The sequence below is a fragment of the Mesoplodon bidens genome (assembly GCF_964165515.1).
Source record: "Mesoplodon bidens genome assembly, chromosome: 4".
In the NCBI taxonomy this organism is placed as follows: domain Eukaryota; kingdom Metazoa; phylum Chordata; class Mammalia; order Artiodactyla; family Ziphiidae; genus Mesoplodon; species Mesoplodon bidens.
In genome coordinates this window covers 117,508,903-117,569,850 of record NC_138160.1, presented here as the reverse complement: position 1 = coordinate 117,569,850, position 60,948 = coordinate 117,508,903, and the positions used below count along the sequence as shown (strand labels likewise).

At 36.9% G+C, this 60,948-nt stretch overlaps 2 protein-coding genes across 2 annotated transcripts; both read right to left on the bottom strand.

The window, feature by feature from the left end:
• Positions 1 to 1,064: 1,064 nt before the first annotated feature.
• Positions 1,065 to 33,368, bottom strand: PKD2L2 (polycystin 2 like 2, transient receptor potential cation channel; the record flags this gene model as incomplete). Its single annotated transcript, XM_081230480.1, is given in 13 exon segments — positions 1,065 to 1,161; positions 1,604 to 1,716; positions 9,199 to 9,253; positions 9,848 to 9,910; positions 11,373 to 11,476; positions 14,655 to 14,825; positions 16,147 to 16,191; positions 16,193 to 16,349; positions 26,047 to 26,268; positions 28,807 to 29,063; positions 30,789 to 30,922; positions 32,552 to 32,647; positions 33,338 to 33,368. Coding segments are annotated over 13 exon segments (1,545 nt in total).
• A 1,922-nt stretch (positions 33,369 to 35,290) lies between these two features.
• MYOT (myotilin) lies at positions 35,291 to 48,621 on the bottom strand (the record flags this gene model as incomplete). The annotated part of the gene is made up of 9 exons (XM_081231746.1): positions 35,291 to 35,565; positions 35,790 to 35,923; positions 36,411 to 36,576; positions 38,174 to 38,381; positions 39,703 to 39,835; positions 40,770 to 40,816; positions 43,146 to 43,250; positions 44,132 to 44,306; positions 48,266 to 48,621. The coding sequence occupies 9 exons, from the start codon at positions 48,619 to 48,621 to the stop codon at positions 35,393 to 35,395; spliced, it is 1,497 nt and encodes a 498-aa protein (XP_081087872.1). The 3' UTR covers positions 35,291 to 35,392.
• Positions 48,622 to 60,948: the final 12,327 nt, after the last annotated feature.

The window sequence follows — 60,948 nt, the reverse complement described above, 5'->3', positions numbered from 1 at the left end:
ACTTGACATACAGTCTCTAAGAGAAGAGCTTGGCTTAAGGAAGGTGGGTATATTTAACAATTCCTTTATTTGAGTTTTACAGTCCAGGGACTGTTGAGCACAGTGTGGAAGTCTATGGTCAAATGATGTTACTTGGGCTTAGAGAACATATAACATATGGCTCTTCTAGGAGGGCTTATGTAACCTATATTAGAAGAGTTTCCTTCCAATTTCCAAAATGCCAGCCATCCAAAACTTCCCAACCATCCATTACAGGGCTTTTGCAACACCCTCATTTACACTTTTCAAACATAACTTCTTATAACCTTGATACTCCTACCTGGCTCTTTTATTTTATGTTTTAAAGGATAGTTTACTTTTAAAGTAGTCGAGGAAGCACTTTTGGGAAACTTCAAATGTGTTACTTTAGAAACTGTCTAGATGAATTTCTAGTTTGAAGATATTAGTGAAATTTCTGTAGGTGGTTGGGAAGTTTGTTCTTCTACACTTTGCCTTTTTCCAGGAGACTTCCAACTGGGAAGAATGGAGGTGAGATTTTTTTTTTTTTTTTTTTGAGGTGAGATTATTTTACTTGGGGTCTTATATAATGGTTTTCTAGACTCCTAAGCATTTATTAATTTACCTTTGGCTAGAGAAATTAGAACATGGCACACGATGAGAATACCAACAGTTCTAATACTCTGTGTAGCATTGAGAAAACTATCTTTACTGACTTATTGAACTATTAGTTAGAGACCTGCCCTAAGAACTAAAAACAATATTATTTTATACTTTCCATTCACATTCCTAGAATTTAATAATAAATCTCATTATAAAAGGCTTCATGTGTACCTGTGTGTGTACACTGTGGACGCATGTTGTAATACATATGGATTATATATTGGGTCCCATTCCTAGAAATCATTTGATGATTATCATTGAGCCTGACGATAGTTTGATGGTAGCTAGTTTTGTGCTTTTAAAATGTACCCAAAATGGGGACAAATTTAGGAAATAATTCAGTACAGGACTAAATCGTTAGAAATGTTCCATGATTGTATCACAGATTCTCACCTCCTCTTGCCTCAATATTGTAGAGCTGAAACCTTTCTCATAATTCGGTTTAGTTTTAAACTGACGTAGTGTAATTCTTTTTCCAGCTCCACAGCATTTAAAAAGAGGCTAGAGGATAATTTAGAAGGAAGTAGAGAATGAGTCAGTAACAGTTTTGTACATAAAGAGACAGCAGGTTATTAGCGCCTATTGTGAAATACTTTGTGTGGGAAGATAGTATTTTAAGCTCCCAAAACATGCCTAGTATGGCCAGTTACAGATCTAATATTCTAAAGCTGTGTGGAGCACAGTATCTGCTACGCATGTCAAGTATAAATGGCAGCTCCTATTATTTAGAGATGTAAGGACAAAAGCAGTTGGTCTTGCTCTCACCTTACATTTAAACAAATGCAGTTTTGTGCTTTCTGTGTCATTTTAAAGTTGGGTAAAAAATTGGGGGGAAAAAGTGGCATCTTAACAGAATGAGATTCTGGGTTCAGGAAAATTGTGGAATGTCCCCAGTCCCCATATCACGATATCCCATAGTACCTTGGTTAGAACAAATGCTTACTCTCGAAATTCTTGTTGAGTGACAGGCTGGTAGTCATCTTGAATTTCTGTAGAATAATACTTTTTCTCAAGCCTCTCTTTCCATTTTTTCATCTGCTCTGCACTTTGAATCTCCTGTAAAGTTAGAGGAAAAAGCATAAGCTGCAATCTTTAAATTTTTCTCTGTTGCAGGCCCATGGCACACAAGCATCACAGGGTTGAGAATCTTAAACTTTACTCTCCAGGGCTGTGATTTTGAGCCCCACTGGCTTTTTGCCCTGCCTGATTTTTGGGTCTATGCATTAGCAGAGTCACCTCAGAGAACTTGGTGTTAAAACTGTTTAGCAGAGATAGGGGATTTTTAAATTATGAATATCATCTTATTCCCTTTTCACTGCCTCTTCCACTCTGCATCTCCAGCTGATATTCTCCATTCTTCACTTGGCCAAAGCTGGGATGTTCTTTTCTGTGCCTCTGTTCTATAATGAAGCAAGTGCACATCAAAGTATGTTTGTGGGTATTATTTGCCCTCCCAGCTGCTTCTCAGCCAGACTCCTAACAATTCCCAATCTCCTCTTCATAATTACTGCATCAATCTGTGTACTCCAATCTGTCTACATACCCCAGAATAAGCTCCTCATACCAGAAGATTCTTGCTATATACTTCTCTGATTCTAAAGAGCCCTTTCTGTGCTCTGTGCTCACTACCCACCCATTTTCCTTTTAGTGTCCAAATACCTTTTTCCCAACTTTAGAAAAAAAGCTCTGTTATGTTATGGAAAATAGAAACAGCCCTAGAAAAAGAGGGAAAGAGGAGACAGTGCACCCAGATATGATGCAAAGACTTTTCAGTAAATCGGTATGCTATTGCCCTGCTCCAACAGTAATGTTAAGTAGCAAAGTGGATCCCTGTATAAGGGTTCTGATTACCTTCCTCAGAGAGAATGGTGATGCCCAAGTTCATACATTGTTTACCTGATAAATGGATGCTGTTCTGGCCAGAGGAGCTGTGCTATATATCAGAAAGTGTTTGTCTTTAAACCAACATATCTGAAGTAGGAAAGGGTGGTTTTCAATCTTTCTAGTTTTATTTCAGCCACATTACAGCACCTTTGTTTTGACATATTTACCAGTACTTTTAATGTGATGTTAAAAAAGTGGTGGGCCCCACAAGTATTTCTAAATGACCAGGTCTATTAAAATGTGGATGCATTAGTAATATGCATTGAATAGACTGCCTGGTAAACGATGCATCCTTCAAAAAACCCATCTCAACCATCGCTTTTTCTATGAAGCCTTCCTTGACATTCACAGGAAAGTAATACCTTTCCTCATAGAGCAGCAACTATGTGGGGGCATTTGCTCAAGCTCCTCGGTTCTAGTCAACCCACTTCTTCCCTGTAGGTGGTAGCTGCTGCTTATAATTGTTTCTGGATTAATTCAGTGTTCCACAATGGTTCTTACAGACCTCTCATGCCTCAGAAATGAATTCTGTGGAGTAAACCCCCTCTTTTTGAGCTACCTAGTGTGTTTCTGTTTTTCTCACTGGCCCCTAAGTGATGACTGGTTGGTAGCAGAGAAGGTCCAAAGAAACAGACCCTTATAGACAGTGTGCCTCCACCAAGGGACACAACAATTGACTTAAGAGTTTGAGACCACCGCCTGGCTATTTGGGATTCCTCAGACTACCGAACCAGCAGGCTAAGAAGTGATTGAGGTAACTGATCCCAATTACCAAGGGGAAATTGGTGCTGCTACAAAATGGGTTCAGAGAGGGCTGTGTTTGGAACCCAGGGAATTCTCTGAGGGGTGCTTCTTAATACTTCCATGTCTAAAACTCTGTAGTTTAAATATTAAGTTCTTAAGGAATTGTGATTTGAGTAGAAAAGGTCTTAACGTCACCCAGAGATGGATACAATTACTCTTGGGACTTTGCTTCTCCCCTTTTGGGGAGAGAATAAGAGGGCCTCCATTTTCATAGAGGATAGTTCTGTCTTATTAGATGGAAGCTAGAAATAGTTATTGTCATTTTATGGAAGTACAGATGTGTACTAAATAGCCAAAGGGGGTGAATTCGGCTGACCGTTTAGCTAATATCTTTCAACTCAAAATTTGCCCTCCTAAACTCTTATGCTCTCTTATGCTCTATATGCTGGATCTCAGGCTTTGCAAACCTCATTCCCTAGACTGTCTTGCTACCAGATTTGTTAGGTTCTGCCTTACTGGACGATGGAGGGGAGAAGGTTCTTCTTGTTTTCTTTCTGTCAGCATTGCTTCCGCAAATGGTAGTTGGCTCCAGGCTGCAGTTGTCCAGCTTCTTTTGGCATACCCAGCACCAGCTTCATCATACTCCCTCAGGAGTATCAGGAGCAGCAGGGGTGGGATGGGGGTGACCTCAGAGGTCTGAGCAACAGCTTCAGGCCCCTTAAGTGTCTTAGGTTCAAATAAACCCACCTTTTGTAACCTTAGCCATGGGAGTGGTAGCATCCTCCTACAGTTATTACTTATGAGTTGCTTCAGTGTTTTTACTTTTTCTATCTTCCAATACCTGTGTAGCCAATCCCCTGTAATAAATTTTCTCTGTTTGAGATGTATAGTATGGTTTCCATTTTCCTGACTAGGTCCTCATACATGTAGTAAGTATGTCATTTAGTCAGGTGTATTTTTGTCTTTAAGGAATGTTTTAAATTTTTCCATATCTTGGTTTTAAACATTTTAAAATTAGTCCCTGGGCATTTTCTATTTTATTGCTATTGTAGTTTCTTCTATTATAATTTTTAATGAGCTGGTTGATGTTTGCATATATGACATGACTGTAAATTATTTTTTCCTACTACTTAATCTCTTTTTGTCATAATTTTTCAGTTCATTGTATACCTGAGAAAGAGAATCATATCTCAAACAGAGGTAGTTTTTACCTCTTCCTTTTCAACTTTTGTACTTCTCATGTATTCCTCTTGCTTAATTCTTTTCTCTGATCCCTCCAATACATCCTTGTCTTGTCCTTGACATGTCCAATGTTTCCCTATTAGATAAGGTGCTAGCTTTGGGGTGAGATAAATTTGTTTTTATCATGTCGACGAGGAGTCCATTGATTCCTGTTTTGTTTTCCCCCTCAAAGTTGGATGTTGAATCTTTTTTTTTTTTTTTTTTGCTACGCGGGCCTCTCACTGCTGTGGCCTCTCCTGCTGCGGAGCACAGGCTCCGGACGCGCAGGCTCAGCGGCCATGGCTAACGGGCCCAGCTGCTCCGCGGCATGTGGTATCTTCCCGGACTGGGGCACGAACCCGTGTCTCCTGCATTGGCAGGCGGACTCTCAGCCACTGCGCCACCAGGGAAGCCCGGATGTTGAATCTTATCAAATACCCAGCATCTATGGACAATAATAGTTTTCCTTTTTTTGGTCTATAAATAGAATGGATTATGGTAATTAGTTGATTATACAGTTTTGAATCATCTTCCCATTCTTTGAATAAACCCTATCTGAATCATGGTATTGTGTTCTGTTGGATTCTGTTTGCTAATATTTTATTTAGGATTTTTGCTTCAAGATCTATAAGTGATATTTTGGTTTTTTAAATTAATTAATTAATTTATTTTTGGCTGCATTGGGTCTTCATTGCTGCACGCGGGCTTTCTCTAGTTGCAGTGAACGGGGACTACTCTTTGTTGTGGTGCGCAGGCTTCTTATTGCGGTGGCTTCTCATTGCAGAGCACATGCTCTAGGCATGCTGGCTTCAGTAGCTGTGGCACACAGGCTTAGTTGCTCCGCAGCATGTGGTATCTTCCTGGACCAGGGATTGAACCCATGTCCCTTGCATTGGCAGGTGGATTCTTAACCACTGCGCCACCAGGAAAGTCCCTATAAGTGATATTTTCTTTTTCTGTTTTTGTTTTTTTTTTGAGGAGGATACAATCTTTACTAGGTTTTAGAATCACTATATAGTGATTCTAAAATTATTTTATAAAAATAATTTGGAAGTTTTCAATTTTCTCTTTGCTCTGGAACAGTTCAAATAGCTTGAAGTTATTTATTCCTTAAAAATCTGGTAAAATTTCCATATGAAACCATCTGGGCCTGATTTATTTCAGAGGTAGCTCTATGATGACTTCATTTCTTCTACAGAATGGATTTGTTTAAGCTTTTTTTTTTTTTTTTTTTTTTTTTATTTTTTATTTTTTATTTTTTTTGCGGTACGCGGGCCTCTCACCGTTGTGGCCTCTCCCGTTGCGGAGCACAGGCTCCGGACGCGCAGGCTCAGCGGCCATGGCTCACGGGCCCAGCCGCTCCGCGGCATGTGGGATCTTCCCGGACCGGGGCACAAACCCGTGTCCCCTGCATCGGCAGGCGGACTCTCAACCACTGCGCCACCAGGGAAGCCCTGTTTAAGCTTTTAAAAATCTCTCTTGGGCTCAGTTTTGATAAATTTTATTTTCAGTTTATTGAGGTTTTCTTTATGGCCCAATATATCTGTTTTCATGAAGGGGTTTTGAAAAACAGGTGTATCTTCTGGGAGTACAGAGTTTAATACATAATTGTAAGATCACTTTATTCATTATATATATATTTTTAATCCTTTCATTTTTCTTGATCTGTTCTTTACTTTTAGTGTATTCTTGTATGTTTTTCCTTTTATAACTCTAGTAGTCTTTACTTTATGGAAGTTTATGCCGTATTATTTGTTGCATAGATAATCATAACTATTAAAATTGATCTTAGCCTTATAAAGTGCCCTTCATCTCATTTAGAACTTTTTTCTAGAATTCTACCTTGACTTATATTGTGTCCTCTGATAACTTTTCCTTGCCTTTTATACCTTGGCTCATGCTTTTATACTTAACTTTTGTAAATCACTTTGTTTTAGGTATATATTTTAGGCTATATCATAGAATTGGGTGTTGCTCTGTGATTCAATCTGAAAATATTTTCTTTTTCTTTTTAAATAAATTAAACTTATTTGTCTTTACTGATATGTCAGATATATCTGGTCACAGTTACATTGTTTTAAGGTATATTTACAGTCTCTTACCATGTGGCATATTTTCAGTTTTCTTTTTTGATTTGGTACTGCTTCCCTTTAAGAATGTATGTATTTTTGTTTTAGTGGTCTGTTTTTATTCATGTATCTTTTTATACATCCTCCGTCATCTCTTTCTTGTTTTGGTTCCCTCAAAAAGAACCAAACAAGTTCAACAAAAAAATTAGGTTATAATTTCTTCCTCCTCATTTCTCTTCCCTCTACTACCCAAGTATATTTAATCATATTACTGTATTTTCTTGTATCTGAGAGATGGAGTCTATCGTAAGACCATTACACCATTATTTTATGTACCACTTAGGAAAAAAATGCCACCAGTTAAAATATGGCACATTGTCAAATATAAGGCACATCTTGATTTCAGAGATATTAAAATATGGAAAAATGTGTTTTAAAATTAATAAAACAATATCTTTTAAATTTACTACTGTGCTCTTAAATTTGCTAAAGTTTCTTCTTTTTGGCTATTAACTCTAAATGATAATTCTTCAACTTTTTAGCTATTACATATGAAATAATCAGTCAGCTTTTTTTACTTTATACCTTCTCTCTTCCTTCTTTTTTCTAAAATTTCTCAGTCATCTCTTGTTTGGCTGAAGATGATCCTCACATAGAATCCTCAGGAATACAGTGGTATTCCCCAAGTTCTTACATGTTCAAAACTTTTAGAGCCTTTATACTTGAAACACGGCTTTGCTGCATATAAAAAAGCCTTGGCTTACATTTTCTTTCCTTGCTATATTGTAGGTGTTGTTCTGTTGATTTATGGTGTTGAATGGTGTTATGCTAACCTAATTCTCTTTTCCTTGTAAGTAAATCCAAATTTTGCTTGGATAAGTCTCATGTTCATTTTAGGTAATTTTTCCCAGGTACATAGTATGTCTTTCAATATACATTGTCTTTTATTTCAGAAATGGTTTATTGAATTATAGTTTTGTTTTTTAAAAGAATCTCAAACTTACAGAAAAGTTATAAGAACAATACAAATAGTTTTTATCCTCTGAAGTATTTGAAGTTGCCAACATGAATGCCTTATTGTCCCTGAATACTTCAGTGTGTATTTCCTGCATACAAGGACATTCTCCTTTATAAGCACAGTATAATCATCAAAATCAGAAAATTAATATTGATAGATTATTACCATCTAAATCCTCAGTCCCCCATTCAAATTTACCAGTGTCCCAATGATGCCCTTTATTGTAAAAAGATCCAGTCCATGATTATGCATTGTATTTACCCATCTTTTAGTCTCAGTCTGGTGTAGTTCCTCAGCTTTACCTTGACTTTCATGACCTTGAAACTTCTGAAGTCTATAGACCAGTATTTCATAGAATGTCCCTCAGTTTCTTATTGCATGATGGTTCGTTGCATTATGCATCTTTGGCAGAAATTTTACAGAAGGGATCCTGTGTTCTCTTAGTGCCCTATCAGGTGGCATATAATTTCAGCTTGTTCCAGTACTGATTAAGGTGCTGTTTTCCAGACTTTTTCACCGTAATGTTACTCTTTTTCTTTTTGTAATTAGTAAGTATTTCGTGGAGAGGTATGGAAATGTTCTATTCTTCCTCAGACTTTTATTCATGTATATGTTTAGATCAGTGTGGACCCATGGAATCCTATTTTATTCTGTGGGTTTAAATTAATATTCATTAAGTGCTTAAATAAGTGCTTAAAATCCCACACTTGGCCAGCGAGATCCCCACTCAAGCTTACTTTTGTGTCCTTTTAACAGATCTCCATCATTCTATATGGAGTACAGTATGAAGCACCTATACTTTCCAGTCCTGGAATTAACTATTTCCAAGGAGCCCTGGTTCCTTTTAGAGGAGAATGGTATTTGGAAACCAAGATCTGGACGCTCGTTGTGTCACTGCTACTAGGATGTCACTCTAGCCTTCTCAGTGGACAGAGTTAGAAGATACATTCGCGCGCACGCACACACACATACAGTTGCAATTCTAATCCAACACCACAAGGTTCATTTTAACCTTCAGCCTTTCCATTTTTGCAATTCCGTTGTCTGATAATGAGAAACCTCACTCCATTATACATACTTGTTTGCTTATTCCAATCTCTTGACACTGCTGTCCTCTTTCTCAATATATTGGGGGGTGGGAGGCATCCAGAAGTAGAGCAGTGTTCTATTTTTTCACTTGGGTGGTAGTGGTATGTGGAGGTTTGCTTCATAATTATTTATTAAACACATATGTTTAGTCATTTGTTGAATATATGTTACAGTTTTGAAATATAAGAAAAATCATTTAAGTGATTCATCACATTAATGATTACAAGAGAACAATTATATAATCATCTCAATAGAGTATACTCACTAAACCCTGTGTGCTAATCCCACAGTGAAGGTACAGTGTCGGACGAGGGTATCTGGCTAAGAGCACCAATAAGAGAGAAGGAGCATCTGGAATCCAAACAATTTGTCCTAAATAAGAAAGGATCTAGATTCTGGGAGAAATTTGGAGGTGGCAACTACTGCTCTGAAAAAAAGCAAATCATTCAGTTCTTAAATCAGAATTTTTTCTAATAAAACTATCACTTCTTTATGAGAAAATTAAAATCTTACTTTTTCATCAAAGCCTTCTCTTCTGGCTTGTTCAGCCAAATCACTGCTTTTCCTACTGAGAATATAAAATAAAAATCAGAGGTATATGACAGTAAAAAGGAAAATGACAATATAAAATATAACCAGATCTGTATTAAGGATCTGAATTAATTTCTGTTCTTTCTGATAACACTAATTATTTGGAAAATGTGGTCATTAATAAGTTCTCTATATCATATCTCTAGCTATAAAAACATGTTTCTATTATGTCCCACTGCCAGATTTTGACACTAAAATTATGCAGTAAATGTAAATACATTCTTAAATATTTCGTTTAAAAATTTTTTTACTTTGATAGCTAAAAGCATGCACTTAATGTAGACTAAAATCATTTCCTGCTTTTTTAGAGGGACTTTACTGTCCTGTCCAGCTTTCTGTTAAACCTTTTTCTGAGTGGCATGGCATGCCTTATATTAATTTTAAATTAGCTTAGAGTTTCATGGCACTCTCAGAAATTATGAGGTGCTACTGGATGTTTTGACAGTTTATTTAGAATCAGCATATTGAATGGTGGTTGTTTTGCAATCAAAACCTTACTCTCACTGTAAGTTTCTAATATAATACAGAGCTTTAAAATGGTAAGTTAAAAATTGAAGAAAATTCATCTTACCTTTTCTTGTCTTCATCTGTTTCAGGTTTCTTTAGTTTGAGTTTTTCGAGAGCACTGTGGTAACTGAGCATAATTTAAAAGTTTAAAAGTTCATAAAAATAATATTCTGTATTGTTAATTTTTGATCAAGGTAAAGGAAACAGGGAATGCTTGACTTTAGGGACTGCTGCCCTAAAGAAATGTAGAGGCAAATACTATGATTATCTTTTTTCACCTTGTCACTACTTATGGTTTCTGCCTGCTGGTGAAAAAGCTGGAGGTCATCACACTTGAACTTGGAAAAAAAATCTTTAAAAAATATTATTAACATTTATTGCATTAATGATATTAACACTTTAATGCTCATAACCAACATCATAATCAGGAGATAAAAGGTGAAAAAACCCACAGTTAAGTTCATTGGGGGACATATTAATAGTTTACTTTTACAGATAAGTTCTTGGACAGAGTTCTTAAGCCCCACTAACCCCACAGCTTATAGGACCTTTTCTGTGTGAAATGCTATGGTTAGAGCTGTGGGTATGCAGAGATGGGCAAGATGGTACACACATGACTCTGCTACAGTTCACAGTGAGGTCGGTATTGAGAGGACAAGGAAGATTGCTCTAACAGGGAGAACAGAATGTCAGTGAAGAGAGCAGAGGGAATATTCCTGGGGAGTCAGGGAATGACATGAGCAGAGGTCTAGAGGAAACAATGAGAGCAAGCATGGTAAACAGCACTGTGCTCAAAACAGCTGGGGCATACAGTGCTGTAAATGGAGGCATAGAAGGTAAAAATTGTATAGTTCAATGATAGTGAATAAAATAAGTTGAGACTGTGAGACTAGAAAAGGCCCTTGAATGTTTGAATAAAGAATTTGGACTTATTTTGACAAGCCCAGAGAAACTTTGAAGAATTTTGAGCAGAGAAGTGATATGATCAAAACTGGGCTGGCACAGGAAGGAGGCTAGAACAGTTAAGAGGATGTTACTATACCGAAGTCCGGGTGAAAAGTACTGAGTACCTAATGTAGTGGTGGCAGTTAGAATTCAAAGTGTCTTTGAGTTCCACAAATGTGAGCAAAAACTACAGAGGTGAACTTTACACACAAGCCTCAGCAACAGACCATATAAGGGACAAAGAAAAAGTTCAAGGGTTTTGAGCCAGGGGTGACTGAGGAGAGTGTTGCCACTACAGAAAGTGAGGAAGGTAAGGCAAATGGAGTTCTGAGTTCAGATTGTCCATAGGAATTTACCAGCATCTAAACTGAAAACTTTTGGAGGGAAGAGAGTAAGTGCTCTGCATTTAGTGCTCAGTAGCTTTTTGATACATTGAACTCTGAAATAATTTTGGTCACATTTTTGAAGCCAGAGAACATTTCTCCTGGTACTGAAATAATACAAATGTAAGTAACCGTGGACCAAAGCAAAAAGCCCCAAATGCCCTCCCTGCACTACCACTTGGGGTTTAGGTGTTATTCAAATTACAAGAGTATAAACTGAACAAGGTTGGTCTTAGAATTCTGATTAGAAGAATTTGACATACCTTTTTAATCATTTTACCAAGTTCAAAATCTGGCCTTCTGCCTATTGAATAGTCAGCTTTCACTTCAGAATAGGTATCATTAATTATTGCCAAGAACATGTTCTGGGGAGAAATATTCAAATGAAGTATTTCAATAAAAATTTAGTTTAAATGTTGTTAATGACTTTGACAAGTGCTGGGATTTGTAAAATTAGATTTAAATTTTAAAAGTAACTCGTGCTCAATAAGAGATATGGCTATGTAGACTATATATAATATAGTAGAATGGGAAATGTGTGGATATGGGTAAGTATGTTTATGGTAAATGGGAAAAGCAGAATGTAAAATAGTGCATATACATTGGTTAATTATATATATATATATATATATATATATATACAAATTTATTAATGTTACATATCAGAAGAAAACTTAGAATAATATATGTTCATAAGGGTATTTCTTTTTTTTCTTTAAAATTCTATAGAGCTGTTTAAATGCACAATTTTACTAGGGCTCTTACAACTATTAATGTCCAGATAACACAAACAGAACTGTGGAGAGGGTATTCCTACTCCCAGCCCACGTCTCCACCTTTCACTGTGGCTCAGATCTGTCACTGTGAGGACTGTTGCCCACAATCAGGGGATAACTGCTGTGTGTGACAAAAAAATTTTTTTTTATGGAGGACAGTAGCAGTGCCTTGAGTAGAAAGGCAAGGTTCCTTGATTAGGAAGGCCAAATAGACTTGTCCTGAGCACATGTGAGAGACCCATCCTGGGGACTCCTAAAAATTACAAGGGTGTGAGCTTTCAGCCATAAGGGCCAAAAGCTGTTGCAATATGGGCAGAGTATGAATGGCCTAATTCATACCTACTGGTATGAAATGTCCCAGGCTGGAGAGACCTGGAACTTTCAAGTTATATGTGTAAAAGATTTAGTACACTCTTGGCACACAATAACCACCTTGATGGTAATTATTATGATCATGTTCTCCATTGGACAAATTGAAAACATTTGGACCCCCTGGACACAAAAGGACAAATACTGTATGATTCCACTAGGTACCTTGAGTAATCAAAATCATAGAGGCAGAAAGTAGAATGATGGTTGCCAGGGGCAGGGGTAGGGAGGAAAATGGAGAGTTCTGTTTAATGAGTATAGAGTTTCAGTTTTGCAAGATAAAAAGATTTCTGGAGATGAATGATGGTGATGATTGAACAAGATGAATGTACTTCACTATACAGTTAGAAATGGTTAAAAAAAAGATATGGTTAAGATGGTAAATTTTATGTTATGTTATAACACAATTTAAAATTTTTATGAGTTAAAAAAAAAAGGCTTCAGGGCAGAAGTAGCTTTGGATGCTGAGTTTACTTTTCTGGGTTCTTGCTTTCTGATTTCGGCCACTCACTTTTTTGTTAGTTCTTAAATGTTTCCTATATTTCATCCAGCTTTTTAAATTGTGAAGAGGTTGATTTGAATAACCTAGCACATCATTACCAAAAGCAGAAGTCCCCTCATTAATCCATTTCAAAATTTTCTATCTGTTTACTTTGTGCCTTATACTTTCTTTCCTCCCATTATCCAAGGTAACACAAATTTCCAAGGTTCTGTAAATTACTACATTTATATTTAATGTCCAATACTACTTAGCTTTATTATTAACACTTGAATTCAGATCCTAGGAAAGGACCAAGAAGTTGTTGGAACTGCAAACATTATTCACTCTGGATAAGCTAATTAGACTTCTCAAATTATAAGTCATTTGAAGTTGGAAAGGACCTTTGGGAGTGATTTAGTCCAGCCCCTTTATTTACAGATAAAGAAATTAAGGTCTAGAAAAGTTAAATAGCTAGTGGCAGAATTGGAAAGTAGAATTATATCCTCTTGGCTGCTAGTCCACTCTTTCCACTACTGATTTAGTAAAGGGTTATTCAGAAAAATATTATTAAATTTCATGCAATTGGTACGTAGATAATACAGTATTTACATGTGGATAATGAAAAGAGGGCAACCTAAGAAATTTTTCAGACCAGACTTTACCCCAAATTGAGTAAAAGGGCCATGGACAAGTTTGAGGAATTCTTAACTAAAGGGAAAGTTATTGCAGTTTTTCTCAGAGCCATATGTTACCATGCACTACGAATTTCCAAGAGTGATGAAAATGAAGCCATTTCCCCCAGACAGTCTTGGTCTAGGTTGCACAGAACACATTTTGAGAACTGATATTTTAGACTATCATAAATTTTTTACACAGAACTTGTTTTACCTACTCAAAAATGAAAGTAAATTTATTAAAATTATTCACTTTTAAAGACAATATTTTTCTAGGGATTCTACCTAATCAGTTCTATAAGTTAGTTATCTGCTGATTGTTTTATGTGTATAAAGCTATTTTTAAAATTCAGCTTTGCCAGATCAGCAAAGGATAATCAGGTCAATATCAATAAAAGGATTCTAAAGATAGAGCCCTCTAAAGAAAACACTTAAGATTTCTTTTGCCCAGAGAATAAATACTACAGAGACATGGAGCCAATTTCTTTTATCTTAGGTAAAATTTTCACTTCTATTGAAAAGTAAAAAAATATTTTTCTAGCTTGACCTGGTAACACTTGAAAAGTGGATAACACCATCCATTTGGATCTTTCAATGCCTAACTGTACTTTGAGTGTGACAGATATTTAGCCATCAGTGAAAATATCAAACCATTTTTTAATTTATTAAAGCTTATGTCACTACTTACAGGCCTTTTCATGATTTTTTTTGTTATAAACTGGATAAAACTGCATAAATTACATTTATGCTAAGAACTTACATGGAATTTTGAAAAGTGGAAAAGTCGTCAACTTGTGATCCAAAAACAAGAAATCCTAACTGAGCATAAGCAAAGAATATTATAAAAAGCATGATGGCAAATCCTACTATGTCTTTGATACAGCGGGACAAGGTTGATGACAGCTGAGACATTGTCTTATTAAAGCTTATGAATTTGAATATCTGAAAAAGAACAAAGTTAATTGAAATAGGAAAATATTAAAGATTATAATGACTTAGAGTAAATTAATTTCAGAAGAAATCTGCTTGAAATTAAAAGATGCTTCATGACAGTCGGGGTGTTTGAGGATTCGCTGGCAATCATTACAAAGCCAAACTACTTTAAAAATTACTGTATAAAAAAATTACTGTATAGTTAAGAATATCCTTTTGTTTTTTCATAACTTTGTAGTTTAAGTTCCCATTTTATTATCTAATATAATAAAATATATCTAATCTGTTATATCTGATAAAATATAAATACCTTTATCCATGCAAAGAAGATGGTTATGGCAATTATATTGTTGTAATAAATGTGCCAGTATGCAAGAAAATAGAAGTCTGAATATTTTTCAGTACTTTTTAACAGTTGTCCAAGCAAGAGAAAAATTTGTATATTACAGTATGAGTTGAAGAAAACGGCCACAAAACACAACTAAATGGGAAAATAAGAAGGGTTAAATTAGAGATTACCTCTAAATCTCCTGCAGCCTATGAATAAACACATGAAAAAGTTCATCAAAAGTTCAACAAAAAGGGAGGGAGAGATAAGACAGGTTTTTACATAAATGAAAGTAAGCCTCAATTTATAGAAGTTTAAGGTAGCATAATTATCATAAAAGTAGCAAAATACAGACTGCCTGGCTATCCTAATCTATATGACTTTTTGTTTCTTTGAGTCATAAAACACAAATGTATAAAATGATTATATAATTCTGACTAGACTGTAAGAGTTTCTGCTCCATATAACTACATGATACCTAAGAGTTTAATATTTTTCACTATGTAACACTCCAAGAAAAATCTTTTTACAGCTCCAAAAAAATAAACTCCTTTAGAGCTTTTTAACAACTCTTTTAGAAGAGGATTTTAGAACCAGATTATCTTAGGTTTCAGAGTTTTCTAACTGTCATGAAAATTTTCCTTTGATTTCTCTTCCCTAAAATACTCAGTTAAACATTTAATGCTATACACTGTGTTAAGCATTATTGTGGTTACCAGAGAGGTAGATGGCACACTTTCTGACTCTGAGAAACTTTCAATTTGGTTTTGAGAAACAAATATATATATACTGGATTGGCTATAACTAAGGGCCTATAAGAGTAAAAGATCAGGTTGTATAAGCAAGAATATTTGTTCATTGTTCCTAAAACCAAGCTCTTACGATTTGTTCCACTCTACCCACACCTCTATGTTTATTTTAGTATTTTCCAGTGATAAGAACTGGCAGTCTTGGAGTTTCTTCAAGGATTATTTCCCCAATCCTGGTGGCATCCTCTGTGCCTACAAGCTACGCTCTGGCTGCTCAAACCTTAAACCCCCTTCAATATTCTGCCTAGGCTTGTCTTTTGCCTATTTAAAAATTCAGTGTAAAGAGGAAAGCAGATTTAGGCAACATACAAGAGTACATTTTAAAGAACCTTGCCCCAAAAGAATCATTATTTTCAACATGAGGCCCTGAGAGGAATACATTTTTTTGAGTGGGAGTAGGGAGACCTACTGTGCCCACTAAATCATAATACATATGGAATCACTTATTCCTCTAGGTTTATGCTAGTCCTGCCAAGGACCGAATCAAAGAGAAAAAAGTAGATTTCTCCCTTTTGGAGGCACACCATTAGTATGTACTATGACAGTATTATTGATAGTTACAGCTTTTAAAATAAGTCCCGGATGAGGGAGGTGCTTTTTACACCTCTCTCATTGGTGGGTTCAGATGTGATTCCCTTCAACCATATCTGTGAATATATACTTACCACCAAAAATAGTAATTCTAGCCAGTTCCAACTACTTTTGAAATAGGGCTTCTTGTGTTGTGAAGACAATAAGAAAAATACAAAATGTGATTTCACAGGAAGCAATAAAATAATCATAGTAGCTAACATATCTAAGGAGCTTCACAGAGTAAAACTGCCATGAAGTAAATATTCCTCCAGTTGCAGGGAATTCTGCCACCAATCTGTAAAATGAGGTTTGTGAAAGTCAATGCATTTCAAGGATTTATATTTCAGTACCTAACGTGATTGAAATTTCTAGTCAGTGATGTTGTGTACTTTATTCAGTTATTTTGTACAAAATATGTTTTCTCAGGGTTATGGGCTCAATTCATTACTATTTTTTTTAACATCTTTACTGGAGTGTAATTGCTTTACAATGTTGTGTTAGTTTCTGCTGTATAACAAAGTGAATCAGTTATACATATACATATGTTCCCATATCTCTTCCCTCTTGCATCTCCCTCGCTCCCACCCTCCCTATCCCACCCCTCTAGGTGGTCACAAAGCACCGGGTTGAACTCCCTGTGCGATGCATCTGTTTCCCATTAGCTATTTTACATTTGGTAGTGTATATATGTCCATGCCACTCTCTCACTTCGTCACAGCTTACCCTTCCCCCTCCCCGTGTCCTCAAGTCCATTCTCTACGTCTGCGTCCTTATTCCTGTCCTGCCCCTAGGTTCTTCAGAACAATTTTTTTTTTTTAGATTCCGTATATATGTGATAGCATACGGTATTTGTTTTTCTCTTTCTGACTTACTTCACTCTGTATGACAGACTCTAGGTCCATCTACCTCAATTGAATTGAATAATTCAATTGTGTTTCTTTTTATGGCTGAGTAATATTCCATTGTATATATGTGCCACATCTTTTTTTTTTTTTTTTTTTTGCGGTACGCGGGCCTCTCACTGTTGTGGCCTCTCCCTTTGCAGAGCACAGGCTCCGGATGCGCAGGCTCAGCGACCATAGCTCACGGGCCCAGCCGCTCTGCGGCATGTGGGATCTTCCCAGACCAGGGCAGGAACCCATGTCCCCTGCATCGGCAGGCAGACTCTCAACCACTGCGCCACCAGGGAAGCCCTGTGCCACATCTTCTTTATCCATTCATCTGTCGATGGACACTTAGGTTGCTTCCATATCCTGGCTATTTTAAATAGAGCTGCAATGAACATTGTGGTACATGACTCTTTTTGAATTATGGTTTTCTCAGGGTATATGCCCAAGAGTGGAATTGCTGGGTCATATGGTAGTTCTATTTTTAGTTTTTTAAGGAATGTCCATACTGTTCTCCATAGTGTCTGTATCAATTTACATTCCCATCAACAGTGCAAGAGGGTTCCCCTTTCTCCACACCCTCTCCAGCATTTATTGTTTGTAGATTTTTGATGATGACCATTCTGACTGCTGTGAGGTGATACTTCATTGTAGTTTTGATTTGCATTTCTCTAATGATTAGTGATGTTGAGCATCCTTTCATGTGTTTGTTGGCAATCTGTGTATCTTCTTTGGAGAAATGTCTATTTAGGTCTTCTGCCCATTTTTGGATTGGATTCTTGTTTTTTTGATATCGAGCAGCATGAGCTGCTTGTAAATTTTGGAGATTAATCCTTTCTCAGTTGCTTCATTTGCAAATATTTTCTCCCATTCTGGGGGTGGTCTTTTCATCTTGTTTATGGTTTCCTTTGCTGTGCAAAAGCTTTTAAGTTTCATTAGGTCCCATTTGTTTATTTTTGTTCTTATTTCCATCTGTCTAGGAGGTGGGTCAGAAAGGATCATGCTGTGATTTATGTCATAGAGTGTTCTGCCTATGTTTTCCTCTAAGAGTTTTACAGTGTCTGGTTTTACATTTAGGTCTTTAATCCATTTTGAGTTTATTTTTGTGTATGGTGTTAGAGAGTGTTCTAATTTCATTCTTTTACATGTAGCTGTCCAGTTTTCCCAGCACCACTATTGAAGAGGCTGTCTTTTCTCCATTGTATATTCTTTGCTCCTTTATCAAAAATAAGGTGACCATATGTGCGTGGGTTTATTTCTGGGCTTTCTATCCTGTTCCATTGATCTATTTTTCTGTTTTTGTGCCAGTACCATACTATCTTGATTACTGTAGCTTTGTAGTATAGTCTGAAGTCCAGGAGCCTGATTCCTCCAGCTCTGTTTTTCTTTCTCAAGATTGCTTTGGCTCTTCAGGGTCTTTTGTGTTTCCATACAAATTGTGAAATTTTTTGTTCTAGTTCTGTGAAAATGCCATTGGTAATTTGATAGGGATTGCATTGAGTCTGTAGATTGCTTTGGGTAGTATAGTCATTTTCACAGTGTTGATTCTTCCAATCCAAGAACATGGTCTATCTCTCCATCTATTTGTATCATCTTTAATTTCTTTCATCAGTGTCTTATAGTTTTCTGCATACAGGTCTTTTGTCTCCTTAGGTAGGTTTATTCCTAGGTATTTTATTCTTTTTGTTGCAATGGTAAATGAGAGTGTTTCCTTAATTTCACTTTCAGATTCTTCATCATTAGTGTATAGGAATGCAAGAGATTTCTGTGCATTAATTTTGTATCCTGCTACTTTACGAAATTCATTGATTAGCTCTAGTAGTTTACTAGTAGGATCTTTAGGATTCTCTATGTATAATATCATGTCATCTACAAACAGTGACAGCTTTACTTCTTCTTTTCTGTTTTGGATTCTTTTTATTTCTTTTTTTTCTCTGATTGCTATTGCTAAAATTTCCAAAACTATGTTGAATAATAGTGGTGAGAGTGGAAAACCTTGTCTTGTTCCTGATCTTAGTGGAAATGGTTTCAGTTTTTCACTATTGAGAACGATGTTGTCTGTGGGTTTGTCATATATGGCCTTTATTATGTTGAGGTAAGTCCCCTCTACGCCTACTTTCTGGAGGGTTTTTATCATAAATGGGTGTTGATTTTGTTGAAAGCTTTTTCTGCATCTATTGAGATGATCATATGGTTTTTCTCGTTCAATTTGTTAATATGGTGTATCACGTTGATTGATTTGCATATATTGAAGAATCCTTGCATTCCTGGGATAAACCCCACTTGATCATGGTGTATGATCCTTTAATGTGCTGTTGGATTCTGTTTGCTATTATTTTGTTGAGGATTTTTGCATCTATGTTCATCAGTGATATTGGCCTGTAGTTTTCTCTCTTTGTGACATCTTTGTCTGGTTTTGGTATTAGGGTGATGGTGGCCTCGTAGAATGAGTTTGGGAGTCTTCCTCTCTCTGCTATATTTTGGAAGAGTGTGAGAAAGATAGGTGTTAGCTCTTCTCTACGTGTTTGATAGAATTCGCCTGTGAATCAATCTGGTCCTGGGCTTTGGTTTGATGGAAGATTTTTAATCACAGTCTCAATTTCAGTGCTTGTGATTGGTCTGTTTATATTTCCTGTTTCTTCCTGGTTCAGTCTTGCACATTGTGCATTTCTAAGAATTTGTCCATTTCTTCCAGGTTGTCCATTTTATTGGCATATAGTTGCCTGTAGTAATCTCTCATGACTTTTTATATTCCTGCAGTGTCAGTTGTTACTTCTTCTTTTTCATTTCTATATCTATTGATTTGAGTCTTCTCCCTTTTTTTCTTGATGAGTCTGGCTAATGGTTTATCAATTTTGTTTATCTTCTCAAAGAACCAGCTTTTAGTTTTATTGATCTTTACTATTGTTCCCTTCATTTCTTTTTCATTTATTTCTGATCTGATCTTTATGATTTCTTTCCTCTGCTATCTTTGGGTTTTTTTTTTTTTTTTGTTCTTCATTCTCTAATTGCTTTAGGTGTAAGGTTAGGTTGTTTATTTGAGATGTTTCTTGTATTGCTATAAACTTCCCTCTTAGAACTGCTTTTGCTTCATCCCATAGGTTTTGGGTCATCGTGTTTTCACTGTCATTTGTTTCTAGGTATTTTTTTATTTCCTGTTTGATTTCTTGAGTGATCTCTTGGCTATTAAGTAGTGTATTGTTTATCCTCCATGTGTTTGTATTTCTTACAGATTTTTTTCTATAATTGATATCTACTCTCATAGCATTGTTGTTGGAAAAGATACTTGATATGATTTCAATTTTCTTAAATTTACCAAGTCTTGATTTGTGCCCCAAGATATGATCTATCCTGGTGAATGTTCATTGAGCCCTTGAGAAGAAAGTGTATTCTGTTGTTTTTGGATGGAATGTCCTATAAATATCAATTAAGTCCGTCTTGTTTAATGTACCATTCAAAGCTTGTGCTTCCTTATTTATTTTCATTTTGGATGATCTGTCCATTGGTGAAATTTGTTTGTTAAAGTCCCCTACTATGATTGTGTTACTGTCAATTTCCCCTTTTATGGCTGGTAGCATTTGCATTATGTATTGACGTGCTCCTATGTTGGGTGCATAAAGATTTACAATTGTTATATCTTCTTCTTGGATTGATCCCTTGATCATTATGTAGTGTCCTTCTTTGTCTCTTATAATAGTCTTTATTTTAAAGTCTATTTTGTCTGATATGAGAATTGCTACTTCAGCTTTCTTTTGATTTCCATTCGCATGGAATATCTTTTTCCATCCCCTCACTTTCAGTCTGTATGTGTCTCTAGGTCTGATGTGGGTCCCTTGTAGACAGCATATATATGGGTCTTGTTTTTTTGTGTTTTTTTTTGCGGTACGCAGACCTCTCACTGTTGTGGCCTCTCCCGTTGCGGAGCACAGGCTCCGGACGCACAGGCCCAGCGGCCATGGCTCATGGGCCCAACCGCTCCGTGGCATGTGGGATCCTCCCAGACCGGGGCATGAACCTGTGTCCCTTGCATCGGCAGGCGGACTCTCAACCACTGAGCCACGAGGGACGCCCTGGGTCTTGTTTTTGTATCCATTCAGCCAGTCTATATCTTTTGGTTGGAGCATTTAATCCATTTACATTTAAGGTAGTTATCAATATGTATGTTCCTATTACCATTTTCTTAATTGTTTTCCTTTGTTATTGTAGGTCTTTTCCTTCTCTTGTGTTTCCTGCCTAGAGAAGTTCCTTTAGCATTTGTTGTAAAGCTGGTTTGGTGGTGCTGAATTCTCTTAGTTTTTGCTTGTCTGTAAAGGTTTTAATTTCTCTGTTGAATCTGAATGAGATCCTTGCTGGGTAGAGTAATCTTGGTTGTAGGTTTTTCCCTTTCATCACTTTAAATATGTCCTGTCACTCCCTTCTGGCTTGCAGAGTTTCTGCTGAAAGATCAGCTGTGAACCTTATGGGGATTCCCTTGTATGTTATTTTTCCCTTGCTGCTTTTAATATTTTCTCTTTGTATTTAATACAAAGAAAATTTAATTGTATTTGATAGTTTGATTAATATGTGTCTTGGCGTGTTTCTCCTTGGATTTATCCGTGTGGGACTCTCTCTGCTTCCTGGACCTGATTGACTATTTCCTTTCCCATATTAGGAAAGTTTTCAACTATAATCTCTTCAAATATTTTCTCAGTTCCTTCTTTTTCTCTCCTTCTTCTGGGGCCTCTATAATTGAATGTTGGTGCATTTCATGTTGTCGCAGAGGTCTTTGAGACTGTCCTCAATTCTTTTCATTCTTTTTTCTTTATTCTGCTCTGCGGTAGTTATTTCCACTATTTTACCTTCCAGGTCACTTATCCATTCTGCCTCATTCTGCTATTCATTCCTTCTGGTGAATTTTTAATTTCAGATATTGTGTTGTTCGTCATTGTTTTCTCTTTAGTTCTTCTAGGTCCTTGTTAAACGTTCCTTGTGTGTTCTCCATTCTATTTCCAAGATTTTGGATCATCTTTTGTATCATTACTCTGAATTCTTTTTCAGGTAGACTGCCTATTTCCTCTTCCTTTGTTTGGTCTGGTGAGTTTTTGCCTTGCTCCTTCATATGCTGTGTGTTTCTATGTCTTCTCATTTTGCTTAACTTACTGTGTTTGGGGTATCCTTTTTGCAGGCTGCAAGTTCGTAGTTCCTGTTGTTTTTGGTGTCTGCTCCCAGTGGCTAAGGTTATTTCAGTGGGTTGTGTAGGCTTCCTGGTGGAGGGGACTGGTGTCTGTGTTCTGATGGATGAGGCTAGATCTTGTCTTTCTGGTGGGCAGGACCGTGTCTGGTGGTGTGTTTTGGGGTGTCTGTGACCTTATTATGATTTTAGGCAGCCTCTCTGCTAATGGGTGGTGTTGTGTTCCTGTCTTGCTAGTTGTTTGGCACAGGGTGTCCAGTGCTATAGCTTGCTGGTCATTGAGTGGCGCTGGGTCTTAGCATTGAGATGGAGATCTCTGGGAGGGCTCTTGCTATTTGATATTATGTGGAGCCAGGAGGTCTCTGGTGGACCAATGTCCTGAACTCGGCTCTTCCACCTCAGAGGCACAGGCCTGACACCTGGCTGGAGCACCATGACCCTGTCAGCCACACATCATATGTTCTTTTAAGAGCACTCTTTTTTTTTTTTTTTTTTTTTTTTTTTTTTTTGCGTTACATGGGCCTCTCACTGTTGTGGCCTCTCCCGTTGCGGAGCACAGGCTCCGGACGCACAGGCTCAACAGCCATGGCTCACGGGCCCAGCCGCTCCGCGGCATGTGGGATCTTCCCAGACCGGGGCACGAACCCGTGTCCCCTGCATCGGCAGGCGGACTCTCAACCACTGCGCCACCAGGGAAGCCCAAGAGCACTCTTAAGTAACATCCTGATTGTGTGTGGTACAACTTTACTTTCGACCTGAGAGTTGAGGTGGATGGGATTTTTGCCTTCCCCAGATGGTTGAAGGATACGATTTTTGTTTTTGGAAACCCCACCACCTCCTTATTTATATTATTATTTTTGCAAGAAAAGTATAAAGGGAGTTGGAGTGGGGGTGAGATTTATGATCACGAAAGCCTTGGACGCCATCCTCTCCATCTTCTGCCTCTCTCTCTCTCTGATTAGTTCCTATCCAGCAGCAGATTGAAGCAGGAGATGATTCTTCTCAAGGTTTGTTCCGCAGCTTCACTTCTAGGTGAAAGCTTCATGAACCAAGTGATGTCAACAAACGAGGCTTCTCTCTCTCTCCTCTCTCTAACAATGAAAGTTGCTCTCATGGAATTCTGTTCTGCCAAAGGAAAATACTGCAAATCTGCTTCTAGTCTTCACCCTTTGAAATCCATCTACCATGCTCTTCGGAAGTGCAAACTAGTCCATGTGAAAATATCACATGGATTTCCTCAGCATCCATCAGCATCAACCACTCAACTTGTGAGTGGATGAGCCTTCAGATGATCACAGACCCAGTCTTCAGGTCTCCCAGCTGAGACCTCAGACACATAAAACTAGTTTCAACCTAGGTGCCAAAGAGCCCTAGCCCCCCAACTCCTGCCTGCACCTCTGGGAGCTAGTGCCTTTGGCGTGATGCCACTTCCTCCATTACTTCTTTTTTAATGCTCCACTTTTTTTTGGTACTCTGAAAATTCCCAGTGGTCAAAGACCAATGTAAGTGAGAAAGAAAGATGTGATTTTTAGCTAGACATTCATTTTACTCTGTGTTTTGATTGCTCATTCATAACTGGGAAACTAATTTATCCCTACAGGAGAACAAGATGATGTTCAAGAACATGCTATACTGTTAGTTACTGTTATTAGTCAGGACTCCCCCCCAAAATACATAATTTTTAAAATATTTCAGAGGAGGAAAATACACTCTCCCCCTTTAGCTTATCAGAGATACTTCTTGCTTCTAAATGTCAAGATAACATATTTTACTGAATCAAATGTTTTCTGTTTAACTTTAGGCACTGGATGTTGGATACAAAGATCTATATGCAAATAGAAATATAAAAATTAATTCCAGTACTAAATATAAAAAGATTTTGAGGCGGTTCACTGTATTTCTAGTGTTCTCCACAACTGCAGATAATTAAGAATTGACAGTAATTTAAGGAACCAGCATCTCTATCACAACACCATGATGTAATTATTCCTACCTAAAGATATTAGCAAATCTTATTGGTACTGGAGTAAGGTGTGGCCCCAAAAGCAAAAAACCACCAAAACCAAGAACAAAACAACCAGTTAACAAATAGAAAACAGGAATTTGTTTTTTCACCTTGTGTATAGTATGTGCGCAATGCTGGGTAAGTGAGTGAAGTGAAAGAAACTCAGTATTTTGATCTGAAGTGTAAACTAGTAAACAAAAAGCAAAAAATGATGAGTATTCAGTTTAGTTTGCCAGCTATGTGTACAAAGGGAAAATAAGTGGATAAGGTCTTAGTGTAAGCAATATGCTCCCATACAACTACTGATTAGATATACTACCAGTTAAAAGTTTCAAAATCTGCTAAAGTTTCTAAGAAATAACATTTTAAAAGATAACATAGGGCTTCCCTGGTGGCGCAGTGGTTGAGAGTCCGCCTGCCGATGCAGGGGACACGGGTTCGTGCCCCGGTCTGGGAAGATCCCACATGCCGCAGAGCGGCTAGGCCCGTGAGCCATGGCTGCTGAGCCTGCGCGTCCGGAGCCTGTGCTCTGCAAGGGGAGAGGCCACAACAGTGAGAGGCCCGCCTACCGCAAAAAAAAAAAAAAAAAAAAAGATAACATAGATGGGACTTCCCTGGTGGTCCAGTGGGTAAGACTCTGCGCTCCCAATGCAGGGGGCCTGGGCTCAATCCCTGATGGGGGAATTAGATCCCACATGCATGCTGCAACTAAGGAGTCTGCATGCCACAACTAAGACCCAACAGAGACAAATAAATAAATAAATATGAAAAAAAATTAAAGGTAACATAGAATAAGCACAAAACCTAGAGACAGAAAATATGGACTTAATCTAGTATTACAAGGAGTTCTTCATATGACTTTAAGCCAATTACCCCACTGTTTCTACTCTTATTTAGGACATAGAAGTGATTTGTATTCTTCACTTTATCCCTACCAGGACTATCGGGAAGGGTGAATAATGTTGGTACGAAGCTGATTCCCTGAAAGAAAATACTATAACATAAAATGTAAAATGTCCATTGGCTGCTGATGGTAATTCATTTGTTTTCATTTTTACAAATTTTAAAGGCCATGATTATGTTTCACCATCACTGTTGCACAGGGGGAAAATTCCCCTATCAGAGTAAATGCCAATTCCATATTCCAGAGTAAAAATGTAAGACTCATGAGAAAAAAGTGGCTCACTGAGACTTAGTGGACACTATTGTTTGCCTGTCTAGCATTCATTATCCCATTCCTTCTTTCTAAGAGAACCCTAATTGTATCAGGCATTCACCCATTCTCAGATCCCTTAGAAGAAGCCATTTCAATCCCCAGGCAGATTCAATCACAGTAATCCTATTTGCTTTGACTGTTTGATTCTAGAACCCAGGCCTAAGCCAAGTAGCATGGTCCAAGTTAGGCAGATTACCTAAGGTAATCAGACCTACAGAAATAATTTTTTCTCTTTGGTTGGTTCTCTGTCCTCCTCCTTGTGAGAGGGGATGTCTGTCATCTTTTTCTTGGGTCCAACAGGTTAGCCCAGGCAGGTCCTTCTCATGCAATAGCAGAAGTGCAAGCGAGCAAGTTTTAATTTACAAACCCTTTTCAAGCTTCTGCTTGTATCTTATCTGCTGACATTCCATTGACCAAAGAAAGTCATCTGGTTGAACCCAGTATCAAGTTCTGGGGCAGGGCACCCTGCCCTGGGTGACAGGGCACTGCAAATTTACATGGGATCTCCATGTTCTGGAATATATCCTGAAACAGTGAAACAATAAATATGATGTTGCTCTTTCTTCTTTATCATTATTGGAAGAATTACATTATATTTATTTTGGAGCTTATGATTTTAATCTCAGTACAAACATGCACAAACTGGGAACCCTAATGAGGGCTCTGGGTGCCTTTTAAATTCAGTATACTAATAAGAGGTTTTGAGTAACTCACCTGATGATGCAAAACAGATTTACATTAGCATTGTATAATGAAAAATCAATAAAAATAACTCTAGTGCTTCTTGTGATCCAGCTGTTCATTCGAAGATTAATGAACTTGTTTAGGGTTTCAGATTTTGATTTTGATAAAGTGAAAATATATCCCCCATTTCGGTAAACACCAGTAAATCCCCTATGCCAAGGGGAGTTGATAATAGGAGCAGAGTACTTCCATCTGTTAGATATAAAAAGAATAATGGAGAGATGAGAAAGCCTGACTGAAAAGTATTTAAGAATTTAAGTTAACCTTTGGTTCAAAGTAGTAGTTTTAAAAAAAGTAGTACTAAGTTCATAAGTATTATAGTAATTTTGAAGCAAGATGGTGAGTTAAGGATTAAGCTAAAAGGATTAAGATTGAATATGTTTTCATTGTTTAGTGCTTATTGTGGGCAACACACTGGACTACATACTATGAGAAAAAAAATTTTTTTAATCCATCTGTTGCCTCAGGGAACTTGAAATCTAGAAAATAATGACGGATTTTTTCTTTAACATGTTGTCTCTGTTATCTTATGAGATCTTTAGTCTTTGAGTAGGACAAAAATATCCAGGGTTTTGATTCAGAAATATCTGTCTCAGTATGGGGAAAATGATGCTTCACAGTCTGTGTTTTAACAATCATATACCATTTATAAATGCCCAATAAATAAAAACTTTGTTACAATGTCTATATTGTTATATAGGTATCTTATTTTAATGAAAGTACACAAAGTAAAATCTGTATAACTAAATTTTGTTTCCATTCTTTCTACTTTTAACTTAGTTATGCAATATCAAAAAGTAAAGCTTTGATTCTTCATTTCAGTCCCTATTCAGTCTCCTAAAACAGATCTGAACAATTATCCAAAGATGCTCTGCTTAAACTTGTTTTTCTGTTAGTAACACCATGTTCATTTTCAGCAGAGAAGAAAAAAGTGACAACGCTAAGATAAAATACTCATTTTTAATGAAAATTCCATAGTTGTATGTTTGAGCATTTTCCATATGATTGTTAAACTGAAACAAGAACATTTATTACACCAACCCTCTCCTACTTCCAATTTTTTATACTGGTTTTAATTAATGAACATTACATTTTAGAAAGAAAAACAAGCACAAATTGATTCTTATTTTGTTTGTCAGGAAATGACACGTATTAAAATTCTAAATCCATAATGTTAATTTTAGTATTTAAATATTTGTAGTTGTTATGAAAATTTGGAATATTAGAACACCTAACAGATTAGTCTTGAGATCAAATTTAAATGTGTAATTAATAGTTGACTTATCTTGTAATTTTTCATTGAAAGGGAAATAGTGCGTAGTACTGTTATAATAGTATAATATTTAAGAGAATGTGTCACCATACTTATGAATTTATTAAGTTTATAAGAATTATACAAGCACTTTGTTGCCCTCAAGAACACCCAAAACTCATAGAAAGAAAAAATAAGTCAACAAAACCCACAAAGCAATGATCAATCCTAGGGGTAGAGAGGTAGTTGTTCAAGAAAGGAAATGTAATCACTGTTCATATTTATAAAATAAACATCAACTAATGATTAACAAAAATTATGGTGTAACTACAGGCTAAGAGGAACAGGAAGTGTGTATGTGGAGGGAGTGGCATAAGAGGGATATATGACAGACACTTTCCATGACAGAGACAATAGATATATAAAAATATAAGATCAAGTAATAGTATAAGCATATTATTCAGAAATAGGAAGTATATACAAAAAGAAACAACTAAAAGTGGCTGCTTCTGGAGTGGGAATTATGAGTAGGAAAGGGTGGACTTTGTAAATATTTCATCATTGATAAATATCAAATTTTTAAAAAGATATATTTTTTGCCTCTATGATTTTCATATGACCTTAAAAGCAATGATACCAGCAGCTTCTGTGTTAAGGGGAGGTAGTGTCAGTGGCTTTGGGCTTTTACATTTTCAATATAAAGTGTAGACGTGAGTCTATACTAGCATTAGCCTCAGCCACTTTGGAGAACAATGGCCATAAGATCTTTGGCAGGTATCATCAGATGCAGTGTCTGTAAAACATAACTGCCCCTTTTCAGCATTGGCAACAATAGAAGATATCACTGAAGTAAGCCAGAGTGAGAAAGCAACAGAGTACACCAAAGACACTCCCTAGGGATCCCAAGAAGCATTTGGAATGTGTTTGAGGGCATCTTGCCAGAGCCAGAAAAGCTGATTGAGTTTTGTAAAAGCAAAAATGGGCGCTTTGCCCTGTGTCCAATATGACTTAGCACTTCATTTACCACAGTTGGAAAAAAAAACACTTCACATCCTTTTGTAAACAAAAAAAATAACAGGTTGCAGACTTCCCTGGTGGTACAGTGGTTGAGAGTCCGCCTGCCAATGCAGGGGACATGGGTTCGTGCCCGGTCTGGGAGGATCCCACATGCCGTGGAGCGGTTGGGCCCGTGAGCCATGGCTGCTGAGCCTGCGCGTCTGGAGCCTGTGCTCCGCAACGGGAGAGCCCACAACAGTGAGAGGCCCATGTACCGCAAAATAAATAAATAAATAACAGGCTTACTCTTCCTTTTCTAAACACTGCATCTCGGAGTCTTCCTTTGATACTATTACTGAAACAGTCTCCTTACCTGCCAGGCCCCTGTTGGTATTATTTGGAAAATAAATATGTTTTCACAATTGTTTGAAGATACAATGGTAACTGCTAGAAAAAGTTACGTGTAATTTTATACTGCTTACTCAGTATCAGATTTAAGGCCAAAATCAGACAGATCTTCATTTTCAGAAGTGTATTTGTCATAACATTCATTCATCAAGGACTGAAAGGATGAATGGACCTTGCACGTGTTGTTGCGGACTTTTAGTTGATGGACTCTGGGGACTCCTAAAAGTATGTTCTCATAGTAGATGCGACTGCTGTTCTTTAAGTCATACAAATTCTTGTTATTGTACCACGAGTCCCAGTACAGGCCTTCCAAAAGGGGTCCTTCCATAAACTTCATATAGAAAAATAAATGTTATGGGAAAAATATTTCATGTCAAGTGTATAACAGAATCTACCTTCATAATGTTATCCATAAGAATATAAAAATCAGTGATTTTAGCCAAGCCACCATTAATAATGGTAATGGTAAATTCTGATGTTGATGGTGATAACGAAAATGGTTAACATTTCCTGAGTACTTACTATGTACTGCTCTAAGCACTTTACGTGTATTAACTCATTTAGTTCCATAACCCTTCTTCTCCGAGGGGTATACTGAAAACTCTCCCCCAATACATGAGTATCAGGACTGGTCATAGCCACAATTCATGACTTCACCTCGAAGTTATCTGTTTCCTCCCTTTCCTCTCCAACTCTGGCGGTGGTGACTGCTTCTGTCTCTGTCACTATGTGCTCCTTCTAAGAGATCCTAAGCCTAGGGTTCATTTTTTTTTTTTTTTTTTTAATTTATTTATTTATTTATTTTTTCTTTTTGCGGTATGCGGGCCTCTCACCGTTGTGGCCTCTCCCGTTGCGGAGCACAGGCTCCGGACGCGCAGGCCCAGCGGCCATGGCTCACGGGCCCAGCCGCTCCGCGGCACATGGGATCCTCCCAGACCGGGGCACGAACCCGCATCCCCTGCATCGGCAGGCGGACTCTCAACCACTGCGCCACCAGGGAGGCCCTAGGGTTCATTTTTTTCTTTCCTGCCTTTGTCTTATTTGCCATTGGCCACATACATACCTCAAGACAGCACAGTAAAAAAGCAGTTGGGCTCCACTTCTTGTCTCAGGGAAAATTTCCTATCATTCTTTCATATTTCACTTGGCCTAAACCAATGACTTCTAATCATTTGCCTTATCTCACACTTCTCTCACTCTCAGGAAATGACATTGTCTCCTTGATAAGTTTCAAATTCCTAGCATGGCATTCATGATTAGACCTCTGTTCAATTCATAGTTTGGTCTTTTCCACCTCATCTCCTATATGCCTATAATGCCAAACATAGTTCCACGTGATGAATTACTTATAGTACCTATCATTTTTCCTTCCTAGGATGGTCTTCTGTTACTCATCCTTTAAAACTCAACTGAATTGTGATCACCTCTGGAAAGCCTTCCCTACCTCTTCCTTGTATGTCCCAATGTTCGTGACATGGGATACCTGAAACTGCTGTTCCCTTAATTGTTCTTTCCTCATAATGTGAACATCTTGCAAAGTTAAGTGTAACAGAAAAAAAACAAGTCTGTTCTAATGCTAAAGGAATGATACTCTTATGCAATTAAAAACACTATAAAATTATATTTTGTAAATGTACTCTTTATTATATACTGTACATTACTGTAACACACACACAAGAGTATAGGCCTGTATACCAAAATCACATATATTTTAATTTATGGGCAATTTAAGGAATTTTTAACGGTAATTTTCACTGTATACAATTTTAGACTGACTTTGGATCCTAACTCCCACATAAGAAATCTATTTCCCAAATGCAACGATAATGTTAAAAAAATAAGTATCACTTTTTTAAAGTTATAAGAACTCTATCACACTGAGAACACAGGTTCTCAATAAACACTTAGTGGTTGATTGATTCTAATAGTTTAAAGAAATGACATTTATTTTTATTCATTCCTTCAATAAATATGTATCAAGTGCCTACTATGTGTGCCAAGGGCTTGTTTATGCAATGCCTAAAGCTACTTCATCCACAGTCACATGACATCTTACCTTCCAAAAGTCAGTTATGCTGCGAATAGACTTAAAGTTGGTTCTTTCTTCACCATGCACAGACGTGTCCAAAAATAGAGATGACATAACTTTGTTTAAGTAATACCTATGTGGGTTTACCATCCCAAAAGTCACTAAGGAGAAGAATTTGTTTAAAAATTTACGTTTAAAAACTCAATTTTTATCAGGATTAAAAATGTACTTGTAATTTGTTCTCAATTTTGCTTTAAACATTCAATTTTATTTTTCTAATTATAAGAGCAATAATAAAAAAACTAAAATAGAAATATACAAAACAGGAAGAAGTTTCCTATAATCCCACTGCTAGAATTAGGTTTGGCATATATTCTTCAGATTTTTCTAAATGCATACACACTTATAGAGAAAATAACTTAATTTTTATAAAACTGAGATCACATTATACATACTATTCTGCAAGATGGGGTTTTTTCCCCAATATTGAGAGTAGGCAACATAATATAGTGAGTAGTTTAGGCTATGAACTTTAAAATCAAACAGATAATGGTTTGAGTCCCACCATAGGGATAATATCTCCTGCCTCATAGTTTTGTTATGAGAAGTGAGATAATTCATGTGGAATATTTGAAACTATGTTTTGGCACATGATAAGATTGAAAAGAACATTAACTAGTATTCTTTCTCACTCTTCCTAGGGGTGCGTGGGTGGGTTTTAGAGCAGGGTATAGACTAAATATGTCTTTTTTTTTTTTTTTTTTGCTAGAAGGCCTTTATTTTTAGAAATAATGTATCTTCAACATCATTCCATGGCACACATGAGCCTATGCCATTCTTTAACGTTGCACAGTATTTCACTGTATATACCGAAAATTAAACAAATCCTGTTGGAGATTTGTTTCCAATTTTTCCTAATTATGAAAAGGTGTTTTTTAAAAAAAATCCCTGAATAATGGGATTATGAGTGATCTTTAAATATTTTTCCACTCCCCAAATATTCTGTAATAAGCAGTTAAAAACCAATCTAAAATATCTTAATTTATAAGATTGGCTAAAGCTGTCTTTTTAATCCAGATCTGACTCAAGCTCACCCCTACAATATCAATTAATTAGTTAACCGATATATAATTGCCAATATGTATGCTGTACCAACATAAGTCCAGTCAGTGAGCTTGCATCTACTATATGTTGGGTGCTATAAAGACAAAATGCTCTTTAATACTGATTAAGTCAATGATATTGACCCACAGATAGGAGGAATGTAGGTTGAGATGTTTTCCTGGTCCTCCCTAAAGATCTGCATTGATTCATATCTTCTGTGACTCAGAACTAGCATATTTTACTATTAACTCTGCAACAGGCCAGGGAAAAGAACAAAGCAGACATCAAGACTAACTTCTTAGGCCTCATTTGTAGTTTGACCTATGAAACTAGAGCAAAGCTAATGTATCTGTATCGCTCTAAAAGAAATCAAGAATTGGCAACTCAAGGGAATAATTATATTCGAGACAGAACTGCCAACAGAAAGGAATAATTAATTCAATCAGTGTTGACTATGAAAGCTTTTTATTACTTCTGTGACCTAAAGTTGTGCCCCTTAAGAATTGGAAATAATGTCAACCTAAATGAATTTAAGATGTTTAAAATGTGTCACTATTTTTTGAGAGGTTTCAGTAGTCTGAAAGCCTATGGTTTTATAAAATCCATATGTTTTGTTTTTCATCTGCACATAACTTTTTTTCTAGTTCAAACAGTGTCTTCATCTACATCTGTGTACTTAAATATACATAAGTTTATTAAAAAAATAAGGTAGAGTAAGAACTCCTGAAGTGTGGTTCTCATTTCTACTTCCTTTCTGTAATGCAGCTTATGTTTTGGAGTTCCTGTGAGATATAAAACAAAAATTTTCCTTAATTTATAATATATATAAATAATAGGGATGGAAAAACAGGCGCTTTTAGCTGTTTACACTCTGTGAAGGAAAGCTCCAATAGCTTCTGGTTATGTTTTTACTCTCACTTTTATGAAGAAGGACTAATTACTAACATTTTCCCATGGTGATAGTGGGCAATCATTTTATGACCGTATATAATGAATTTTATAACCCGGATGTTTCCTCACCAGTCTTGTTTTAAACTGAAAAAGCAAAATACAAAGCAAACAAAACCCCCTCCTCTGTCCCTAATCGTCTTCTCCTCCTGTTAACTGTGCTTCTTGGGATGGCTGGCTCCTGCTGGAAGGGGGAAAAGGACTCAGCCTGGGGTTCTGCCAAGGCCACTACTCCCTAGATCAACAAAGGCCTTCTAAGGCCGGCCTAGAGAAGGCCACTATACAGCATGTGGCAGCGCCCAGCTCCAGCTTCCGGCAAGGGGCGGGATGTTCCCTCAGGGCTTCACTTTTCCTGTCTGTGAAATGGGTCCACACAGTCCCTCTCCGCTTCTCAAGGGGAGGCTGCGACGGCTAACCGTTCTGGAGGTCATCTCTCACGTGAATACATGTGAGGCTACAGACTTCCTTGCAGGATATTTGCCCGTTCCGCTCTGCCCCACCCACTCCCTAGAGGCACCCCTCACCGCCTAGGTGCCACCGGGACGCCTCAGCCATGGCAAACTTGAACAACAACGGCGCGTTCCGCCACCCAAGGCTGGCGGCGCCTGCGCGATACTCACACGGTGCGCGCCTAGCTCATGCGCCTGCGCGAGCCCCAGGCTCCACGACGGGAGCAAGCGGCACTAGAACATGCCAGCGCGCGTGCGCACCGAGGCCTTTACGGAAAGGCTTTGCGTGAGGCGGGCCTGAGCGCGGTGGCGTTTGTCTCCTGCGGAGGACCGACTTCTAGGGCAAACCTGGCTTTAGGCCTGGGGTTAATCATAAAAATCGTAGTAATTAATTATAATGGGCTACCCATTCTTGACTTTTAACATCTTTTGAGTTGTTTAGTCTTCACACCGCCCCTTCCTGAAAGGTATGTGTTTTGCCTTCGTTTTAGACCTGAAGAGACTGAGGAGAATAAATTACTTACCAAAGGCCCGTTGGGGCAAGGTTTGCTCGACGCCAAAGCCCCACTCCGCCGCTGCAGCTTGCAGACACTGATTATTAGTAATCGAGAGCTGTTGCTAGAAATAGCTTCCACCCCTCTTTCCACCCAATATGGCTTAAGAGAACGTTGAAATAGATTAAAAAAAAAAAAGTTCTGCAGTGATAATGTAAAAGCGTAGGCCAAAACAGTAGTCTTTGGGAGCCCGGACTCACATCTGACCCAGCAGCTTTGCAAAAGTGAGAAGGTTTGTAAATCAGCTATAGAAAAGGCCAAATTTGGTTGTAAATTAAGGCATCCATAAGCCCGCCAGAATATGAGGGGGGGGAGGGGGGCGGGGATTTTTAGGTTGGTAAAAAGGAAAATAAAAAAGGAATTCAGTGGAAAGCCCCAGGGCAGCCAGCTAAGAAACCCGTCAAGCTGTTTTGAAAGTAAAAAATAAAGCCACTTTTGTTATTTCTCCGAAAGAGATGTAGGGTGATGTTGATAAATGCTGTTTCATGTCAGGTAAAAAGGAAAACTAGGCCACATAGCAGCGAGGGTCAAAGACTACCAATGATAAAAGGAATAGGAGAGGTCTAGCAAAAGGCCAGCAGCCAGTGGAGATGAGACCTGAGAAGAAGAAAGGGCTACTGGCCTAGCTTAAGAATAGTTTAATACAAGGATTTGCCCTTTCCTGTACTTGGACTCTCAGAGGCTGGCAAAATTGTTTTCTAAAGTAGTAGGTTATCTGAACTAGAAATGTAGGAGGAAAAAAGCCCAAAATATAGGTATTCAAATTTACATTAAATGTAAGAATTAGGTAGATGACTCTGCAGTCTGTTCTTAATCCATTGAGCTCAATAGACTCAGATCTTGAAGAATTAGAAACCTATTTGGTTAAAACAAAATCACAATTTCAGGAGAGATTCTGTCATGGTTTAAGTTATTCTGGTTGCCTTTGAAGTGCAAACCATAAAAAGTCTAGTTCCCTCTCTGAGGAATTAGATGTAACTGAGCTTCACCAAGACAGGCTGTTCTAGAGTATAATGTTGTTGGTCTCTTGGAACTTGTTATTCATAGGTTTTGCTGTGTGTCGCTTAATAGATACAAACCAGCAGTTTTATCTTAAAGATCTAGACTTTTGTGAAGAGGAGGCAGTCTTTTAAATATTTGAAATTTTATTCTCTTTTGACATAAAACTAAGGAACACTCAGATATCTATACCATGTTAGTATTCCTATCAGAGAAAACGGGTAAAACAGTATTTAGAAAGCAGTACCAGTAAATCTTATTACGCATTAGATGTGTTTAAAACGTTGATATTCATTTATAACCTGTAGTTGTAAAATGTGTATGACTTAAATATTAAAATCCCACATTTTTTAAGATCTTCATCTACAATTACAAACCCAGATTTTCTGTAGGCTTCACAAACCAGAGAGGTAAACAGAATGTGCAAGAGTCAAAGGATAAACACATTATAAATATATATTGGTTGTATTACCTAATTAAAACCATAATCTGTTAATACAGCTATGGATTTATTTCAAAAATTTAATTGAATATATTGCTAATAGTGTAGTTGTGTTTTCCAATGTTGGCAGAGTTATTAAAGTTCTTCACTTTCATAGAGTCCAGATTGAGCTGCCAGACGCTGAAACTCTCCTTCAGGGTTAAAAGCTTGTTTCACATCCAAACCTTTCCCGTTAAGTGCTAAGTATTTGCTGAAAGTTGGTCGGACGCGTAACTGCTTAGGAGCTGGAGGAGTTTGGTTTGGACGGGCTGAAATGGATCAAATAAACGTTAATTTAGAAAACTTGTCCTAAACAAATGGGTTGCACTAGGTACTCATTATCGGACAGGGAGAGAAAAAAAATCAAAACTGATTATGTATGGGGAGAATCCTTCAGAATTTATGCTATGCTGGAATTTATGTTTCTTATTAAATCTTTCCAGTTAAGTTCTTTATAGCACTTGACATAGCACTGTATAACAGCGTGAGGTACCTGTAACATCTAATCTCGTGTTACATGTGATCACTCCAGCTTCATTAACTGCAGACACAGTATACCACCCAGCGTCTTTCTTGTTTACATCGTTTATCAGTAAAGTAACTCTTCCAGAGTTATCATGATATAAACTGGAAAGAAACAAAAATTGAAAGTAAAGGAATTAATTTTCCTGTGAGAATTTATTTATGATGCCTGTGACCTACAGAGTCAGACTAATAGGAAGAAAAAAAGCATTTGGAAATTCTGAGTCTGTAGCTAGTCATTGCCAAATAGCTATGGGTTTTTTTGAATTAAACATCCCCCCAGTCTTGTTTGTATCATCTATTTCCTTGAGCCATCTTCTTTTATTGTTAGTAAAAAGGTAAATCCTAGCGTACTTTATCCCTTAAATTTCTGATTAGTGGAATCTGGCTTAATGAGGCTTATTATATTTCTCTCTATATATATTTTAAAAGTTGAAGTATAGTTGATTTACAATATTGTGTTAGTTTCATCTATATGTTTTTAAAATTAGACAAATTGAGGTCACAGATGCATGCCATTTATAATGCATTTCAAAGTATAACTGGATTCACCCAAGTACAGTATAGTTAAGTCTAGAAATACTTATCCTACCTTATTCGATCAGTGTTGAATTGTACCATTTCATTATTTCTTTTCCAGAAAAGTTTTGGTGGTGGTATAGCCGAGATTTGGCATTCTAGCTTCACTGAGTCTCCCTCAAAAACTTTTTTACTCTGTGGTTTGTAGATGAACATTGGTGCTCTTCTATGTTCTTTTGCTACATATTAATAAAAAAATCATGTATTTGAAATATTATAAACAATATTAAGTCAAACCAAAGTATTATGAAGTTTGTATGCTGGTATAAAAGTTTAAAAAAGTACTAACAACAGGATTGGAAGCTTTATGTTTCAGCTGTAGTTAAAATAATATGCAATACTGTTGTATATTGTATACTATTTATAGTTCTAAAACAGTAATGTAATGATGCGTTGAATTTTTAATCATGTTTCATCGGAAGAATTTAAGTCAAGTTGAGATCATCTCAGCTATAGGGAGGCAGCATGAGTGGTGGAAAGAGTACCAGCAACTTGGGTTCAAATTCTGTTTGCCCCACCAGCCATGCCACAATGGGGAAAATTTTGTTTAGTTTCTCTGAGGCTAAATTTTATCTATTGTAAAATGATACCCAAGAAATAGTTACTGCTGTGCCCACCAAAGCACAAAATTATTGTGAGGATCAATTGCGATAATGAATGAAGATGCATTTTGTAAACTATAAAGTAATATACAAATGCCAGTAATAATTATGTCTTTACTTTTCTTCAAATACCTGAGGGAAAAGAGGAACTGATACTATAATACTATAACCCTAACTTTTCTGAAGGAGTAAGGAGGAGATTGGACGGATGCCTGTCAAAAGTCTTTTTCAGCTCTAACATTATAGTATTTTTGGAGCTATTGGCACAGAAAGGATTTGCCCTAAGCTTAATCACTTGGATTTTGTGTGTGTGTGTGTATAAATTCCCAGATCACTAGTTTTTCCCTTAGTCTGAGGGCCCTTATTATATCATAGAATAATCTTAAAGATTTTTCATTCATCTGGGTAGAATACAAACTCAAGATTGCCCATCCCTGAACTTGATCAAGTTTTTATATAATAAGCAGTGAATTATAGCAAAATATCGCTTATGCAGTATATTGTGGCTAAAGTCATTGTAAATGTGATTATTTAGAGCACTTGAATTGTAATATTTTAAAGCAGGACATTAGTTTTATGAGAACTGCCCTACTAAAGACAAATTTGAGATATGAGTCTTACCATACTTGTTTTCTAAAGCAAGTAAGCATGTTTTTGTTGTCATAATTAGAGACTAGTTTCCTGGTAAAGAGTGCATAGTCTAAGGCTAAAAGTTGATATTTACCCTTCAGTTTTAAACTATGTGTGATTATAACAGTTCTGTGAAAATGTGAGTCAGATTGATTATTTTAGACTGTAGTCCAGATAAATGATTAGACTAAAAATTTTCATATTAAGACCCTTTAATCATGTCTACAAATACTGTACATCTACTGTACATCTAGAAATATATCTAGAATATACTACCTTCTTTGGTCTGTCTGAAATTTTACCTTTATTTCTCTTCCAGAAAAGCTTTAGTGGTAGATCTGTCATTCTAGTTTCACTGAGTTTCCCTCAAGAACACTAACCCCTGCCCACCGTGGCTTTTACATGAAAATTGGTGTTCTACTGGGTTGTATAGTATAGACATTAACCTTAAATATAAAGTCCTTGGGGTTTTTCTTTTTTAACACTTTCTTTTTTGATTCTACAAAATTTTAAGGAGCTCTGTAGGATCTCTTTGAAAGCTTACCCAGGACGTCCAGCTGCACAGTAAAGGTGGCTTCTCCTGCTCTATTCTTGGCAACACATGTATAAGCCCCTGCATCTGAAGCTCTGACCACTTCAAAGATGAGTGAATGAAAACCCTTTTCAGACACTATCATTTTGTGAAAATCATCTGATTGAACTGGTCGTCCATTTAGATACCATGACACATCAGGAGCTGGTAGTCCACTAACCTAGAAATGAAAACACAAGGAGATGATAGAATTTTAAATTATATTTTTAATTTTAAATTATTTATGATATAAATTTAAAAATAAATTTTAAATTATATCACTGGGACCCATTTGTCCATTTATGAATTTTAACAATTCAGTATCTGAGTGGGTTTGTGATTGAATGCAAAACAAGAGCTTAAAAGATATTTTCTTTCAATAATTTTTAACAAAGTAGTAAAAACTATAACCCTTGAAATTAATACAGTATTTTCATACTATCTGAAAACACATCTAGCTCTTTCATAAACAACCTCAGACTCCTTAATATCTCTTAATTACTATATTAAGGACGTTAAGTTATTTTATATTGGTCTCCACAAGGAATATGGAAGTCATATGGCTTTTCTGGCTAATGGCAAGTGTGAATGAAGTCCCAGAGGCCCATATATATGAGACTTGCTGATAACCTTTCCAAATAACCTTTCCAAAACTGAGTGTTCTTGAGCTGTAGTTCTGGTGTATAAATGGCATTTTGTTAAGTGTTTTCGTATAAGCCTTGACAATTAAATCCATACACTGACTTTCATTCATAAGGAATCTAAAAAAACATTTATAAGAAAAAGTTCTCCAAAATGAGGATAATAAAAATGTAAGCCTTTCTAATAAGTTATTTTACCCTGAAGAATTCTTCTAGGCCAAGAGAGAGCAGGGTGACTTGAATTTCTTAAAGAGGCATTCTACTTTAGAAATCCTATTGCTATGAAAGCTTCATTTATATAGAGTATTAGGTGGTAGGCACTGTTGTGAGTACCTTATACCTGTTTACTTAGTTAATCCTCAAACAGCTTTATGAGGTAGATACATTTGTTATTTCCAAAGAAACAAAAGCATAGAGTTGTTAAGTGACTTGTCTCAGGTTACACAGCTGTAAAGTGGCAGGGCCAGGATTCTAACCCAGGTAAACTTAGCTCCAGAGTTTGTGTTCTTATCCACTATACATACTTCTTGTCAAGCTGTGTAGAAAGCTATGAAGAGGAGGAGGACATTTTTCAAAACTTAGTATCCCACTGTTAATTTTTCTCCAGTATTTTTTTTTTTTTTTTTTTTTTTTTTTTTTTGCTGTACGCGGGCCTCTCACTGCTGTGGCCTCTCCCGTTGCGGAGCACAGGCTCCGGACACACAGGCTCCGCGGCCATGGCTCGCGGGCCCAGCCGCTGCGCGGCATGTGGGATCTTCCGGGATAGGGGCACGAACCCGTGTCCCCTGCATCGGCAGGCGGACTCTCAACCACTGCGCCACCAGGGAAGCCCTCTCCAGTATTTTTGAACTTTTCTCTTACTTTGAAGTCCATTCTGCAGAATCTTCCTTCTTCAATTGACATGTTCTCTGGCACTTGAATGAAACGAGGCGGGTAAAATTTCTCCTGGATTGCATCCTGATCATTCACATCTCCCCTTGAAGATGATCTACTTCTACAAAAATATTTTAATAATCACTATGCAGAAGAATTGTCATTGCTCTTCCTTTCATGCAAATATAGTTTAGCCATCAAATTTGAAACCCTAGAGTCTATGCTGTTTGATCTGATAGTGTAGTAACAATGGAGAGAGGCTGCAGAGCTGTATTTAGCTGTGGCATATTTGATGACTATTAGAAGTGGTAGCAATTTAGAAACATCTGGTACAAATTATACATCTTTGTTTCTTTTTTCAGTGCCATGAATTGATGAAGAAACTGATCTATTAAAATGCAGAGTACCCCATGGACAATTCTAGTCACATGCAAAGATTGTATAATTAGAATCAGGTTTCCATTGTTATGAAAAAGTTGTTTAGCATGGAAACATGGTCCTGGCTTATTTCACCAAAACATTAAAAAAAGTTTCCTCTGAGATAGTTGTGATAATTAACAGATAAAAATTTTTATTGTCATATTTGACATTAGAAAATTCACATTGTTTTTTTTCAACTGGTTCTAAAGCAGTATAAACATTTTCTTTTTTTATAACCATTTTTTTATTGCAGTATAGTTAATTTACAATGTTGTGTTAGCTTCAGGTGTACAATAAAGTGATTCAGTTATATATATATAACATATATATTATATATATATAGATTCTTCAGATTCTTTTGCATTTTAGGTTATTATAAGACACTGAAAATAGTTCCCTGTGCTATATGGTAGGTCTTTGTTGTTTATCTGTTTTATACATAGTAGTGTGTATCTGTTAATCCCAGACTCCTAATTTATCCCTTCCAACTTGCTATCCCCTCTGGTCACATTGCTTTGTATAAGAAGTATGTAAGAAGCTTGAGGGCTTTGTAAATATTACATTTTTTTTAAGCTGAAAACATTTTAGGTAGCAAAATGTATATTTCTTTAAAATTAAAAAAAAAATTTTTTTACCTTACTTGTGATGTAGGAACTTGCAGTCGTGCATGTTCTGAATTGTGCTGCTTGAAGTTAAAACAAAGTGATAATGTTAACATGCTGTTGTTAGCTTGAAATGAAGCAGAATTTAGTAGTCGTAGTCGAAAGGAACATTTCTGTTGTGGCTGTATTTGTACTGTCATGGATAGTTCTATATATTTAGCTGTTAAGCATTTAAAATATAGTACACTAACCTTCTAATACTCTAGCAAGAAATCTCCAGAATTAAGACTATTCAATAGATATGATTTATGAAAATTAACTAGACTTTGAATTGGTGGTGGTTCGTTTTTTAGTTGACGATTTTATGACAAAGGATGATGAGTCCCCCTGGTGTATTTGAAATGGGAGCACATAGTACAGATTGTCCTTCGGTAAAACAGGAATAGTCATGAAGTCATTTGTGTTGGCAGTAGATACAGGGTCTTATGCCTACTGCTCATAAGTGGCACCAACAGCAGTAAACACATATTAGACTGGAAAATACTTTTCTTTGTAGCTCATGGCACAAAATCCTGACGGGCACTGTGGAAGCTATGTGTAGAGTTATGAAAAGCCTTTGAAAAACAACATTACTTACTTCCTGCCTAATAAGGGTGTATTTAATTTAAGCAGTCATCTTTTAGAATTTATATCTGAGCACCAGAAAATTATTCATATTTGAGGATAAAATCAGGAATTGATGAATTTATAATAGAATTAACTGATTAAATATTTAGTGCCTATTCCGTGTATTTCATTGTGCTTGGCATAGTGAGAGATACAAAGAAGTAGAAAATATAGTCCTTACCCAAATATATGAAAAACAACATAGCAGATCAGAACAAATAATTTATTTTGGGATGAACTTTAATGTATTTTGTCATTCTAAAACAAAATTCTTACAACTTTGTAATAATTTTTGGCTAGGCTTTGAGTTTCTCTAAGCCAGATGTCAAAAGATCAGTGAATTTTTTGGTAAAAAATAAGAATTATCCACTTAAACTCATAATATCTAAATTAAGTTTTTGACTTTTTCCTGTAGTGGTTTGAACATGTATGTATTCATATTCATAGGTGTGATATTTCAGTTATATGTAATTTGATGACATTTTGTATTATTTAAGTAGACTGTTTGAAGTGTACCAAAAAACGTAAGATTTTTCTTTTCTGATTTCATAATATGTTTTGCTGCTATCTCTTCTCTTGGTACCTTCACCTTCATTTTAAAGTTTTTAAAGAATGAATGAGAAAAACAATACACCCCTGACCTTGAAATCATACACTGTGAATTTATAACATAAACCATCATCAATCTAATGTTACTTTGGGTTATTTTTTCTAATAGAGATATATTTGTGTCTTATTCTTGCTGTAATCTCCTGTACCAACTCCAGAGCCCAACACACAGTAGGTACTTCATATAAATTAGTTGAATAAACGAGTGTGTGAACTCTTCAGTAGCCAAAATAGATTTAAGTTCTGTTCTCAGGTTCTAGTTACTTGCTGTGCTAGACCCTGCTCTATCCTTTTCAGTAGATCTAGTCACATTTAACAGAAACAAAAGTCTTATTTTCATCTTCCTATACTGTAGAAGATTGGAATTCTTGAATGCTCGGTTTGGCTTCCAGTTTCTTGTGGACTTTTTAGGAAGGAATGAGAGGTAACTACAGAAGGAAGATAGAAAGAGCAATAGCAGTTCATTTTGCCTCTCCAGCTGTACACTTCTCTTTGAGGTTAACTTGTTAAAATGAAGTTGATCAGGAACAAGCCTGTGGGATATTCACTTTATGTTCTGCATAAAGTTAATCCCTTGGAAAGGATGCTGTTGTTAATCCTGGAGCCGTTACTCATAAGGTTTTTGTTGTTTATTTTTAATAAGAATCATTTTAAGATACAGGAACATGACAAAAGGAATTGGATGTTTCATTAGTACATGAGTTTATTTTAAAACGTTGAAATGATAAACAGCTTATGAGAAAAGGTTATAATTACTTTGGTTTAGAGTTTTAACTTTTGTCCTGTGAAAGATTTACAACTCATAAATTTTCTGTCCATGTAGACATTGTAGGGAGAGTCCTCGGTTTAACTGACCCCTAAATGTCCAGATGAAATGTGACACCATTAGTCTTCTGGTGTTTTGACTTTATAACATTTCATATGCAGATACCAGAACCACCAGAAAATGCGGTAAAATTAAAAATTTTTGTGTATATATTCAGCCCATCATGGCCTCTACTTTTTATATGTAATGGAGTATGGAAGTAATTGATTTTTGCTTCAACTGCTATTTATAAGCATTTAGAAAAGCAGATATTTAAAAATCACACAAAAGAAAAGTGCTCCAGTTAGATAAAGATTATTTTAATTTACCTGTGCTGGATCTTGTGCCTCACTGTCATTTTGAGCTTGAAACACAGCAGCTGCATTCTGTGGTCCTAGCAATCTGCGAGCCATCTTCTCCTCATATGTTAGCCGCTTTAAAGAAATAAATCATAAAAGAGATAGTAATGAGATTTAATAAAAGTTATTTGTATAGCTTTACCTTAAAACCACCAAGAATTATACCAAAGAAGTATAGTTATGCCTATTGAATGATAGATACTATGTTTTTTAAAAAAAATTTTCTTTCATTCAAAGCATTTTCCTTTCGTTCTAGTGCCACTTCTCTCATCTGTAATATTCATCTCTGTTTTCTTTCTTCTCCTAGTAAAGGCAAGCATAATCACCCTTAAATAAGGCTCTCTCTCCCCAATAAAGGGAAATACTTTGTCTTCCTCCTTGTTCTGCATGTTCCTGTTGGCTCTGTCTTTGAATATAGTACCATATGTCCTCAGATTCAGAAATAACTTTTATTAAGTGAACACTATATTTGATTTACTAACTTCTGGTTAAGAGCAGTGCAACTCGTATGTTAAATGTATTTGGATTAAAGGCATATAGTAGTACTCTTTCAGAGATCAGTGACTAATACAATGTGTATAATAAGAATTATAGCTATTTTTCCATCAATAATATATACCAAAGTACATGAAGAAGTCAGGTTGACAGCATTTCCCATTAGTTATTTGGTCATCAGACATATTTTTATGGTAATGCTTAAAACAAAATTGAATCATTCAGATTGGTTTTTTTTTTTTTTTCATTTGCTTCATTCTTTTACTACTGAACTCCTAGAGGGGATTTCATGCAGAGAAATACAGAATAGGATCCAAATATTCCCTGTTTTTAGATACTCCTCTCCCTTGCTGATTATATGGACATAGATCTGTGAGACAGAAAGAACATTCTTATTGAGATTAGATTTTATAGTTTTATTGGCTTTTTTTTTTTAAATACAAAATAGACATCTTGCTCACTTGGTTTCCATTATGAAGAAGGTTGTCCTTGCATTTTAGCTTTCTCTCCAAATCTTGAATCAGAGCTTCTTTTGATCCTTGTATTTCATGGTCAGGAGTCCTTGGTGCGGGCTTAGCATTTGCATTTTGGGATGGCGTAGCATTTACAGGTTGGCCAACTGAGGGTTGTCGATAACTTTAAAAAGAAAACAAGATTTTTAAAAAAGAAGATCTTTAAAGTAAGGTGTGGTATGTAAAATAGAATTGGCATCATTTTGTCAGTCACCTTTAGGTAGGTTGAATTTACCATTTAGTTCTGCTGGTGTTATTAAAACACCAATTGCCCTAATAACAGTCAAGAAGGATTTTATAAGAATGGTTACTAGCTGTTTTTTGTTTTTGTTTCTTTTCATCTTGGCAAATGAAAATTAAGTAGCAGGAGGAGCAATTTAGATTAGACATAAGGAGAATGTCCTTCCTTGAAGACCTTCCCTAAAGAAGTGAGAGTAAGTCTAGTTACTGGCAGCTTAAGAGCTCTTCCATATTCCAACTGAATTTCCTGAGTTTGATTTATGGGTGGATAGTAAACAGCGATGTGCTGGAGCTGACTCATATGGGCTTAAGAGAACTGATTTTTAGTGTCTCTTCCCAGCTCACTGTGATCTCCTGTTGAAAGTTTGAAATTGGTGGTGGTGGGAGTATCTACACCAGGGAAATTGGTAAATACCACAAATCATGGCTCTCTCCTCCAGAGCTGATTGTTAAACATTTATCAGCATAACCACTGGTATTTAGTGAATATTCTCTTGCTGTGAATGGAGTCTACAGTTTACATTTTAATTTCTACTTCCTATTCATATTCTAGACAATCCAAGTATGGCACTGTATAACAACTTGTACAGTAATAACAGTTTCTTCAACATTGCATAAGTGATTTTTAGAGAAAGAGATGATTAGAGGAGGAAGGAGAAAGAAATGTAAACTGAGAAAAAAAGGAGTTTGGGGGAAAAAAGCAAATTTGATTGGCAGTTGAAGAGTTTGGTTTAAATCCTTATTTCAAATTCCAACCCTAAATTTTCTTCTAAGATGTCCTTGCCCCCTCCTGGTGTTCCCCTGCTGATTCTGATAGAGGACAGGGGTGGTATTTAGGGAGTCCTATATTTTTAGATCTGTTAGGTAGCTCACACTTTTCACAGGGTTTATTCACATTTTACCTAATTTATTTATTTAGGGCTCTGAAGGTGCTAGCTTATATCTATTTAATGTGGGAAAACTGGCCACTGCCCTCAATGAATATTTTACCATTATCATAATAAATCCAGATATCCAGATGAGGCAGCTGGCAGTTCTCTGACATGTCCCTGTTCAAAAATTCACAAGGATCATTAAAAGAACTTGTAAGCTAAGTGGAAATGTATTTCCTCTGAGTGGAGCCAGAGTTTTAATTTTTGCAGGCTTTGGGGACTTGGTTAGTAATCTCTAGATTGTAAATACACTGAAGAAAAAAAAAAAAGATGTTTTATTACTCACTGTTGTATTGTTTGTATCCACTAACGCAAAGCCTGCAAAATAGTGAGGTAATACTATCAGTTCAGTGAATGAATATTTTCCACTGTATTCAAGATGCTCTGTATTGAAAGTTGATTATATACATTTTCCCTCCTTGTATTTCAGATATTCAGGATTGTCCGTATCTGATTTGTTCAGTGAAGCAAATAGCCAAACCAAGTGTTTAAATAAATAGTGAGATGTTTTTGTTTTGTTTTAAGATTGAATTCCCAGGTCAAAGTGGTAAAATTTCTTTGGTTTTATAGATCTGCTATGTCTCCAACTGTATGAAGTTAGAATAGCCCATTTGTTTTTTTGTTTTTCCAGCTAAAAAAAAAAAACAGTCATATGTGTTTGGTTAAAGTGAATTAGCATTAAATAATTCTTTTGTCAGACTGTCATAATATGATGTAATATATCTGAGAAATCCTGAAGGACTATCAAAACCAAGCCTGAGAATCACTGATATATATGTAATCTCAGTCACCTTTTTATTCACTGAATACCTGCATTATTACCAGTTTAGGTGGTTTGAGTGTTAGGACTTGATATCTGTTCATAAGTAGAAACTAACATTATACTTGCACAGTGCTTTATAGGTTTTTTTTTCCCCCTATCATTAATCACCTAAATCCTTTTATTACAGATCAGAAAACCCGAATCACTGAGCAGGTAAGGAAAACTTGAGGAATATCACACAGCAAGCTTTTTGAAAGGAATAGTTAAAGAGTTCCCCTAAATTTCTAGTCTGTGGTTTGATCAACTGAATAAAACATTTGCGTAAGGGTTTCCTACTGATGAAAAGCTAAATAAAGCTTTCAAACTTCTCTAGGTCAGAATGCAAGGGTTATTATAGAAGACAGGGCAAACTTCAGCCCATCATAAAAATGAGGGAGTTGTGCACAAATGTTCAAAGGGCCAGAGCTTTCCACCTGTGCAGCTGGACACTGAACTGGTATCAAGTGGCTGTGGGAAGATTAAAAGAGTTATCTATGGTTGCTGAAAATGGAGCAGCTAAAGCTGGATCTTTGATCTCTGGTTTGGGGTCCTTCTGTGCTTTATTTCTTATCCTCTCTATTTTTTCCTTCCTTCCTCTCTTAGTTCTGTGCAGAGAGCTAGGTACATGGTTGAGGCTCACTAGTATTTATTTGGTGGCTTTCTTTTCTGGGCAGGAATTTGGAATAGGATTAAAGCCTTTACTAAGAAAAATATTTTAGTGAGAGAGTTATTTTAGATTTAAACACGCTTATACAGGAAATTTGTAAGTAATTGAAAGCTAGATGGAAAAAGATTATATGGGTAAAATGTAAGTAAGAAAAATCTACAATATGTGATAATGGGTATAATGGGAATTTGAGATAGAAGAGAAAGAGTGGGCTCTTAATTCTTGAAGGCATCTTTTAAAATCATTAGGCCAAACCTATGAGAATGCCTTTTTTGTCAGTCAAAAATTTTTAACTATCAGCCATTTCAAATGGTTCAACCTGGTATCTATAGGATTCTAACAAATGTGTTTAGCTTTCCTGGTTTTTATTTTTAAAAATATTGAAAAAAATATTGAAAAATTTCTTTGCAAGTTGAATTGCTCTGGTGAGTGCACCTAGGTTTCCAGAGTTGTCACCAAAAATAGGAATCTCTAGAAAAATTAACCTCTAGAGAAAACTGAGAGAAATTAGCAAGAATTTCAGCAAATCTGTTGATTAGCCTGTAACTGACAAAATATATTCCATCACACAGTTTTTCAGATGCCTCTGATTAATTCTCTGATGTGCTAGCCAGCCAAGGAATAGGAAAACTGATAGCCCAAAGTTTGCATAAGCACCAAGTATTCAGTTCACGTTTTAAAAAAAGCACAACCACTTTGTCCTTCTTCATATCAGGTTCTCCTAGGACAGTTTTAGGGCTGTGGAAATAGTACATGCTTGCATAAGGCTTCAGGTATTCTTCCCTGTATTTAGGTTGGTCTAACCAATTTGAACAAAGTGTGGTTTTAATTACCAGAGGAAACCTTAAGGTCATGAGCCTTTACCTATTCAGTCCTTTCTTCTGATCATAGGGAAAATTCATATACTTCAGTGTCTGAATCCCATATTTTCTTTTTAGCCAAGTGGTTGTTCAGGATCAGAGGGGGAAATGGATAGGAAGAAAAGACTAAGACTGAGAAGAAACTTAATAGCCTCTGCTTATGTGAGAGGAAATCCTATCTGAAGAAGAGCAGACAGGTGTTCACCTCAGCTAAGCTTAGAACCAGAGCAATTAAATTTACAGCATGAGGAACTTAACTTAGAGCTGGGGGAATGTTCCTGGGTATGTTAGAAATATTTTTTTTGAAGATGGAAAATAGTAGGTAAGTAATTGTGTTATGTAATAGGTGATTTGGGTTCAGCTCAACCTGGACACTGGAGAATGGGTCAGATGACTTATTGCCAGTACCCTGGTTCAAGGTGTTCTAGGAGAAATACAGAATGAGACTCTGATGTCACATTGACTTTTTAGATAGTGAAGAATGACGTACATAACCTATCTCTCCTTCTCCCCCAGATACAAGCTCACGGTATACACAGTTCTATCTGTCTCTCTCTATATATATTTTAAAAATTCACTTACTTGGAGTCCACAGTGGAAGGGATGTTACTGCTATTGTAATCAGGCTGTGATGGTAATATGGAGCTGAGGAAGTTGGCTGGGGACTGGTTATAAGTGGCTGTAACCCTTTGGCCTGGGTTGGAGCCAGCAAGCTGCTGAGGAGAAGCAGGGAGAGCAGATGAGGACATAGTGATGTGAGAGCTCACTGTTGAGGAGGCAGAAAATCTTTGCTCTTTGCACTGGCGGGGCTGGATGATAATAGAAGACTGTTTGGTCTGGCTAGAGTAGCTGGAGGTTTCCGGTCCAGGAGGCTGCAGTCTGGAGCCACATGGGTTTTGGGATTGGATGAAGTGTTTTGGACGTTCGTAGTTAAACATGCTTAGCTGGTTTATGGAAGTTGAAGGGAACTTATAATGATTTGCTCCTGGAAGGGTGGGGTCCCGAATCTGGGGCTCCAAGCCTGGAATTATACAAGGTTGCAGTGAATCAGAAGCAACCTTGGTCTGCACCTCGTTGTTGAGATCCTGGGAATACTGTGCTCCTGGCTTTGATAGAGTGGCCTTCTCTTGAAGAATATTGTTCCTTCAAAAGAAGAAGATGATTCAGTTACAGTATTTGCATGAAAAACAGTACTGTTTATTTAAGAGCTTTAAGAGTTTCTGTGCTTTTTTTTTTTGCTTGTTTTTTTAAAGCTTATGTGCTTTCAAAGTCACCTCAAGGTGGAACTTTCCTGGCTTCTAGGCTTCCCATTCCTTTATCTGTTGTCTTTGCACAAGCGACTTTCCCCTTGAGAATAAGAAAAAAGAATTCATTAGTGTTTGTTTGTCTCTGGGTGATTCTTAAAGCACGCCCAGGGGCTTCAAGATGTAGGAAAAGTTTGAGTTTGAGTTTGCCAAGTGGTTATTTATGAAAAGAAAACCTGTGATGTTGCTCAGTGTGATAATTTTATGGTTTCATGTTTAGCTTTTGCCCAGAGGCTACAGTTTCATTAACCACAGAGAGTTAATGATTTAAAGTTATTAGCAGGTAAATATATAACATGTCAGCTTCTATTCAGTCTGAATTCTTCCCCTTGCTCATCAAAACTGATGAACAGCTCTTCTGATACTCCAGTTAATTCATGCCCTGGTGATCTGTGATGAATGATGTGGTGAATCAAGGGGAGCAATGTGCTTCTTTTGTAAAGAACATTACTGTCCGTATTTGCTCCTTCACCCTTTCACAGTTTCACAAAGTAGAGCAAACATCTGTTCTTCACTATTGTCAACCTTGAGTGGATTTTGTTTTACCTTATAATTCACTGCTTCTTTTTCTCCCTTTGATTCCCAATTGACCATAGTACCAAACTAGATGATATTAAGGAGTGACTGTATTCGTGTGTCTCTGTGTTTGTATATAATATATGTTACTGACAGTATTCCAGAGCCCTTTGTAATTTTTTGTTATTTTTAGATTGTATTATCTAGTTATTGGTCTCGATGGTCTCTTAGTTATTTAGTTTCACTTTAAATTATTGTTACATGTTTAATATGTATTTTAGACTAATTTTGAAATTGCTTTAGTTCCTATATTATTTTTCCTTTTGAAATGGCAAACAGGATGTACAGAAGGGAAGTAAGGCAACTGTGAAGCTAGCCTATAGTTTCCCAAGAAAAGAAGGGTGCCATTTTTCTTACTTAGCTCTGCATTGGCACTCCTGACGTCCGACAGTAGTTCCCCATTTTTCCTTTGATAAATCATTTGTCACTATAATCAACCTTAAAGAATTATATTTGCTTCTTTTTTTTTTTTAAATTGGGGCATAGTTGTTTTACAATGTGTGTTAGTTTCTACTGTATAGCGAAGTGAGAGAATTATATTTGCTTCTGATTTCTTCCATTAGTAAGGTAAATCTGGGCAGGACTGTATATAGACTTTACACACAAAAACTAGCGCCATAAATTGTTGTAACACTGATTCTGTCTTTATTTAAAATATCAAGTAATTTAGTTCAAAATACATTTAGTTTGTTTCATATAATATAAACCAACTCTGAGGTAATGATAAATCAAATTTTTAACTAATAAAATTAACCAAATTGTTTGTCATCATTGAAGCATAGTCTTATAATTATTCAGTTTCCTATCTTGAAGAAAGCATCGTTTTTAATGAAAAATTTCTAAACTAAATAACTTGATCCTCAGGTTGTGCATGTAGTTTAGAGTTATATTAAAATTAGCAGTTTTAGGAAAGAACAAAAATGCAACTAAACAGCCAAGAGAAAGATTCTATTGAAAAAGGCACTTAAAAAGTCATACATTTCTTTTTTTTTTTCAGTCTTCAGTAGTTTATTTATTTATGTGTATTAACAAACAATTTTTAAAATAAAATGGTGTTTTTATTTTTTATTTTTTTTGCGGTACGCGGGCCTCTCACCGTTGTGGCCTCTCCCGTTGCGGAGCACAGGCTCCGGACGCGCAGGCTCAGCGGCCATGGCTCACAGGCCCAGCCGCTCCGCGGCATGTGGGATCTTCCCGGACCGGGGCACAAACCCGTGTCCCCTGCATCGGCAGGCGGACTCTCAACCACTGCGCCACCAGGGAAGCCCCATACATTTCTTAATTTTGAGTTTATGAATACAAGCACATTCAACTAGAGTGCATTTTAGTAATTAACTATATTAGGCCTTTAAATTATTGGAGAAAAACATCCAGAAGGAGGCTTTAATTAAATACTCTAAAAAAAAAAAGAAAAAAGACTCTATTTCAAGGCAAGTAGTTTTATAGTTATGGGTTTATTTTTTCCATTGCAGAATTGAATCCAGTGTTTGGTTTTAAATTCCTTTTTGGGCAGGCAAATCATTCAGATTAATTTCAAATACCAAGGAAGGAATAAACTGTTTAACAAATAGCCAGTAGATATTTTCCAGAAAATTCCCTATTTTTCTTTACATATATTTTTAGAAGGTCAACTATCTTGTACATTTTGGTATCAGCCTACATAGTTAACAATTATTGTTATTTAAAAAAAATTCAATTAAAAATATGTTCTTTCAAAAGTTTCATTTTATTCATGTCTCAACAAAATTTTACACAGATGTTCACACAGGTAACTCTGAAAGGTTTTTCTTCATGTTTGTAGTAGTTACTGTTCAACAATTCAATTCTATAATGCCTTCTATTATATGACAGTATCATTTTATTCCAAATAATGTTAAATAAATTTCAAAGATTTTATGAATAAAGTACTATTAAGTCTCCTATTTAGAAAAATCTTGACTTTCCCCCTCATCTCTAATATAGCACGGACTTGCACAAAAAACTGAGGATATTTTGAAGCTGTAGGACATTACCACAATTACAGTTAGATCAAGTGTCCCTTTTCAAAGAAAAATGGTGATTTAAAAATAATGACACACAACTATCTTTCCTTCTACCCTTTCTGTAATGCCTTCCAATTTCAGTGGAATGAACAGATCACATTCTTTTCAAATCTTGTATAGTGCCATTATGATCTTGTGGCTTTTGAACTTTTTATCTGAAGATCACCTTTTACATACTGTTCTGATTTGGACAAAAAACAACAACAAAACCCCAAACTGAAGCAGGAATAAAGAAGAGACTTACCCGAGTTCCAGAGAGTGCCTGCTCGGTTTAACCTACTACTAAAGGGAAGGAAGAGGCATCCCTTTCCCTCACAGACTAATCTAGTAGCTCTGTGCTTAGTATTATAGCACCACTGACTTTTATCAGCTGCCAAACAGTGACATCTGATGTGCTTGCCTGTCCATCTACCTATGCTGGCATGTCAAAGTAAGAGTCCACAATCTAAACAATATCTCAGATGTCTTAGTGATATTTAAGGAGTGGGATTACATGAGCTTCTCTTGCAAGCCTCTTTATTTTAGATGTGAACTTTGACTATGAGCTTTGACTCATATAGGGGGAAGCTTTGACTCATATAGGGGGAAGAGCAAAGAATTGGGAAATGGGAAAAAGTATAAAGAAAACTTATTTTCTTTTTTGTGGTGGGGGCTTTGATCTTCGCTGTTGAAGAAAGGACTGACAGGGAAATAGTATTCTAAGACTGACATTCTAACTTCTAAGACTTCTCCAGAAATAAGACCAGTGATGGGTGGGCTCCAAATTGATTTGTATTGGATAGTTGTTCATCTGAAGGCCTTTTTTTTTCTCTTGCCAAATGGGAGGGGGAATAGAATGAGGTTCAAGCAGTTTGTTTCAAGAGAGGGAGTGTGTCTGGGCAAAGGCAGGAGAGCAGGATGATGGTGTTATGTCACTGGGAAGGTGGGGAAGTGGAAAAACGCGATTTGGTTTCTTTAGCAAGTTCTCTGAATCTGTATAGCATATGCCTCCTTGACTTTATACTTTCATTCTAAAAGAGTTTGAAACAGTTCAGAACCTACCAAACAAGCAGTGTTTACAGTTAGGGCTCTGTATTGTTAGCTCTCTTTATTTCCCTTACTTCTTACAGTTACACAGCTTCCTTTCTCTCTCTCTCTTTTTTTTTTTTTTGCAGTATGCGGGCCTCTCACTGTTGGGGCCTCTCCCGTCGTGGAGCACAGGCTCCGGATGTGCAGGCTCAGCGGCCATGACTCACAGGTCCAGCTGGTCCGCGGCATGTGGGATCTTCCCAGACCGGGGCACGAACCCGTGTCCCCTGCATCGGCAGGCAGACTCTCAACCACTGCGCCACCAGGGAAGCCCCCTTTCTCTTTTCATCAAGGAGACCATCTTAGCATTTAAGTTTCCATTTTTGTGCAGGGAAGTAAATAATTACAGAGGAAGAAACCTTCAAATCAACAAGAGGTGGTGAAGAGGGGTAGGTGGCATGAGGATCAGGCTAATCAAGTGGAGTTATCCCTATTTAGTGGCTTTAGCTTTGGTATGGTATTATTGCTTAAAGCCTATCTATTTATTCCCCTCCCTCATGGGTACTCCAGTCTTGATGTTATTATCATGTAGGTTAGGATCCAACAAATAGATGTTTGAGCACATGTGAGCTGTTTAAAATTCTTCACAGCTGACCATGTAGGTGTACCTTCCTTTGGTGTTCAGAGAAAGTTTGATAACTGCCACCTGGGCATACAGCCATTACTTAGTAGAAAAAGCATACTAGACTTGTTGAGTAGGCGTTCGCTTACAAAGTCTTATTTCAGGAATCACCCAAAATATTTCTCCACATCTGCTCACTGATATTTCAGATTCCATTAATAGGGACAAAGCCTTTCAATCTAAATTAGAGAGACTTAAAATGTAAGTGCAACTGACAATAAAAATAACAAGAATAACTGATACATATAGCATTTACTTTGAGTATGGCCCTATTCTGAGCACTTTAAATGTGGTGTATGTGACTGATATTTAGTTCTTCCCAAGAACAGGGTTTGATTGAGATATACCCTACCAGCCAAGTAGGGAAGATGCTCAGGACAAACAAATCCCCAATTTTGCCTAGGGCAGATTCTAAATGTTCCATAGTTGAGGAAGAATTTTAGTTTTATTTACTCTTTATCCTTTAAGCTTTGCCTCTTCTTTTCTCTAGACCTTTGTAAGGTACGTTTATTACAGTGCAGTAGCTCCATGGTACATCTAGGCTAAGGTTCTTTTTACAATTAGGGGATCAAGGGATAGTTTAGGAAAGGTAAATAAGATCCCTTGTAACACCATTCTCAAAAGTTAAGGGTCTGGGGGCTTCCCTGGTGGCTCAGTGGTTTAGAGTCTGCCTGCTGATGCAGGGGACGCGGGTTTGTGCTGCGGTCCGGGAGGATCCCACATGCCGCGGAGTGGCTGGGCCCGTGAGCCATGGCTGCTGGGCCTGCGTGTCCAGAGCCTGTGCTCCGCAGCGGGAGAGACCACAACAGTGAGAGGTCCGCATACCGCAAAAAAAAAAAAAAAAAAAAGTTAAGGGTCTGTATTCAGTAATTTACCATGAATCTATTTTTCTACTTTTTAATATTTGGTTTGCTTTTTTGAGTGGTGTTTTATGTTTTCTCACAAATATGGCTATTTGAATGGTTTAGTTGCTTATTTGAGAAAAATCATCCTAAAACTGAACGAAATATTAAGATGTCAGGTGGGTGGGCCATATTCCAGCCTGCCCCCCAGAGACAGCCTTTTCCATTTCTATCTCTAAATTATCAGTAAGGGCCTCTGGTAAATCATTCTAATGCCTCACAAGATGTAGGTAACTCCCTACTATCTCACATGTTTCCTACTGAAACGTATCTTGCTGCATGTCCAGGGAATTCCTTCTTGTCTCATCATCAGTGGAAGGGTAGCTGTTTAACTGTCACTCATTCATCCCATATTGTTTTTTAAAATGTGAAGTATATATGCAATTGTAAAAATGGTGCTGTGAGCTGCTTCTAAAATCAGAGGTCAAATGTGTGTGATGAGACTAGTTTCTGCTGGCTGAACTGAGAAGGAAAATGTCATATTGAAGATAAAAGGACTAAAAAATGAAGAATGTTTTATTCATTTTCAGGTTATGCATTAATCACTATGATTACTGAAGTTCTGCATAGACCTATAGCAAAAGGGAGTCCCATTGTAGCAGTTGACTCAATCTTATTCTTCTCAAGCAAGAAATAATAATGGACACTGGGTTTGGAGTCGAACAGTAAAAATGATAACATTAATTTGGTTGATCTTCTACAGCTTTCTAGACACATTAACCTTTTTATTATCTATTTTGGAGACCTGAGTGTTAGTGCCCACTCTACTACATACTTGCTGTGTAACCTTAGACAAGTTGCTTCAACTCTCTGAGCTTTAATAATTAACTGAAAAAACAAAGATAGTATCAGTTTTACTAACCTAAATCAGGGTTGCTGAGAGACTCAAATGAAACAGGAAATCATACAGTGGACTATTATGTGGTATAATGTATCTCCTCAACTAGGTTAAGTTTTTTTTCTGAGGGAGGGATTCTTTATTGCTTATTTATCTTGTCTAGGACAATATAGCTCATGGTAGACATTCAGTAAAAACTTGTTAACGTTCATGGAACTTTTGCCCGGTAAGTGTCCCCACAAATGGTTTTATTAATGAAAAAGATAGTAGTCTCATATGAAAGATATTATATTATAAATTCAAGGCCTTTTTAAGTCCTAAAGCCTCACTGATAAACACAGGTACTCATGGAGAAAAATTTTGGATATGAGTATTGGCTATTTTCTCAAGGCACAGAAACTGACAAAACACATACAATGTGCTTAATAGATGTTTGTTCAATAAATTGCAGTCTTATTTATTTTTCCACACACCCATTCTTCCTTGATCCCACGAGGAATCTTTATTTATAGGGGTAGCTACTGTCCAGGTGACTAGTGATCCTATAAGCTAAAGGGATTCCAGGAGATCAACTGAGAAATCACAGTCTTAGGCTGTTATTGGAGATAACACTGATCTCGATAAAAAAACAATGCAGTGAAGTAATAGCTACTGTTTATTGAATTCCTACTAGTACTTCACACACTGTTCCAGGTCTGTTAGTCTCCAATAACTTAAAAAAAAAGAAGTGTTTATTTATTTGTTTGTTTGTTTATTTGGCAGCGCCGGGTCTTAGTTGTGGCACACGGGATCTTTTACTTGCGGCATGCGGGAATCTTTTAGTTGTGGCATGCGGAATCTTTAGTTGTGGCATGCGAACTCTTAGTTGCGGCATGTGGGATCTAGTTCCCTGACCAGGGATTGAACCCGGGCCCCCTGCATTGGGAGTGCTGAGTCTTAGCCAATAGACCACCAGGGAAGTCCCTCCAATGACTTGGAGTCTCCAAGTATCAATTTTTAGGTTTTTTAAAAATCAGTATTTTCGTTTGAGGTTTGTCTTTGGGGGCTGGGAATGGTGGTGGATTATGTTGTTTTTAAAAATAGCCTGGTTGGCAAATTCACTTACTGAATTATCTTTCCATTTACAATTTGTCCTCTAAATGCAAGGACAATTGTGTCTGTATTCTAAGACTAACTGTGAAGAAACCTGTATCACAAAATGTTTTACCAATTTGTATTGAGATAAGACATTGAATTCTGTTTCGGGAAAAGATCCCATTCTTCAAAATCTTTTGCCATTTCAGCATTGTTGGTGTTTTTTGTTTTTTTTTAATAAGTTTCTGTACCAAACCCTTAAATGTGGATCTAAGCATATGACTTACTATTTCGGCCCTGGTGAAATGCATGATGGAGGGCAAGGGAGAAATGACACAGGTAAAGTGAGTCATCTCAGAATGCAAGCTCACTGAGGCAGGAGCTTTGTCATGTTCACTGTTCTATATATAGAGCCAAGAACATTTGTTGAATGAGTGAATGTTAGGTCTGTCTGCCCTTACCATTGTGGTTGTAGCTCAGAGGAATTTTCATTGATGGTACAGAAATCCTCCTTTGGAACCTGGATCTCATGTTCATTGTGACTGGCTGTTTCAGGAATAGTTGGCATAAGGTTTATTGGAGTATTGTCTGGATTTTTGCCCTTTGTGTAGCTGTCACTGCTCCAGGGAAAGGAGGCCAGTTTTGGAGAAAATTTCCTCATGGGTGACTTTGGAGAACTCTCTGATTTCTCCATTTCTTTTCCTTCTGAAAAATATAATTAGTCACCAGTTCAGAAAGAAACAGAATTTTCCTCTTGGCTCAGGGCTGAATTTGAGCAGGGTGATCCTGAGGAGTTACCTGGAGAAACAAAGAGTCTTGCTGTGGAGACTACAGTCCCGGCCTCATTTTCTGCAATGCACTTGAATTCCCCAGAATCTTCAGGAAATGCTTCTGCGATAATTAAGGTGCACACTTCCTCTGGAAAGGGGAGAGAGTCAACTTGACCAGAGTATTTGGATCCCTCAAATTAACAAACAGTGTGGGAGGATGTCAGGGAGAGTAGGTACTGGGAATAAATATTGTATTCCTAAGATTAAAAAAAATCCATCTGATTAGTTTTTTTTTGTCTTTGAGTGGGCTCATGAAGATAAATCTTAAAAATACAACCTAAAATAATCCCAGCATGGTCCCTAACACCTACTTCTTAGACACATCTGTTTTCTCTACTAGACTATGAGTTTCGTAAAAGCAGGGATTATACTTTGTCTCTTAAATTCTAGATTTCTGTAGCTTTAGTGCTTAGCATAAAGGTCCTATAGAAAGATTTTCTGAACTGATCTAAAGATTGTTATTGCCATGGTAGTTAGACAGTGATGGCCACTGTGTGATGGGCACCACACATACTTCTTGGACAGTCAACAATTTGGATGTATGATGTCAGGACACCTCCTTACTGCCTCTGTATGTTGCTCATGAGGCACAAATAATATGCCAAATGGAATTAGAGGAAGAATTTGTGCCCTGTGAGGGCAGGGACTCCTCAGTGTGAAGAATGGAACAGGGCATAGCCTGTGTCCAGTAAATACATGTTGAATGAATGAATAAATGAATAAATACACTGATAAATCCCAGTTATCTTGCTTCTTCTGTTGTATCAGTTCAAGAGTTGGCATAAGGTAGCCTCAAAACTGCTCCTGAAGGCAAAAGTGGCTTAGGAGCCAAGGTCTTCTGATGCTAAATTTGGTTTAATTATTTATTATCAAGATGTTGAAAAATTGTGCTTACCAGGAATGGATGATAAACAAGCTTCTGAAAGATAAAACAAAAGAATAGAGAGAGAATTTAAATGATGACAGTTTAGTTGGGAGAAGGAGCCACGTGTGAAATAACTTGAAGCAAGTACAACGTTGACTGAAATCTTGAGTCACAGGCTGTAAATTCTCTAGAAACTCAGAAAAGGTACATAATGGAATGAACACTTGGCAAGGTGCTAGAAAAAAAACCTGTATTTTAGCCGTGTTCTACCACTAGATTGCTCTGTGACTTTGTGAAAATTACTTTACTTCTCTGGGCCTTAGTTCTTCATTTCTAATAGGAAGTAAGACCAGATATATCTCTTCTCTGAATGTGAACTGTTGCTGAAACACTAATCCTGAGGTGGCCTTTTTCTCCTGAGAAAATCCTTTTCTTTTACTCTTTCTAATTAAAATTAAAAGTTGAATATTACATTATAAAAATACTGTAGTATTACTATAGAAAACTACACAAAAGGTTAATAGTTTTCTCTGGGTGGTAAAAATGTAACTTTAAATTTCTTGTACATTTTTTTTTTTTTGTGGCACGCGGGCTTTTCACTGTTGTGGCCTCTCCCGTTGCGGAGCACAGGCTCCGGACGCGCAGGCTCAGCAGCCATGGCTCACGGGCCCAGCCGCTCTGAGGCATGTGGGATCTTCCTGGACCGGGGCACGAACCCGTGTCCCCAGTATTGGCAGGCGGACTCTCAACCACTGCGCCACCAGGGAAGCCCTTCTTGTACATTTTATATTTTTCTAGATTTATTATAATAAATATGTATTACTTTAGTTTCAGAAAATGCAGTAAATGTTATTTTTTTTTTTTTTTTTTTTTTTTTTTTTTGTGGTACGCGGGCCTCTCACTGTTGTGGCCTCTCCCGTTGCGGAGCACAGGCTCCGGATGCGCAGGCCCAGCGGCCATGGCTCACGGGCCCAGCCGCTCCGCGGCATATGGGATCCTCCCAGACCGGGGCACGAACCCGTATCCCCTGCATCGGCAGGCGGACTCTCAACCACTGCGCCACCAGGGAGGCCCAGTAAATGTTATTTTTAAGAGAAATACCATGTTGTGTAATAGTTGTGTTTCTTCCTAAATGTGATGTGCAAATGTTCACTTGTTTTGAATTAATATTTAAGTGAGTATATTTTCTTCACTTGATGCAAGAAATACCTTGGCTTGAACCTTGGCTGCAGCATTTACTAGCTTTGTGACCTTCAGCAAGGTGTTTAACATTTCTTATTTCAGTTTTCTTGCTTATAAAATGCAGATGATAACGCATACCTCATAATATTGATGTGAGGATTAAATGAGAAATTGTTTAGAAAGTATAAACTCAGTGTTTAGCATGAGGTAGATCGTCATACTTGTTACCCTTCCCTAAATTAATTATTTGGTAGGAAACCTACACAATAAAGTATTTAGAAAGTTATGCACCAGTTTTCATTTGTTTTGCTCTTTAAAAAATATGTTTATTCTCACATTTTTTTCTTGTTTGTATACCAAGAACTGTTTAAGAAGATAAGGTTAATCTCTGAAAACAAACTAGTCTTTTTACAGCTATTAAAACTATTGTTTAATGAGAACAAAACAGTTGTTTTGTTTTCTTTTTTGGCTGTTTATGTTGAGGAATCATTTGGATTTGAAGTAATTGTTTAGCAGTAGCAATCTTTGAGCCTGTAACAAATCAGCCATTAAACATTAAAACATGAATTAGATTTCAACGTTAATCAGAATGAAAAGTAAATTCAAAAGCTTATCACTGTACTTTTTCTCAGAATTCGGAAGTCATCTGAGTCTGCTATCTGCTCTTTCTCTCTGTACCAGTGAACTTGAACTGTGGCTGTGGCCTGGACTCGGCATTCAAACACGACACACTGACCTCTGGTTGTAGAGATGTCTTGAAGATGCTGAAGAATAAACACAGAATTCACAGAATGGAAGAAACTGTTTCACCATATACAATGATTTGGGGTGCCAATTGCAGTAAGTGTGCATGCTTTTCATCATAATTATTGACAACTGACTGTACCTTAATCAAAATAAGGAGCTTGCTGGGCATCTTTTGTGCTTTATAGTGTGCTTTACAGTCAGGTATAAGTTTTTATCTCAGTTTCATGGAGTTTAATGAGAAAGTTGGCTCTTCACTTCCCCAAGAGCCATTTTTCAAGATAGAAAACCAATTACTTGAAAAGTCTTCACTTTGTTGTGTTATTTTATTGAATACCTATGAAGTCACAGATTTAATCTTTATTATTAGTCAAGCAGCATGGGCAGTATTGTAATTTGTTAAGGATTCTGAATCATGACTTAGAGGAATTGGGCTAAAATCACAACTTTGCCACTAGCTGGTTGAAGCTCATCATAGGAACTTGGAAGACTCTTAACCTTTGTAGAACTCATGTTCTTTGTCTGTGAAATAGGGCTAGTAAAATGCTCAGCCTACTTGAGGTTTTGAGGCTCATTTCAGAGAAATAATCTGAAATGATCTTAATATCATTTGATATTAATATAATAATGATCTTAATAATCTGAAATAGATCTTAAAGAATGAAGAGTTATATATATATAAGAAGTGTTTATTAACAATAGCTAGTATAGTCTCATAATGCATATGAACGACTGGCATTTGTTGTAAATTTACCCCTTAAATTTAAATCCTAATCTCTCTCCTCTCCTATTCTCAGCTGCAGGGTCCTCTAGAATCTAGAATTACATTTCAGATTATAACTTGGCCCTCAGACCAGAGAGAGAGAGGATCAGAGGCCCTTCTATCAGGTGAGACCTAGTTAAGACATAATGACCACCAACCCCGCCCTTGAGCCTGATGCCCAGGGCTGCATATTACAGGGAAGGAATGCAGCAGGAGACTTGTGGAAATAATAGACGCTTGTGCCTGATGGCATCTGCTGAAAGTGGGCTTCCAGAATTGATAGTAGTGCTCCTTGCTCTTAATGACATTGTTTTCTGTGTCTCCCATCCTGTATCTGGTTAAGTCCCTGCCATGCTTATCATACCTTGGGCCAGCAATGGCAATAGTTCCAGTTCTGTTAGGTTTGGAACAGAGAGCCCAGAGAAGATATCAACCTTAGCTTGGTTTGACCTAAC